The sequence below is a fragment of the Macaca nemestrina genome, chromosome 11 (genome assembly GCF_043159975.1).
Source record: "Macaca nemestrina isolate mMacNem1 chromosome 11, mMacNem.hap1, whole genome shotgun sequence".
Taxonomy (NCBI): domain Eukaryota; kingdom Metazoa; phylum Chordata; class Mammalia; order Primates; family Cercopithecidae; genus Macaca; species Macaca nemestrina.
In genome coordinates, this window is record NC_092135.1 from 104,348,251 (window position 1) to 104,420,339 (window position 72,089).

The 72,089-nt window shown below is 39.9% G+C and overlaps 1 protein-coding gene across 23 annotated transcripts; it reads left to right on the plus strand.

Annotated features, from left to right (window-relative positions):
- The first annotated feature begins 11,845 nt into the window (after positions 1-11,845).
- Positions 11,846-56,896, plus strand: LOC105468030 (zinc finger DBF-type containing 2). Of its 23 annotated transcripts, none has more exons than XM_011717945.3 (7): positions 11,862-12,130; positions 17,027-17,080; positions 18,026-18,069; positions 19,286-19,394; positions 32,892-33,019; positions 47,166-52,075; positions 52,694-56,896. In XM_011717945.3, the coding sequence occupies exons 4-7, from the start codon at positions 19,335-19,337 to the stop codon at positions 54,049-54,051; spliced, it is 6,456 nt and encodes a 2,151-aa protein (XP_011716247.2). In that variant the 5' UTR covers positions 11,862-12,130; positions 17,027-17,080; positions 18,026-18,069; positions 19,286-19,334; the 3' UTR covers positions 54,052-56,896. The 23 variants fall into 23 exon arrangements, with proteins under 23 accessions (XP_011716232.2, XP_011716242.2, XP_011716247.2 ...); XM_011717948.3 differs by having other exon boundaries at positions 11,863-12,130; positions 47,166-52,888; positions 53,691-53,867; XM_011717935.3 differs by lacking the exon at positions 18,026-18,069 and adding exons at positions 17,911-17,979; positions 18,102-18,178 and having other exon boundaries at positions 11,864-12,130; positions 47,166-56,896.
- The last annotated feature ends 15,193 nt before the right edge of the window (positions 56,897-72,089 follow it).

Genomic DNA, 72,089 nt, shown 5'->3' on the forward strand with positions numbered 1-72,089 from the left:
CGTTTGGCTTTTTTAAACCAAAAGGAGGCATTTCCAGGTTCAACCAAGAGCTGGTTATATTGATATAAGTCAGGGAGAGTATGACCCCAGGACAATTCTAAATTGTTCAGTAAATTGTCCTTTTCCTTTCCTTTCAAGGGTGATGGCATGTAATTCAGACCAAGACCAAAGTTTAAATTACGTCTCTTTCCTCAGTCTAGCTTGGGAACAGGGGCCTGCTGTACCCTGGCTTCATCTGTAGGAGATTAGGGCCCAGTGAATCTTAAGGTTACGGGGAGTTGAGGGGCACTGAGGTTCCGTTGGTAGAGAATATTGTGGGAAAGAAGCATGCAGGAGAGAGCTGGGAGCAGGATATGGAATTGCTATGGGGTTTTCTGGGTTAAAAACATGTTTCTGAAGGCATGATGTAAAGGCCTCAATGGTTTGAGTAAGGTGTGAATTATTTTGCTGTTTTTTGGCTTCTTCCTTAAATAAGCAGACCCTTATGCATCTGAGAATTTTGTTCCTTTTTGCTCTGGGCGTCCCTTTAGGTGGATTAATTTGGGGATATCGGAGGAGCCCCAGAGGGCCATTGTAATTCAAGATCTTCAGTAAAGTTTTGCCACGGAGAAAGAACCCGGCCAGTATTGGGACCATGGTGGTGGCGCAGGATTGGAGGAACAGAGGTTTCGGTTGACTGAGAAGTTCCTGTGAGAGAAACAGCCTCAAATAGGGAGAACAGAAAGATGTCGTGAGGAGTCAGGAAAGAAAAATTTCCAGGGATCAGGGAATGAATTCCAATCAGAACAAGGAGCCAGCAAGAACTTCCAGCCTAGGAGGTACTTTTCAAAAGAAGCCTGGGACTCTAACCCAGCTTCCGAGAGTATACTCAGAATTGTTAAGAATCAGGCAGGGCGCGGTGGCTCATGCCTGTAATCCCAGCACTTTGGAGGCTGAGGCGGGCGGATCACCTGAGGTCGGGAGTGTGAGATTAGCCTGACTAACAAGATGAAGCCCCATCTCTACTAAAAAAATACAAAATTAGCTGGGCATCATAGTGCACGCCTGTAATCCCAGCTACTTGGGAGGCTTAGGCAGGAGAATTGCTTGAACCCGGGAGGTGGAGGTTGCAGTGAGCCAGGATCGCGCCATTGCACTCCAGCCTGGGCAACAAGAGTGAAACTCTGCCTGGGGTGGGGGGGTGGGGGTGCGAAGAATTGTAAGAATCAAAACCTGTGCTCCATGTGCGTCAACAAATGCTTGTTCAGGCACTGGATGTGGAGTTCGATTCCCCACTGGATACCCAAACTGCAGGAGGTAGGTGGTTCCCATCCGGACCCAAGTCACCGTACCAGGCCATTGTCAGAAATACAGCGGGACTTGAGTTAAAGTGGTGAAAAAACAGATTTTATTCAGTAACTACTGAAAGCAGGGAAGGAGCTGAGCTCTATTCCAATTTGGGCAGAGGTGATTTGGGTGTTTTAAAGAAAGAATGAGGGAGACGGGAATAAAGGAGCTCCGAAGTGTGGGGGAGGTGAAAAAGTGCCAAGGAGAGCTTCCGGATAGCGAAACACATGGAGGTTCCTGGAGGGTGTCCTCCCAGAGAGGACGTGGAACCTTCCCGCTCCCACTGCACACTTGCCCTGCGCGTCTCTTCCATCTGGCTGTTCATCTGCATACGTGGTAATTTCCTTTATAGTAAACCAGTAAACGGAAATTTGCAGCAGCTGTGAAAAACTTCAATTTTCTGAATCCACTTTTGATTTTTAGTGGCGATTGTTTAAATGCCTCAGTTTTAAGTACCATAACGAAAGGAAAGCATACGATTCCTTTATTAATGAATCAGAAGTACATTTTGCAGTTTTTGTTTTGCTTTTTCAGACAGGGTCTTATTCTGTCATCCAGGCTGGAGTGCATTGGTGGGAACACAGCTCACTACCTACTCAGCCTCCTGAGCTCAAGCGATCCTCCCACCTCAGTCTTTCGAGTTGCTAGGACCACAGGCGCCCACACACTACACTGCCTAACTAATGTTTTGTTTTATATTATATTATATCATTTAATTTAATTTTATTTTGTAGAGACAGAGGTCTCACTATGTCAACCAGGCTAGTTTTGAACTCCCGACGTCAAGCAATCCTCCTCCCACCTCAGCCTCCCAAAGTGCTAAAATGATAGGTATGAGCCACTGCACCCAGCGATTTTGCAGTTTTTGGAAACCACGAGCTTGATTTTGGTGTGGACATTTTGGAAACAAATACACTTCATGTGTTCTCAGTAATGTTGATGATAGATTTACTTCTGAACCTCTTGGACATGTATATGTTAGAAGTTCTCCACCAAATTTATATGGAATTAAATAGCTGTGAAATTACTGTAAGAAGAACCAAAGCAACATTGGAAATTTGGTAACTAATGCCATGTTGGAAGCTACTTGTGCCGATGTAGCATTGCTTCATACAGGTACTTCCAGATCTAATTGAATATATCCAGTGGGAAATTTCACTTTGAATGATTTTTTGGCTATCCTTCTCATAGTGGACCCCAGTTTTAGTTGTCAGAGTAACACAGGCACAGCTGCTTGAAGGTCTTGAAAATGAGGTTAACAAATATTCAGCTTTAGATGGGAGTTTTTCTCAAGTTGTTGGACTAGAATGTGGACTCAATTCAGATGCAGAACTGGGACACTGAACAATAAGAGATACTGTGAAAGTTCAAGGACCACACAAAAAAAATTTACCTTCTTGCTGCTATAAACAATAAAAATTTACCTTCTTGTTGCACATGGGAAAGATAGTTACATTATGCCTGATAGTTGTTCTTGAATGTTTGACACAGAAACTGTACAAGTACCTTCCACAGTCATCATGAATCACTTTGAATCGATAAAAATTTTATAGGGAAGGAAGCAGTGTCTTTCAGGCCATTGAATGAATTTGATTACTACTACAAACAAATCATCATTATTAACAGCCTTCAAGGAAGAATCAGATAAACCATCAGCAGTAATTGTAGTACCTGGCATAGAAGGGCGAATTTGCCATATTTCTCAGCACATGAAAGAACATTTGTACCAACTTAGAGCTGGAGGGGAACAAGGTTTAAGAACTTTTCCCATTATTAGTGGTAATGCATCTGAAAATTTTGATCCTGATTGAAATACTATATGGGTAATATATAATCAATGCCCAAATGAATGGAGAAAACATACACTTTTAGCATTGTTAAGCACAGTAATGTAATTTTGGCCCTTTGGTATTGTTCTAGAATTAATTTTAATTCTAGGGATATTGCTCTAAATGTGCTTCTTATCACTTTTGACTCTTTAGTGTGTTATCCAGGAAACTATATATATATATACACTTGTGAACTGTTGTTTGTGATTTAAGCATATATATTGAATAATGTTTCCAGATTAAATGACTTCCAAGCTCCAAAGAAAAGAGTGCGAAGCATTGGTCAATATAAACGTGATTAGGCCAGCTGTGTCTGCTAGCAGGCAGTTATCTGAATTAGGGATCTATCCTCCCACAGAGAGTTGGAGACAGAGGCCTTACCCTTCTTGATGATTATATTTTGAAGGAACGGCTCTCAGATCCTTGAGAGAGATGCTCCGGAGTTACAAGAGCTACATATGTACAATTGTGAGGACTTTTTGCTAAATGCCCTAAGAAAGGGTGGTCAAGGAGCTATCATCAGATGTGTGCTGGCTAGAGCACATAGTAAATTTTCCTGGCAGCATTTAGCTTTCTCAGGCAGGCATTATTTAGGGGCCTGGGATCATTCTAGGGACACAGCCTTATGCTGCTAGAAGCCAACCTTGTTTGATCAGGTCTCCGTGCAGAGATTTGGATGGGGTTTTCATGTGCCAAGGGTTCTGCACTCTTCCTTCTCTGCCGCTTGGCACTGTGCATGGTGATCTGTACGGTAATCTACACAGTGTGGTGCTCTTCACTGCAATCTGTGGGACAGCTCAGGGAGAACTCAGCTTTTCCAGCCCCCCAGTTTTAGGTTGAAAAATCATGGTAATACCCATTGAAAAACAATACAAGCAGTAGCCAGCAAGCAGCAAGGTGCCAACACTGGGGTGCCCTCTCAGGCAGTGGCTGCCGTCTGCTGGGGCCAGTTATTAAGCCCAGAGCACTCTACGGACTCATCATCTTCATATGGTGTACACCACCTACCTTGCTTGCTGTACTAACTGTTCTAAAAATATACCCTAGCCTTGTTTTTGAGCAGGTGTAGTAAGGCACACACACCGGATGCGCAAATGATCGCCAGGAAGGAATATTGTTTTTTCTTTTCTCTTTTTTTTTTTTTTTTGAAACGGAGTGTCGCTCTGTCACCCAAGCTGGAGTGCAGTGGTGTGATCTAAGCTCCCTGCACTCTCTGCCTCCCGGATTCAAGCAATTCACCCTGCTTCAGCCTCCCAAGTAGCTGGGATTACAGACGCGTGCCACCACTCCTGGCTAATTTTTTAGTTTTAGTAGAGACCGGCTTTTGCTATGTTGGCCAGGCTGGTCTCGAACTCCTGACCTCGTGATCTGCCTGCCTCGGCCTCCCAAAGTGGTGGGATTACAGGCGTGAGCCACCACACCTGGCACATTTTTTATTATACCCACAGTTCCCAAGACACGGAAGGCAGGCATACTACACAGGGCCACACAGGGAAGTGACAAATTGGGGTGAGCAAGTGTAGAGAGAGGGGAACTGCTGGCAGAGCCTTTATTATGAAATTTTCAGGAAAGAATGGGCGAAACAAAGTAAGCGAGTGGTGCAAATTTAGGATTGGATAGTTTGCATGGTTTCAGCAAATGCTGGGTTATAGGGTGGGTCCCTGGTGGTCTAGTACCTGGCGCTATAGTAAATAGGACAGGGGATAGTGTCCCAGGCTGTAGAGTTCTGATAAAAGGAGATGGCTGGGGGTGGTGGACAGGTGATTGGTTGGTTTGCATAGCAAAGGCGTGCTGGCAGGCAAGCTGTTTGTTATCTCTGGGAATTAGTTAAACCCAAGAAAGGTGGTTCCCCAGGTCCCAAAGGCCCTAATTGCATCAATAATACAGAAAATAAGAACATATAGTTAATCCAATTGGTCTTGTAGTGCTCTAGCATTACGAAATTTTCTGGAGCCCTTACCATATCATAATATTTGAATGTTACCAATTAATTTAAAAAAATAGGATCTGTGGAATTCACAGCCTCTAAATTCTTCCTTATAGAGTTATTCTATTTGAATATAAATTGCTTTATTGTTGCCAGTTAACTGGTGAAAATGTCGGAGTTTAAATAGAACAGCTCAATAATATAGTTTTCTTTTCTTTCTTTCTTTTTTTTTTTTTTTGAGACAGAGTTTTGCTCTTGTTGCCCAGGCTGGAGTGCAATGGTGCGATCTCGGCTCACTGCAACCTCCGCCTCCCAGGTTCAAACGATTTTCCTACCTCAGCCTCCAAGTAGCTGGGATTACAGGCATGTGCCACCACGCTCGGCTAATTTTGTATTTTTAGTAGAGACGGGGGTTTCTCCATGTTGGTCAGGCTGGTCTCGAACTCCCGACCTCAGGTGATCTGCCCGCCTCAGCCGCCCAAAGTGCTGGGATTACAGGTGTGAGCTACTGCAGTGGGCCAATAATATAGTTTTCATGTTGATGACCTCATTGTCTAAAAGGCAATAGTAATTCTTTCTTTAAAGTTGAATCTCTAGAGGACATAAGCTTTGGAAAATTCTGGAATTAAAGAAACAAGTGGGACGTTTGTAGCATTTTCAGCCCCAATTATCACCAGACATTAAAAGCACTCTTTGAGGGCTACCGATTTTGTTTCTACTAGTGAGAAAAGAGAAAGGAGGAGAAAAAAAACGGGTGAGTAAAAAAGAAAGAGGAGCAATAGAGAAAGAAAAAAGAGAAAGGAGTAGAATATGGCAAGAATTGGTAGAGAATTATTGGAAACAAACCTCAGCTATGACTGTATGAAGGAGGTGTATTACAAATGTTTCCATAAAGTATGAAGTGGAAAGACTTGAATGAAGGAAGAATACAATGTAAAGACTATAACTGAGAAGTTAAAATCACACTATGCCTAATTTTAAATTCATGTGGGGGGAAATGTTATCATGATTTTATACTTGTAGTTTCTTGCCCCTGCAACTCCTTTGCCCACATCTACTCCTGATAAGCAAAAGCAACTATTTTAAAAAATTTACTTTGAACTGGGCATGGTGTGGCTCATACCTGTAATCCCAGCACTTTGGGAGGCTGAGGTGGGAGGATCCTTTGAGGCCACGAATTTGAGACCAGCCTTAGCCACAAAGCAAGACCCTATCTCTAAAGAAAAAAAAAAAAATTGGCCTGATGCGGTGGTTTGCACCTGAAGTCCCAACTACTCAGGAGTCTAAGGCAGGAGGATCGCTTGAGCCCAGGTTGTAGGCTGCAGTGAATTACATGCCACTGCATTCCAGCCTGGTGACAGAGTGGGACTCGGTCTCTATTAAAAAAAAAAATTATTTTGTCCTAGGTGGATCATCTGTATGTTTACATTAAAAAAGGCTTATATTGCTATTTAGTGATTTGCTGACTGTAGACATTACATTATATATTAAATTCCTACATGACAGATGAGGAGTTATTAATAACTCATTTGCACGATTTCCCCTTGTAGTCTTCTCCCCACACTTAATTATACTGCCATTCCGTAATTGTCTATTGTATATTTCTGCAACTTAAAGCCATATACTTTAACTTCCTTTCTCTTTCCTTCCTTCCTTTCTTCCTTCCTTCCTTCTTTTCTTTTCTTTTCTTTTGTTTTCTTTCCTATTCTTTTCTTTTTTTCCTTGTCAGAATCTTGCTCTGTCGCCCACGCTGGAGTGCAGTGGCGTGATCTTGGCTCACTGCAGCCTCCGCCTCCACCTCCCGGGTTCAAGCGATTCTCCTGCCTCAGCCTCCCAGGTAGCTGGGATTACAGGCGTGTGCCACCATGCCTGGCTAATTTTTTAGTATTTTTTAGTAGAGACACGGTTTCACCATGTTGGTCAGGCTGGTCCCAAACTCCTTACCTCAAATGATCTGCCTGCCTCAGCCTCCCAAAGTGCTGGGATTGAAGGCATGAGCCACCACGCCATTCCCTCTCCTCCCCTCCCCGGCCGTCCCCTCCCTTCCTCCCTCTCTCTCTCTTTCTTTTTTCTTTCTTTCTTTCTCTCTCTCTTTTCTTTTCTTTTCTTTTTTTTTTTGACAGTCTCACTCTGTTGCCTAGGTTGGAGTGCAGTGGTGCAATCTCAGATCACTGTAGCCTTGATCTCCCGGGCTTAAGCAGTCCTCCCACCTCAGTCTCCTGAGCAACTGGGACTATAGTCATGAGCCTCTGCACCTGCCCTGCCTGTTTTTTTTTTTTTTCTTGAGACAGATTCTCGCTCTGTCTTCAGGCTGGAGTGCAGTGGCACCATCTTGGCTCACTGCAACCTCCACTTCCCAGGTTCAAGTGATTCTCCTGCCTCAAGCCTCTGAGTAGCTGAGACTATAGGCACACGCTACCACACCCAGCTAATTTTTGCATTTTTAGTAGAGAGGGGGTTTCACCATTGTTGGCCAGGATGGTCTTGATCTCTTGACCTCCTGATCCACCCGTCTCGGCCTCTCAAAGTGCTGGGATTACAGGCGTGAGGTGCTGTGCCTGGCCTGCATTTTTTGCGTCAACATTTTTGTTCCAACAACTGGGAAGATGAGGACATTTAACACTACTATCTTTCCCTCTACCTTACATGGAGGAATCAACATGACAAATGGAGATATTTTCTGACCATTCACATTACTTTAATTGGATTTTATTATTTATTTATTTTTGAGACGGAGTCTTCATTCTTTCTCTCAGGCTGGAGTGCAGTGGCGTGATCTCAGTTGCCTGCAACCTGCACCTCCTGGGTTCAAACGATTCTCCTGCCTCAGCCTCCTGAGTAGCTGAGATACAGGCTTAAGCCACCATTCCCAGCCAAATTTTTATTTTTAGAAGAGATGGGGTTTCACCATGTTGGTCAGGCTGGTCTCAAACTCCTGAGCTCAAATGATCCACCTGCCTCAGCCTCCCAAAGTGCTGGGATTACAGGCATGAGCCACTGCACCTGGCCCACAATTATTTTAAAATAATGATTTGGATGGGGCATGTGCATGAATCCCTTTATGCTTAAAGAAAACATTTTACTTTTTAAAGAGCTAACATGCCAGGCTTAGGGGTAAAAGCTTTATAATGATCTCACCTGACTGAATAGGTAGAATGAAGCACACAGTAATAGAATTTGGGAAAAGAAATAGCCCACACTCTAAAAGAATTTGATGAAATCTAAATTCTTTTATGACCCAGCTATGAGATCTTGTTTTTTCCTAATAGCCTTTCCTTAAGACATTAGCCTAATATTAGCTTAAATGGCTTACAAAATGTAGGCATTATTGGAGTGCTTTCTAGACACAAAAGAGCGGGTTTTGGTGTTCCTTAGAAGAAGGAAGAATGTGAAATAACACATACCTAGCACTTTTTTCTCCCTGGACCAAATATGTTGGGGGAGGGAATGGAGTACCTACAAACCCAACCCTGATCTCTAAGGTCCTTTAACTATGTTTAGATGTGTAATGTGTTTAGATCTGTAACGGGTTAATAAATAATTGAGGGGGAAATTACAACTTTTGGAGCTTAACCTTATAGATAACTAAGCTCTCCCACAAAACGTGCCCATTGCCAGTAGACGGAAATCTGATTTGTGCCGACTGCTGATCTGATGCAGAATGGCACTCCCTTTGATGTTTTATGATAGTATCATGTCAGAAGAAAAATTTTGCCAACTAAACTATAACACAACAATTTCGTGTAATTTAGTGTTTTTCTTTTTCTTTTTTTTTTTCCTCTTTGAGACAGGGTTTCCACTGTTGTCCAGGCTGGAATGCAGTGGTGCGATCACGGCTCGCTGCAGCCTATACATCCCAGGCTCAGGTGATTCTCCCGCTTTAGCCTCCTGAGTAGCTGGGACTACAGGCATGCGCCACCATACATACCCGGCTGATTTTTTTGTATTCTTTGTAGAGACGAGGTCTCGCTGTTTCCCAAGTTGGTCTTGAACTCCTGGGATCAAGAGATCCTCCCGCCTTAGCCTCCCAAATTGCTGGGACTACAGTGCGAGCCACTGTACCTGGCCTATTTTTATTTCATACTCGGAGCACTCTCAGACCTTGACACATTTATTACGCATTGATCTTGTAAAATTGGTTTAGGTATTTCAGAAACTTATTCATATTCGGAACTCAACTTTTACTTATATATTTTTTTAATTTTTTTTTTTTGAGACGAAGTCTCACTCTATCACTGGAGTGCAGTGGCGTGATCTCAGCTCACTGCAACCTCTGCCTCGCAAGTTCAAGTGATTCTCCTGCCTCAGCCTCCCCAGTAGCTGGGATTACACGAACGCGCCACCATGCCTGGTTAACTTTTGTGTATGTGTTTTTTTTTTAGTAGAGATGGAGTTTTGCCATGTTGGCCAGGCTGGTCTCAAACTCCTGACCTCAGGTGATCCGCCCACCTCAGGCTCCCAAAGTGCTGGAATTACAGGCGTGAGCCACTGTGCCGGGCCCAGAGCTCAACTTTTATGAATTACTTTTTGAATCAGTTGTCCATGGCTGCAGTTTTCCACCGAAGGTGTTGGTGATGCATCTAACCTTAAGAGTGCCCCAGCCAGGCACAGTGGCTCATATCTGTAATCTCAGCACTTTGGGAGGTGAAGGTGGGCGGATCCCTCGATGCCAGGAGTTTGAGACCAGCCTGGGCAACAAAGTGAGAACCCCATCTCTACAAACAATAAAGAAAATAACCAGGCATGGTGGCACACGCCTGTGGTCCCAGCGGCTTGGGAGACTAAGGCAAGAGGATCGCTTGAACTTGGGAGATCGAGGCTGCAGTGAGCCATGTTTGTGCCACTGAACTCCAGCCTGGGTGACAGAAGGAGACCCTGTCTCAAAAAAAAAAAAAAAAGAGACAGAGAGAGAAAGTAAGAATGCTGCATTATATTGTATGTGTATGCAGCATTTTCTTCCAAGCAGCTGATCTTATTCTGCAAGTTTTGATGTTGGCACCTTCTTGATCTCACCTGAATATGTCAATTGCGTGTTTTCACGCAAAACATTCAAGACTTGTTTTCCTTTTTCGATGGTGTTATTGAATAAAATCTGTAGGGGTTGTAATTGACTAATCAGGCTATCAAGAATAATATCCAAGTTATTTCATTTTCGGGGGGTGCAAGTAGGCTTAGTATTTAACTGTTCATATATAGGTTCCCCAAATCCGTCAAGAATGAATGTATTTGGTGAGTAACCCAGGGCTTCCAGAAGACTACCGGTTCTTAGCCAGCCCCATCTCTCTCTTTTCTAAATGCTGGGGAAATCTCTTTTTGGTCCTAGGAAAATCTTCTCCAGGAAAATCTTCCTTCTTTCCCTAGGAAAATCTCTCTCCAAGTTTGAGTAACTTTTGTCTGTTAATTCCCTTCCTGCTAGGGTTATGTGTTTTATTAAACAATGCACTTATCTCAGTTGAAATGAGGACAACCTGCACAGCAACATCCACGTTGTAATATGTGGAGGTAATGACAACCAGGTCTGTACTGCTACCTGGTCAACGAGAGTTTGTAAGATGCATCTTGATTTCACAGATGTTAAACTGTGGGGAAAAATGTGGCTTAGCATCTGTGAAATACATAATGCCATGGTGGTTGGATCAATGTAAAGTGGATTTTCTATAATTCCAAAGTTAGGATGTGGAAAAAACTTGCCTTAAAAGAAATCCGTACTTTTTGGTATGTTAAATCTAAGGGAGGTTATAAATCGAACAGTTGCAGGAGTCCAAGTTTAAAGTGAGAGAAAGATGTAGTGGGGGAAGAAGGAGCTGAGAAATACAGAAAGAATGAAAACAATGGATGCAAAAGCAACGGGCAAGTTTTGTTTTGTGTTTGTTTGTTTGTTTTTTAAAGGGACAAAATCACAAGCTTATTAAAAAGGGTAACGACAATTTATAGCTACAGCCAAACAGCAAAGTAGCTCATTTTAAGATTATTTTTACATTAGACATAAGCTTTGCAACAGGGCCTCTCTTCATTTTAGTAAAATTGGTTTAGGTGTTCCAGAAACTTCTTATCGCAGATTATAATTTCATATTCAGTAGTGTTATTCATTTAGGTTTGTTATCTCCGTTACAATTAAACTGTTTTTGCTCACAACTATATTCGTAATGGGTAGCGCAGTGAATATAATTGCATGACCTAATGTTTGTTAATATTCGTAACCCTTTAATGTGCAGGATAGATCTTTGAATACCTAACTTCCTTAAGCCTCAGTTTTCTCATTTGTCAAAGGGGGGACAATAATAGGATTCATTCAGAGTTACTCTGAAATGAAATGCAGTAATGTATAGAAACCTTAACGCCTAGCACAGCAAGCGCTCATTGAACACCAGCTTTTGTGAGATGCACCTCACTATGAAATAGGCGTGGAAACAGAAAACGACTAGCTCTCTTAGCCCCGTTTTCTTTTCTACATTCATATGTTGCTTTGAATTGGCAAGCAGCTTTTATTTGGACCCTCAAACGCTAAAACCTTGGTCTCTGCTTCGCGTCCTAACTGCGCTATGAGTCTAGTCATTTTCGTTGGAACGTGATAGATTTCCAAGCTCCAGAGTGGGGCCCTGACCAGGAAGGAAGTGTCCGCTTTAAGAGCTCCTGGAGGGGAGGAAGGGGCTCCTCAGCCCGGGTGGGAGAGTGAGTGAGTGAGTGAGTGGGCGGGCGGGCAGGGGGCGGTCCCGCCGCTCCTGCGTCAGAAGGGGTCCGGTTTTCGCACCTTCCCTGACGTCAAACCTCCATCAGGGTTGCAACGCCACGTTGCCTTGGATGCCTGCGTGAGTGGAGTCGCCACTCGGAGCCCGCGTCCTGCGAGACGCGCTCCCTCCCCGCTTCTCCCCTGCGGATTGCAGGGGCCGAAGGCGCCTATTTCTGGCTCCGCGGGCAGCGGGGCCGCGGCGCTTGGACGGTGTGGGGTTCGGCCGCCGCCACGGAACCGGAATAAGAAGGGCGACCGCCCGGCGCGGTCCTCGGTCTCCACCGCGGCCCGGAAGGAATCCGGGAGGCCTCCGCGGAGGTGAGTGCCACGGCGGGGGCGGGGCGCGGCCGGGGCGACGCCCGCGGGCGGGGCGTGCTCGCCGGGCGCCCGGGGCGCCTTCTTCCTGAGGGACGCCAGGACCACTCGCTGGGCTCCCGCGGCCGCCTCGCAGGTCCTCGGCTTCCCCCAATCCCGCGTCCCTTTCTGCCCCTGCTGCGTGAGAGGTGTCAGCGGCTCCGGGCCGGGATCGAGGTGGCGGGGCGAGGGGAGGGGAGGAGGTGGGGCGCGGGCTGCACTGCGCTTCTGTCCGGGGCCCTGGGTCAGAGAGGCCTCGGGCCCGGGCTCGGGGAGGGGGCGGCCTGCGGGGTCGGATTGAGGGCCGGGAACCCGCGGAGTCTTGCCCCTGGGCACCTGTGGGGCCGAGATTCCGAGCCACCTGTCCACACACCCCCTTTCCCCAGCGCCCTGCGTTGGGTGCAGTTGGCCCCAGACCTAGGCCTTTCCCAGCCTCGGGCTATTGTAGTTTATTTGGAAACGTTTGATTTTTGTGTTAGTGATCCTTTTACTACCGCCGTGCAACAGTTGTGTAAATGTGGTCATGTTACGCCATCGTTTTTACTTGCTCCTAAGAAGGCCCTTGCCAGCTCCTGCGATTATCCCACGCGATGATTCTTGGTAGCTCGTGGAAAAAATGCGTAACAAGATACTGGTTCTCAAGGGACCAAAACCCCACCCCCACCTAAAGGAAATAGCTTGTTTTTGTTTTTCTTTTTTACAGCAATATGCTACGTGTGGGGAGGGGGAGGGGGAGGGGGAGGGACGACGGAGGCAGCCTGTAGCGATCTCATCCTCGGGAGAATCTGCTAACAATTTGGGGGTGTATCTTTCCCTTCTCATTAATTAATACACAAACGTGTGTTACATAAGGGGTGTTTATTTGCTTTTTTCACTAAATACATGGAAGACCTTTTCTCTATCGTTTGAACCCAAAGCCTAGAAGGCAAGAAAGCAACTCGTTAGAGAGTTGATAAAGTATCACTGCAGTGGCCAGTGATTTGGATAGAAATAAGCTGAATTCAGGGTAAGAACTGGTTTCTATAAAATATTGTTTACTCTGCGTAATAATTGGAGGCAGTGTTTTTTCAAACTGAGTTTTTTCAGCCGGTTCGTGAATTGTGAAATGAATTTAGTGGGTCATGACTAGCATGCAATTTTTTTTAAAAATATTGCATTAAAAAATCAGAATGCATTACATGTAGTGAGAGTATTGTTTTGTGAAAAATGTTTGTGCGCGTGTGCATTGTGAAATTTAGTGGGTCGTGACTAGCATGAAAGATCGCATAGAAAATATCAGAATGCATTACATGTAATGAGAGTATTGTTTTGTGGAAAATATTTTAACTGCGTGTGTGCCTGTGAGTGTGTGCTCGGTTGTAATTAAAAATGTATTGGTTCCTGTGTGTCATGTTAAATAATCTTGAAAGTCGCTAATCCAAGGTACTGTCAGCACTCAGCTGAGCAATGATGCAATTAAAATAAACATTAGTTTTATTTTTTTCTTTGGAATAGTGGTGGTGTTGATTGCAGCAAATAAGAGTCCTAATTATTTGTTTTCACCTAATATTAAAGCAAGTAGTATTCCTAAAAATACAGAGAGGAAGTGTCAAAGTCGTTAAAAGGTTAAAGCATAAACTACTCAAATTGACCAGTGATCACATCTCAGTTACGCTGGTTATTGGTGTGAGACCTGCAATGAGATACCTCTTTTCTCTCAGCCTCAGTTCCCTGATTTGTTAAATGGGAATTAATCATGGCAGCTACCTTATAAAGCTGTTTGTTATTTAGATGAGATAATGCACAGGAAGCTGTTGACAGAGCGCCTAGCTCAGATTAAGTACTAAGTATTAGCTATTATTATTTTATTAAGACTGAATAGAGGTGTCTAGGATAATGCTTGTCACCAGAGGAAAGCCAGCATAGCGTGGATAATCCAAAAAAGGGGAAAACTGAAAATTAGTAGTGTTGTGTGGAGGAACTGACACTGAATTAGTGTGGTCTTTTTATGTCATTCAGCCATTGTTTTGTCATTGCCCCTCAATTGCTTCCCTACTACTGGACAGAAAATTCAGATTGTCTTATTCAGAAAACCAAATGCCTTTCTATTGTCTTTCCTTATTACTATTTTTTATTAAGTTGATGTCTCTTTTGTCAGGCATTTGAAAAATATGTTTTATGAGGATTGTGGGTTTTGTTGGTTCTTACCACACTGCCACACTCAGTTTGAGAAATACACACACGACAACTCCAAACTCATTTCAGAAATATTTTTATCGATGTTTACCTCTGCAGCTGGTGCAGATCTCAGGTGTGCAAGAAATATTTCTTAAAAAAAAAAAAAAAAACCAAAATTCTGTTTTATTTTTATTTTAAGACATTTCTACCTAAGTCATCTGGGTAGCTCAGAAATCTCTGTTCACTGCCTGGGATAGGTTTATGCAATTTTAAATGTTACATAAATGAATGAAATAAGAAGGTGAACATAGTCATTTTTTAAAAATAGCATTGTTATTTTTATGAAAAATAAATAGAATGCTTTGGATTCATAAAAAGGTTATATTTGCAAAAGAACTGGGTATGATAACTGTGAAAGATTAGGGAAAAATGTTTACCATTGATCATAATTCTGCTCTCAGATTTGAAACTGCCTTCAGATTTTTGGTCTGCTTTAGAGGAACAAAAATGGAAACTCAGGGGTGAATTACGATGTGGTTTATGAAAAGACATGTCTTGAAACTCTAATCTGTCAAAAAAGAAAAAAAAAAAAGCAACAACCCCCATACTAAAAATACCAGTGAAACAATAAAAGCCCAATTTGGTCTTAAACATATATAAATTTAGAAGTTTTAAGTTAAATATTAAGGTTATGTGTAGATTTAAAAAATTATCTTACTGATTGACTTTAAGAAGTTAACCCACCAACTACTGGTTCTTGTCTTGACAGGGCTTTTATCTACACTGACAAAATACTATGCAATCATTAAACATTCTATTTTATTTTACTTTATTTTCTTCTATTTTATAATAGCATTTTATAATGATATATAAAGGTACTCATTATATGTGGTTCAGTGAGAGAGGGTGGCTATAGAATAGAATGTACTGTACCATCCCATTTTTGTAAAAATATGTTTAGAACAAAGAAGAATACGACACGTTAATGGTGGGTAGATTATGACTGATTTTTATGCTCTTTATTTTTATAATTGTACTATTATAAATGTTTTACTTTTGTAATAATTAATAAAAGTCATTTTTAAAAGAAAAATTAAATGTGTGTTTTCTTGTTTTATAAGCATACATGACTATGCTTTAAGGGATACTGACTCTTAACTTGGAGATTTTGGGAATTGACTAATTCTCCAGTATTTTAGGAAATGGTGCTGAGTAGTTAATAGTTATGTCCCTTACCCTTTGGAAAGCTGTTTTGAGTAGGAGAGAATCATTTTTCCAGAATTTTCTTAAACCACTCTCAAGTATACCTCTTTCCAAAAAAAACTTCCACAGTGCCTAAAGGTACGGTCTAAGTTCTTTAGTCTGCATTTGAATACTACTATGTCAAAATCCAGTCTACTTTCCCTGCTTTATTGCCCCTTAAATTCTCAAATGAAACCTTAGATTCAGCTGGATTTGTTAATTTACTGTCTCCAAATGTACCTTGTATTTTCTTGCTTTTGTACCTTTGCTTGTTTGTTAATTGGAATATCATTTCCCAACCTTTGAGTGAGTAAATCCCGCCCATTTTCCAGTATCTGGTTAAAAAACCATATCCACAGTGGCATCCCTGGCCACTCTAGCTAAAACTGAACTTTGCAGTTGAACTCATTGCATTTATTATTTTTGCTGAGGCATTTCTTAGGCAGCACCTCATTCTTTGGCTTGAATTTCTCAATTTCATTTAAAATTTTTTTGAGGGCAAGAAAACTTGTCTCATATTTGTCTCTATCCCTTAAAGTTTCTACCGTGGAACTCTGCATTGAGTAGGTGCTTAGTAGTTATTCTTTAGGCCGGGCGCGGTGACTCACTCCTGTAATCCCAGCACTTTGGGAGGCCGAGGCAGGTGGATCACCTGAGGTCGGGAGTTCAAGACCAGCCTGACCAACATGGAGAAACCCTGTCTCTACTAAAAATACAAAATTAGCCAGGCATGGTGGCGCATGCCTGTAATCCCAGCTACTCGGGAGGCTGAGGCAGGAGAATTGCTTGAACCCAGGAGGTGGAGGTTGTGGTGAGCTGAGATCGTGCCATTGCACTCCAGCCTGGGCAAAAAGAGCGAAACTCCGCCTCAAAAAAAAAAAAAAAAAAAAAAAAAGTTATTCTTTGATTATACCGTGGTGTCACTGGCTTTCTTGAGCCCATGTGTTGGAATTTTTTCTTAATCAGTGATCCTGGATAAGGAGCAGCGCTTTGCCCACAACAATGCGGAGGAATAAAAAACATGTTTCTGCTTAATAGTGTATTGATGTAGATAGGTGATAAAAGAATTGACAGTATTTTTCATTAAAGCTAACGTGTACCTAAGCCTCGGGAAGTTTCTTATGAAGCTAATTTTGGGTTTGACAGCATTTTTGTTCTCAACCTTACCAGAGGCACAATTCAGCCTTACAGTCTTTTACAGCTACAGTTCCAGGAACCCAGAGACCTGCAGTGTTTGATGGTGGGTTAGATGGGCCATCACAGTCACTGCGCCAGAACTTTAGGAGGTCATGTGTGAGATTCAGTGGGTCATAGTATGTAAAGTGCTTTGTGTTCCAAAGTTAATATTTTTTCTTTTATTATTGGGAACATGTCACTTTTCAAAATATATCTGGGTATGTTTGGTCAATGGTAGACACTTATGGGACCTCTTTTTAAAAATGATTTTATTTTAATTTACAGATATTTGCCTGAACTAATACAGCTGATGAAATACCTGACTTTTTCCTGCTCCAGGTAAATAATTTGTTACTTTAGAAATATCAGGTTCTAGTAGAATTCAGAGTTTGTATAAAAAGACCTATTTAGGCATGCAAAGTAATGTAAATCCAGACCCTAAAGAGGTGATTCCTTTAATAAATAAGTTTTATTAGTTTATAAAAAATGATGACTTATGTTATTGAGTCAACTTATAGCAGAATCACCTTGAGCATTTTATTTTATTTTATTTTTTTGAGACAAAGCCTTGCTCTGTCGCCGAGGCTGGAGTGCAGTGGCGTGACCTTGGCACACTGCAGCCTCCACCTCCTGGGTTCAGACGATTTTCTTGCCTCCGCCTCCCAAGTAGCTGGGACTATAGGCATCTGCCACCACACCTAGCTAATTTTTGTATTTCTGGTAGTGATGGGGTTTTGCTGTGTTGGCCAGGCTGTTCTCGAACTCCTGACCTCAGGCGATCCACCTGCCTTGGCCTCCCAAAGTTCTGGGATTAGAGGCATGAGCCACCATGCCCGGCCACCTTGAGCATTTTAAATATGCTTCATAATGTATGTCCTGGGTTCCCTCAACCCATGGGATTTTGATTTGGTAAGTTTCTGATGGGGTCCTAGCATGTTAATTTTAAAAAATGCCAACACATGCTTCTGGTTTATTGTAACTCACTGCCATTATGGCACTAGAGATGACGGAAGTGGCAGGTGATAATGCCACAAGAGTTAAGGACCATAGGGTTAAAGACTAAAAATATTTAAGTATTTACATTTTGTGTGTATGTGATATTAGATTAATGGTTTACTTTTGTCCTTTATTTAATGAATGTTTTAATTATATTTTCAATCCCCCAAAAGTTTATTTTAGGATTTTGCAAAGCTTACATTTAAGCTCTAGGCTCTCTCAGCTTGAAATTTGCCTTATGTGTAAGTACAATTTAAAATAAAAGTTTGTTCTGTTTTATTGCTGTAGGTTAATAAGTGAAGTAAATTAGTGGAAAAAAGACCAAATTTTAAGTAAGTAATGTCTTACATGTTTTTTGTGTCAGAGGCTGATTTAATTGATTAATTTTCCCCATAAATGTGAGAAGTCAGAAAATCAATTTCTCATAATAAGAAGTAATAGGTAAGTAAATATTATGCTAGCATTTTGACTTAATTAAGTTTTTTTCACCTCATCTTATGGTTTTAAGGCTGTGATTTCATTTTTCAGTTATTGATTTTAATGATTAAATTTTTCCCATTGCAGAAATACTCATAACACATTATAGAATGATTGTTATATATTTTCCAACAGATGAGAATGCTTAAATTAATTGAAATACAAAATTATTTGCAATTCTATTTTCAGCTTAACAAAGCAGCAAATAAACTGCATTAAAGTTTTTACTTAAAATAATCATAAATTATATGTACTTTGTGTCAGTTAATACATTGACTGGGCATGAAAATTACTGGGGGAATTTTAAAAATTCTGAATCCTAGGCTTACCTCAGCTCTACTAAAATTTTGGGTATTCATCCTGGTTTGGCAACCATGCAGTATGTAATGTTGAAGGATTACACTTTTAGGTGAGTGGAAACTGGAAAACTATTTATTTGTAGAGAAATCTAAACACTAGTAGGAAAAAAAATCTCTCCTGTTTATCTGGCTTACATAATTCTCAGAAGAAAAATGTTTTGTGTTTCAGAGGCTAAATTAGTTATTCTGATTTTTAGCAACTGTGTTGGATAAATTATTTAAAAATCTGCCTCTTTGTGAGCTGAGCAGAAAATGCCATGTGGTGTCTTTACACTCATGATGACAGAGAATGAGACGTTGTCAAATAATCTGGGGTTTGATATGGAAACATGATGGAGAAATTAATGAGCTCCATTAGAGTATAGTAAATATACCATAACAATATCATAGAAGTAATTGGTCTTCACAAATTTAATCTTGTATTCTTTGTTACTAAATCAGTATCTAATATCTCTAATAAGTTATTAGAAAAACTAAATATTTAGTCATCTAGTCTTCAAATATTGGCAACTAACTGTTCTTTCATAAGATACATAGTTCTTGTCTCTGCTCCAGGCTCACTTATTTATTCAGTGGCTCATAGCAGCCTTTTATATTTTCCTAATTATTAGAAGTAGAAGTGAATTTCTGTTTTCTGCTAATTATCATAGCCATTTTCCTCATAAGATAAGGAATTATCATGATTTTTGCCATTTTTCTATTTGTTTTTCAGCTTGAGTATTCAAAGACAGTAGACATCTGACTTCAGTTATTTATTCAAGATGCAGAAAAGACAAGGATATTGCAGTTATTGCCGTGTGCAGTATCATAACCTGGAACAGGTGAGAGGTTTCTATTAATATGATAATATCTCAAAGGACCTAGTTGTGACTTTCTCTTACATTTTATTAAATTCATTTATTTATTTATTGAACAGATCATATTGGGAATCTGTTAGTTGGCAGACACTGTTTAAGGTTCTAGGGATATGACCATGAACAAAAACCAAGCCTCTTTTTTCGTGAAGCTTGTATTCTAGTGTAGTAAGACAGAAGATAAATAATATATAAATTTAGTACATAATATGTGAGATTGTGATAAATGTTATGAGGAAAACAAAATAGGGAAGGGGTAGGGTAGCCAGGTAAGGCCTTTTTAAGGAAGTGACATTGAGTTGAGATTTGGAGTTTGGGTCTCAGGTTTACATTTATCTGGGGAAAGAGTTTCTAGGTAGAGGGAAGAGACAGAGACCCCGAGGTTACGGAGTGGTTGGCACACTAACGAAGAGTCAGGAGGCTGGTGGCTGCATGGATATGGGGAGGTGGGTGAGAAGTAATAGGCAAAGAATTCAGACTAGTAAATTGTGTATTTTAGATTCAGGAGGTATATGGGCTTGTTTGTTACATGGGTATATTGCATACCTGGTGGGGATTGGGCTTCTACTGTACCCATTACCCTTATCAGAGAAGTCGATTCTTTAAGACATGGTAGGCTAATGTAAGGACTTTGAATTTTATTTCAAGTGAGATGGGAGAGCATCTCAAAGTTTGAGCATAGGAGTTAAGTCATCTACTTTGTGTTTTAAAAGGCTCATTCTGGCTGCTGAGGGAAAAACAGTTGGTGTAGAGATTTAAAAATTTTGTTATCGTGATATAACTCATACACCATATACTTGACCCTTTAAGGTGTATAATTCAGTGAGGTTTTGTTATGTTCACAAAGTTGTACAACCATTGTCTAATTCCAGAACATTTTCATCACCCTAGAAGGAAGCCCTGTACCCATTGAGCAGTAACTGACTCCTCCCTTCTATCACTAGCCCCTGGCAACCACTTGTCTATTTCCTGTCTGTGTAGATTTGCTTATTCTGGATATTGCATGTAAATGGAATCAAACATTGTGTGGCCTTTTGTGTCTGCTTTCTTTAATGTAGCATAATATTTTCACGGTTCATCCATGTTGTAACGTGCATCACGACCTCCTTCCTTTTTATGGCTGACAATGTTCCATTACATGGGTATATCATATTTTGTTTATTCATTGAGCAATTTATGGATATTTGGGTTATTTTTACTTTTTGACTGTTATGAATAGTGCTGCTATGGATATATGTGTACAAGTTTTTGTGTGGACATGTGCTTTCACTTTTCTTAGGTTTACATGTAGGATGGAATTGTTCGGTCATGTGGTAATTGTGTTTAACTTTTTTGAGAGGGTGCCTCACTGTTTGTCAAAGTGGCTGTACCTTACCACCAGCAATGTATGAGGGTTCCAGTTTCTCCACATTCTTGTCAGCACTTGTGGTTGTCTTTTTTTTTGTTGTTGTTGTTGTTATAGCCATCTTAGTGGATGTGAGATGGTATCATTTTGGTTTTGATTTGCATTTCCCTAATGACATACAGTGTCTTTTCATTCGCCATTTGTATATCTTGTTTAGAGGGATGCCTATTCAGATCCTTTTCCTGTTTTTAATTGTGTTGTGTTTTTATTGTTGAGTTGTAGAAGTCTTTATATACTTTGGATACTTGACTTTTATCAGACATATAATTTACAAATACTTTCTCCATTCTGTGGGTTGTCTTGTTACTTACTCTTTTTTTTTTTTTTGAGATGGGGTCTTACATCGTTGCCCAGGCTGGAGGGCAGTAGTGCGATCATGGCACACTGTAGCCTCAGCCTCCTGGGCTCAAGCAGCTCTCCTGCCTGAGCCTCCCAAGTAGCTGGGACTACTGGTGTGCACCACCATACCCAGCTAATGTTTTATTTTTTGTAGAGATGGGGTCTCACCATGTTTCCCAGGCTGGTCTCAAACTCCTGGGCCCAAGTGATTCTCCTGCTTTGGCCTCTGAAAGTTTTGGGATTACAGGCATGAGCCACCACACCTGGCCTTCTTTTCACTTTCTTGATGCTATGTTTTGATGCACAAAAATTTTAAATTTTGCTATGTTTTGCTCATGTTTTTTGGTGTCAGAAGTGTTGCCTAATCTCAGGATTGAAGACATATGCCTATGTTTTCTTCTAAGAGTTTTATAGTTACTCTTACATTTAGGTCTTTTATCCGTTTTGAGTTCATTTTTGTATAAGGGTGTGAGATAGGGCTATACTTTTTTTTCCTTGCGTCTGTAAAATTAAATCTATTTCCTAGAAATCATGTTAAAATTCATGCTCATCAGAGCTCACCCTGTGCTACCCATAGTGGATTTATATATGTATGTATTTATATTGATTTGTTTACTTTTATTATTTTTACAATAATTATACATATTTATGGGGTACAGTGTGATATTTTGATACATGTATATAATGCATAATAATCAAACTGGTAATTAGCATACTAATCGCCTCAAACATTTATCATTTCTTTGTGTTGGAAACATTTAAAATCCTCTCTTCAATTGTTTGGAAATTTACAATCAATTATTGTTAACTATAGTCATCCTACAGTGCTATATAGGATACTAGAACAACTAGAACGTATTCCTCCTATCTAGCTGTAATTTTGTATTCATTAATTATCGTCTCCTAATTTCTCTCCCCTGACTTCTTCCCAGCTTCTAGTAATCACCATTCTGTTCTCTACTTTTATGAGCACAACTTTGATGACAAGATTTTCTTCTTTTATGGCTGAATTGTATTCCACTGTGTATATATACCACATTTCCTTTTTTTTTTTCTTTTTTCCTTTTTTTTTTGTGAGGTAGAGTCTTGTTCTGTCACCCAGGCTGGAGTGCAGTGGCATGATCTTGGCTCAGTGCAACCTTTACCTCTTGGGTTCAAGCAATTCTCCTGCCTCAGCCTCCTGAGTAGCTGGGATTACAGGAGCATGCCAACATACCTGACTGATTTTTGTATTTTTAGTAGAGATGTGGTTTCACCATGTTGGCCAGGCTGGTCTTGAACTCCTGACCTCATGTGATCCACCTGCCTCAGCCTCCAAAAGTGTGGGGATTACAGGCATGAACCTCTGTGTCTGGCCCTTTTTTCTTTTATCTGTTGATGGACACTTAGATTGAGTCTATATCTTAGCTATTGTGAACAGTGCTGTAGTAATAAACATTGGGGTGCAGATATCTCTTTGATATGCTGATTTCCTTTCCTTTGCATAAATACCTAGTCAGTAGGATTGCTGGATCATATGATAGTTATATTTTTAGGTTAGTTAGAAAACAGTTGTAGGTGATTGGAGTGACTGTGGGACCAGAGTCCTAGGCTCATAGGTTTATGAACTTATTGTTGCACCTGGATCTTGGGGTACAGATTTGCTCTTTGGTGGAGTTGGATGTCTTTTCTCTTTCTCCTTTGCACGTCTGTTCTGCCAGTGAGTTTTTTACTTTTGGAAGTTTTCATGACAGTAACTATTGTCTTTTTTACTTGCCAGATGTAGGACTCCTTTGATCATTTCTTGTAAGACTGATCTAGTGGTGATGAATTCCTTCAGTTTTTGTTTCTCTGGGAAAGACTTGATTTTTCTTTCATGTCTGAAGGATAGCTTTGCTGGGTATAGTATTGTTTGGCTGTTGGAATGGTTTTAGCACTTTTAATATATCATCCCGTTCTTTGCTGGCCTTTGAAGTTTCGCAGATAAATCTGCTGTTAGTCTAATGATGATTCCCTTATATGTGACTTGATGCTTTTGCTGTTTTTCAGATTCCATCTTTGGGGGTCTTCGACCTTTGACAGTTTATAATGTGCCTCAAGGAGGACATTTTTGGGTTGAATGTATTTGGGATTCTTCGAGCTTCCCATATCTGAATGTCCATAGACTTGGGAAGTTTTTTGCTATTAGTTCATTAAATAGGTTTTCTATGCCTTTCTTCTTGTCTTCCCTGTCTGGATTCCCCTAACACAAATATTTGTTCACTCAGTGGTGTCCCGTAAGTCTTGTAGGTTTTTTTCACCTCTTTTGCATCATTTCTTTTTTTCCCCTCTTACTGGGTAATTTCAAATGACTGATCTAAAAATTTAGAGATTTCTTTCTTCTATTTTATCAAATCTGCTGTTGAATCTCTCTATTGTATTTTTTATTTCATTCATTGAATTCTTTAGCTGTAGGATTCCTGTTTGGTTCTTTTTTATGATTTTTTTCTGTGTTGAATTTTTGCTCATATGTGAATGGTTTTTCTGATTTTGTTGAATTGTCTATGTATATTTTCTTGTCTCATTGAGTTTCCTTAAGATCTTTATTTTGAATTCTTTTTCAGAATTAGTTTATTTTCTTTTCATTGGTTTTTTTTTTTTTTTTTTTAAATGAGAAAGTTATGTTCCTTTGGTGGTGTTATATTTCTTTGCTTTTTTATGTTTCTTATATCCCTGCATTGATGTGTCTGCATCTGGTGGAATAGTCACTTCTTCCATACTTTCTGGAGTGGCTTTCATATTGAATAACTTTCACCTGCAGCTGGGCTTTAATGTGCTACTTGGGAGAGTGTGGTTACTCTGTTGCCAGATAGATGCAGTGGTATATAGTCTTCATTCCGTTTCTTCAGCTGTGTTCACCATCAGCAATAACTGTGGGCACCTCAGTGGCCTACACTGTAGAAGTCTGTGGCGGTGGCAGCAGCATAGGCTGAATGTCCTTGATGTCAAGGGCTTCTGGGATCCACCAATGGGGAGACTTAGCTGAGTAGATTCCTCTTGGTGTTAGGTCTGATACGGCCTGTAAGCAGCTTTAGTAGCACTGTGTTCCAGTTGCAGGTGTTTGGAGTGGCTGTGGGACCAGGGTCCTAGGCTCATAGGCTTATGAACCTATTGTTGCACCTGAATCTTGGGGTACAGATTTGCTTTTTGGTGGGGTTGGATGTAGGTTGCCCACAGAGCCAGGACCTGTCACTTTTAGGCACCCCCTAGTAGCTGGGGCCCAGGGAGTCAGGTTGTAGCTGAGATTTCTACCCCTGAAGGGCAGGGCACAGCACTGACCTGACTCCAGGGAAAAATAGTTGCTCTGGAGGTTTGATCCTGGGGAACAGGGTGTGGCTGCAGTTCAGAAACGTGAGCCAGTAGAGCTCAGTGGCAACTTAGGTCTCAGGGGATGAGGCATTGTGTAGTAATGACTCTAGACACTGGAATGGTAGGACTCAGCAGCAGCAGATACATAGCTATTGTTTGGACCCTGGGTAGGGCAGGGAACAGTACAGTGACTCCATTCCCCAGGTAAAGGCATGTCTCAGCAGCTCAGACTCTAGGGGTCTAGTCTGGTCTAGGAAAGCAGAGTACTAGAGTTGTTTGGCTAGTAGGATGAGGTGTCTAAGCTTAGCCACTGCTCTCTTTCCCTGGGACATGAGGTACTCAGCCCTGGGGTACACAGCTGCTCAGCTTGGCCAGGACACCATTTCCCAGGGGGGCATGTGCTGCTTCAGTTCAGGTTTGGGAGGGGATCGGGGACAGTGGCGTGACTGTTCCGGGCGGCCATTTCTCTGGGTGCCACTTCAGCTTAGGTACTGGGTTGTGTGACTACTCTAAATATCTAAGGCAGTTTCCTGCAATTCAGGATGCTACTTCAACCTAGGCACTGGGGACGCGTGACTGCTTTGAGCCACAAAGGTACTATTTTCCTGGGAGGCAGGGTACCACTTTAGCTCCAGCCTGATGGGGTGAGAGCAGAGGTGGGTGAAGTGGCTTCATTTCTTCTTGATTCTATGAGGAAGGATTTAACTACTGTTTGTATCTTGGCCTGGGGATGTCAGGCCACTGGGCTGGGATGATTCAGCAGTGGCTTAGCCTCAGGGATGAAAGGGAGCCATGGCTGCTTGCCCTTGGAGCAAAACACGTTTCAGCCATAGTTCCACTTGCAAGGTGGTGTAGCCACATGTCCTTTCCAAATAGTTTACAGGGGCCAGGGCACAGTATTGGCTTCTTCTTTCAGGGGAACACAGTGGTGTAGACTCCAGATAGCTCCTTCAGCTGGTCATCGTCCTTGTGAGGACTGCAGGGGTGAGGTCTGTAGGCGTACAAGGTATTAATGGGGGTTGATTGTTGGAATCCTCTTGCTTGCCTCCTTGCTATAGGGAGAAGTTCTTCCTGGTTCCCCGCTGATCCCGGTTGGGAATCGGGTGCTAGAGGCCTGGCATTCCCTTCTGCTTTCTGTGTTGCCATTCTGAGTTCTTTGCTCACCCTGGTTTCTCTTTCTCCTCTGATGCACTCCATTGCCTTTCTTAAGTTGTTTTTGTTAAGATATAGTGGTTTGTTCATTGTGCTGGCCATCTTTTTCCAAGTTTATTCTTTTGCATGTGATGTACAGTAGTACCAGCACCATTTGTTGAAGACTATCCTTTCCTGATTCAATTGCCTTGACATCCTTGTTGAAAATCAGTTGACCATAAATATAAGGTTTACCTCTAGACTTTCAATTCCATTTTATTTATCTATATATCTGCTCTGATGCCAGCACCACATAGTCTTGATTACTGCAGCTTTGTAGTAAAATTTGGAATCATGACATTTGAGTCCTCCAACTTTGTTCCTCTTTTTCAAGATTGTTTTGGCTATTCTTGGTTCCTTGTATTTCCATATGAATTTAAAGATTACCTTGTTAGTTTCTGCAGAAAAGCAGCTGGAATTCTGATAGGGATTGTGTTGAATCTGTAGATACATTCATGGGGAATATACATCTTAATATTAAGTCTTCCAGTCCATGAATAGAGGTATGTATTTCCATTTACGGAGAGATTTAAAATCTTTCAACAGTGTTTTGTAATTTTCAGTGTACAAGTTTTACACTTCTTATGCTAAATTTATTCCTAAGCATTTTATTCATTTTGATGCTATTGTAAATGGAATAGTTTTCTTAAGTTCATTTTGGATTGTTTGTTGGGAGTGTATGGAGAGCTTCAATAGATTTTTAAATATTGATCTTGTGTCATACAACCTTGCTGACCTTGTTTATTAGTGCTAATTGTTTTTTTGTCGATTCCTTAGGATTTTCTATATACTAGATTATGTCCTTTCCAAATAGTTTTACTGCTTTTTTCCCCAATCTGGATGCCATTATTTCTTTTTCTTGCCTAATTGCTCTTGCTAGAATTTCTAGTATGATGAGTGTTAAATTACGGTAGTGAGAATGGATATCCTTGTTTTGTTTTGAATCTTGCGAGAAAACTTTCAGTCTTTTGTCATTAAGTTTGATGTTAGTTGTGGATTTTAGCCTTCTATTCCTAATTTGATAAGTGTTTAATCATGAAAGGGTATAGGCTTTTGTCAAACGCTTTTCTGCAACTATTAGATAAGTATGCGTTTTTTTCCTTTAGTCTATTAATATAATATATTACAGTATTCGTCAGCTCAGGCTGCCATAATAGAATACCATAGACTAGTTAACTTAAATCAGCAGTCCCCAGCCTTTTTGGCACCAGGGACCAGTTTCGTGGAAGACAATTTTTCCACAGACAGGGTGGAGGTGTGGTTTTGGGATTTAACTGTTCCACCTCAGATCATCAGGCATTAGATTCTCATAAAGGAGCACGCAACCTAGATCCCTTGCATGCACAGTTCACAATAGAGTTTATGCTCCTATGAGAATCTAATGTCTCCACTGATCTGACAGGAGGTGGAGCTCAGGTAGTAGCGCTTGCTTGCCTGCCGCTTACCTCCTGCTGTGTGGCCCAGTTCCTAGCAGGCCATGGACCAATTCCTAACAGCCCTTCTTACTGTGTCCTTCTGTAGCAGAGGGAGAGGGCAATTTCTCTTCCTATTTTATAAGGCCACCAATCCTATTGAATGATGTCGCTACTGTTATGACTTCATTTAACCTAAATTACCTCCTAAAAGCCCTGTTTCCAAATACAGTCACATTAGGGGTTAGAACCTCAACATGTGAATTTTGGGGGGGATGCAGTTCAACCTATAGCAGTTAGATTGGTTGGTTTTCAGATGTTAAACTAATCTTGCATTTGTGGGCTAAATCCCACTTGGTCATGGTATATAATCCTTTTTATATGTTGCTGGATTTGGTTTGCTATTAATAATATTTTGTTGAGGATGTTTGCAGCCTTGTATTTCAAGGCTTTGGAGAACTATAAAAGCAGTGAAGTAATATGGGGCCCATATCTAGTGAAGTACTTAACAGAAACAATGGAAGCCAAAAGAAAGAAAACAACTGCGCCTAGAATTCTCTACTCAATACGTATATCTTTTAATAAGGAAGGTGAAATAAAACTATTTTCAGGAAATAAAAATTAAGGGAATTTGTCACCAGCAGACTCTCACTAAAGGAAAAACTAAAAAGGAGTTCTTCAGGCAGAAGGAAAATGATTCCCGATGGAAGCTCAGAGATACAGGAAGTAATGAAGAACAGTGGAAAGGTAAATATGTAGGCAATCTAAGTGAATTCTGTCTTGTGGGATGAACAACAATGGCATATAAATTGGGAGGGGAGTAAATAATGTTAATTTCTAAGGACTTTGCATTGTTTATAAAGAGAATAAAAGTAACAAGTAATTTTAGACATTGACAGTTCAGGGTTGCTCATTGTAATCTCTTACCAAAATAGACTATGAAAAGTCTATAACTAACTACAGAGTTAACAGAAAGGGAAAAATTGAAATGATGAAATGTAGTCCACAAGAAGACAAGAAAGGAGAGGAAAAGGGATAATTGTATAGGCAAGAATAACAGATTGAAAAAGAAAAAGTTAAATACAACTCTATCAATAATATATTAAGTGAAAATAGATTTGATGCTTGAATTACAACTGTATTCAATATTTTGTCAGAGGTCCTACTCAAGGAAATAAGGAAAGAAAAATAAAAATGATAAAGACTGGATAAGAAGAAATAAAACTATTATTTATACACAACATGTGGCCATAAAAACTCAAAGGATATCTAGGTAAACCATTAGAATCAATAAGTGAGTTAAAAAAGGTGGTTAGACCAATGTAAAAAGAAACTATTTTTATATGCAGATACCATGTAGAAAATGAGATAAAAAAATTACAATAGCATCAAAGAACATCAAAATCTAGGGAATAAACATGAGAAAATGTGAGATCTTTAAACTAGAAACTATAAACATTGAAAGAAATTTTCATGTTCATGGATTGAAGAATCAATATTGTAAACATGTCATTTGTGCCTAGATTGTTATATTTATCCAATGTAATTTCAATCAAAATCTCAGAGAATTACTTTTTTTAATGAAAAGCCAGTTCCAAAAATAAATGTGGGAAAGTAAAAGGCTCCAGAAGAACTAGGATAATCTTAAGAACAAAGTGAATAGATGTCCTCTATTAGATACTAAAACTTATGAAACTTTAGTCTTTAAAATAATATAGTCTTGCTGCAGAGTTAGACCATGGAAACAAACCAGGAATTCCAGAAACAGACACATATATGGACGTCTGATTTGTAACAAAGGTGGTGCTGCACAGCAGTGAGGACAGAACTTTCTTCAATAAGTGATACTGGGTCAATTGAATATTCATATAGAGAGGAAAGTGAAACTTTATTGCCGAATCACCCTGCATATAAAAATCAGTTAGAAGTAGACTATAGACATAAATGTTGTAGCCAAAATAGTAAAGCTTCTAGAAACAGGAGAAAATCTCTAGGACTTTAATGGTAAAGAGAGATTTCTGGCCACAAAAACCACTGACAAAAAAAGAAAAACTCTGGACTGCAGTAAAGTTAAGAAACAATGGAAGATGTTTAAGAAAGTGAAAAGAAGCTCCAGAGAGGAAGATGGTACTCGAAACACATATAATTGAGCAAAGAACTGGTGTCCAGAATAAGGAATTTCTACACATCCATAAGGAAGAGACAGAACATCCATTTGAAAAATAGAGAGACTTAACAGACCCAACATAAAAGAGGATATCCAGATGGCCAGTAAATATGAAAAGCTATCACAAAAATTACAGATTAAGGCCACAGTGATATAACAATAAACATCCTTATAATTGCTAAAATGAAACAGACTGACAATACCAAGTGTTGATGAGGAGCTAGGAATACTGCTGGTAGGAATATACATTGGTACAGCCACTTTGGAAGACTGGTCGATAGTGAGTACTAAAGCTGAGCATGCGCAAATTTTTATGACCCAGAAGTTTCACTCCTATTAACGTACTCAACAAAAATACATGCACATTGGCACCAAAAGACACATACAAGAAGGTTCTTCACAGCATTATTAGTAATAGCCAAAAGCTGGAAACAACACAATTGTCAGTCAAGAGTAGAATGAATGAATGAAATATGGCATATTCATACAATGAAATATTATGCAGAAAAGAAGATGAACAGATTCAGCTAATATGGATGAATGTCACATACATAATTTGAGTAAAATAAGCTGAATGCAAAAGCATACATATTATATGACTCCATTTATATACATTTCAGAAAATTTCAAAACTATAGTATTAAAAGTTAGGTAATAGTTACTTTTGGGGAAAAGGGAAGGGATATTAGATTGGGATGGGACATTACAGGGATTTCTGGATGCTTGTCAACTTTTCATGGATAGATGGTAAGGATGTGTCTACTTTGTGATAGTTGATTGAGCTGTATGCATATGATTTGTGTACTTTATGTATGTTATACATCAATTCAAAAAATCTAAAGGAACTGACACCTTATGGGATGTAAATGAAGTTTTCTATTCACATTTCTTTTTTCTTTTTGCCTTGGCAGAGAGAGGACAAGGTTGGATTTTATTATTTATTTTTGTAATTTCAACTTTTATTTTAGATTCGGGGGGACACATGTCCAGGCTTGTTACATGGGTATATTGTGTGATGCTGAGGTTTGGGTTACAAATGATTCCATCATTCAGGTAGTGAGCATAGTACCTGATAGGTAGTTTTTCAGCCCTTGCCCCCTGCCCTGTCTCTCCTGACCCAGTATCTCCCAGTGCCTTTTATTCCCATCTTTATGTCCACATGTACCTAATGTTTAGCTCCCACTTAAAAGTGAGAACATGCGGTATTTGGTTTTCTGTTCCTGTGTAAATTTGCTTAGGATGATGGCCTCCAGCTGCATCCATGTTGCTGCAAATGACACCATCTCATTTTTTATGGCTGTGTAGCATTCCATGATGTATATGTACCACATATTCTTTATTCAGTAAGGTTGGATTTTAACTGAATATTTACTTGTTTCCTTGTGCATTTGTCCCCTTTAACCACCAGGCATTCTAACTCTGGTGATGGGTCCTGGACAGTGGAGAGTTTTGTAGCAGGATTTTGAAAGTGTCATAATGTAGATTGTTCCTGGGGCTAGGAGCACTAGCTAGCATGGACCTCTGAAGTCAACATGGAAGAAGATAATGCCAAGAGTTGTAACAGTGGTCAGGAGTTAGCAACCTGATTTAAGTTCTTTAACACCTTTACCGGGATATTTTAAAATATCTTTTCTAAGTATTGTTAAATTAAAATGCACTATTAAATTATAAATAACATGTTAGAAATATGCCATTTCCTAGCATGATACAAAGAAAGAGGATAAGCTTTGGAGTTATTAAAATCCTGGCCTTGCTGTTTGCTCAGTATAAAACTTTGGGCAGTTTACTCTAATTCTTTTTTTTTTTTTCTTTTCTTTTCTGTTTTTTTTTTTGTTGTTGTTTGAGACAGAATCTCCCTCTGTCACCCAGGTTGGAGTGCAGTGATGCAGTCTCAGCTCACTGCAACCTCCGCCTCCAGGGTTCAAGCAGTTCTCCTGCCTGAGCCTCCCCAGTAGCTAGGACTAGGCACGCAGCACCACCATGCCTGGGTAATTTTTTTTTTGTTCACTAGAGACGGGGTTTCGCCTTGTTGGCCAGGCTGGTCTTAAACTGACCTCAGGTGATCTGCCCACCGCAGCCTCCCAAAGTGCTGGGATTACAGGCCTGAGCCACTGTGCCTAGCCCAGTTTACTCTTAATTTTTTGTACCTTAGTCTTTTCATGCTAAATGGGGACAATATTCTTAGTGAAAAGTCAGTGAAGATTACTGTGTAAATGGAATAGCACTGTGTTTGGTACATCAGGTGCTCCATAGGTAGACTTTTTCCCATTCTGCTTGCTAGTCCACTAAATAATATTAGTAAAGAAAGAATCTTTCTAACTGTAGAGAGAATTACAAGTCTGAAAAATTTAGTGTATTTATTTTAATTTTGTGCTCAAGTTAGGATTTTTAATTTCTGAAAGAAAATAAAGGGGCCTTTTTTGTCAGTTAATCTTTGACCTCTTTTAATACAATAATCCAACCCTGTTCTCTCTCTTAACAGATTTTCATTTTAAAAAACATTTACTCATTGAAAAAGATAAGAATTAATAAGAAAAATTGAAAAATTACCCATAACTGCACCACACTGACATCTGTACTAGTAAGGTTTGGTATACATACACACTAGTCCCCCCTTATCTGTGGTTGGTTTCAGTTACAGCCAAACATGACTGGAAAATATTATATGGAAAATTCCAGAAATAAATGGGCAAATAAATTGCACGTCATTCTGAGTAGCTTGATGAAATCCTTTGCTGTCACTCGTCCCACTCAGAATATGAATCATCCATTTGTCCAGCATATTCCTGCTGTATATACCATCTGCCCATTAGTCACTCAGTAACTGTCTTGGTTATTAGATCAACTGTTGGATATCATGGTGCTTGTGTTCAAGTAACCCTTATTTTACTTTTATTACAGTGTATTGTTATAATTGTTTTGTTTCATTATCAGTTATTGTCGTTAACCCCTTACTGTGTCTAGTTTATAAATTAATCTTTATCATAGGTACGTAAGGAAAAACATATATAGGTTTGGTACTATCCACCGTTTCAGGCATCCACTGGGGGGTCTTGGAACAAATCCCCTGAGGATAATAGGGGACTACTGTAATTTCTTCCATTTACTTGTCTGTATGTTTTTAAACTGTAGTTTGACATGAAACCATACATGTAGTTTTTGCATTCCTCATTTTTTTCTAAATCCAGCACCTTAGACCGCTTGGCCACACTACCACACTCATTTTTTCTTAATATGTAACGTTTCGCCATGTTATTAAAAATTATTTGTATTATTTTAGATAGCTGCGTAGTATTACATCTTAGAGCCTATTATAACTGAAGTCTTTTACTGTTAGAAACTTAGGAGGTTTCCAGTTTTTTGTTATACTATGATAATGGTATCTTTTTTGCATGAATCATTTACCTTTAAGACTATTTCCTTAGGCTATACTTAGGGAAATCTCATTATTTTACCTAAGGGAAAGTAGTTTTATGGTTTTTAGATGCAAATTTCAGAATTGCTTTATAGAAAAGCTGTCAGTTCATAATTTAACCAGGAGTATATAAATGAATCCATTTTGTCGAACTCTCACTACTAAATACTATCCATTTAAAAATATTCCATTTCTTTTTTCTTTATAGCATTTGTTCAGTGCTCAGCACAGGAGTTTGACCAGACAGAGTAGACGTCAAATATGTACCAGCAGTTTGATGGAGCGTTTCTTACAGGATGTACTGCAGCACCACCCATATCACTGTCAAGAGAGCAGGTAAAGTAGTTGATTGGAATAATATTTATATGTAGTTATATGTTACAGTGGGTGTTTGTGTTCATGTCCCAATCAATACTTTAAGTGAATCTTTGAATCAAGGAATATAAAGTGAAATTTTAGTAACTTTCATTTGCAATTTTAAATTTTTCTTAGCTTAAGTAAGAAATTTCACTATAGAAGATATGGACTACATTATGTTTTTTTCCTAAATAAAAGTCTTAGGCTAATAAATAATTGTATATCATTAAGATGTTTTATAAGTATGTTATAGGATTAAGCAGGGGGAAAAGGAGGAAGAAATAGTTTTTATCTGTTTGTTTGTTTGTTTTTTCTGAGGTGGAGTTTCGCTCTTGTTGCCCAGGGTAGAGTGCAATGGCATGATCTCAGCTCACCGCAACCTCCACCTCCCAGGTTCAAGCGATTCTCCTGCCTCAGCCTCCCGAGTAGCTGGGATTACCGGCGTGCGCCACTACGCCTGGCTAATTTTTTGTATTTTTATTAGAGGCGAGGTTTCCCCATGTTGGTCAGGCTGGTCTGGAACTCCCGACCTCAGGTGATCCACCCAGCTTGGCCTCCCAAAGTGCTGAGATTACAGGTGTGAGCCACCGCACCTGCAAAATAGTTTTTGGAAGGTTAGCAACAGAAAATCTGATGACAAAAGCAGAGTAAGGACAATCAAGTCAAAACTGAGTCAGTTCCACATTAATAGAACTCTTTGCTAATTCTGAGTAAAAGAGATATCAAAAAGAATTGGGTTTTTAAATAATCTGTCTTTATTTTGATAGCTTTTCTTGTATCCATTTGTTTGTTGTTTTTAATAAAAGTAATTATTTTGATAACATTTAAGAGTTAATGCCCTATGTTAAAGAAAAACATTGGTAGAAAATCAGATTAAATACTGTGGTAAGTTTTTAGCTCCAGCTGTACAAGATAAGGTAAAAATAGATCATTAGCACATCTGTGCAGAATTAACTGAGATGTGCACCAATTAGTAGAAAAAGAGATAAACTTCTTTGCCTTGCAGATCACTAACATAGACCTTAGAAATGGCAAAAATATTTTAATGGGGAAAAGTTAGAGGAAAACAAGATGATTTCTTAGCTGATGGGAAGATAGAATTAGCCTATCCTGGGGTCAGTATAAATTTCCAGTTTTTTTGTTTTTTTCTGAGATGGAGTCTTGCTCTGTCACGATCTCAGCTCACTGCAACCTCCGCCTTCCTGATTCAAGCAATTCTTCCTGCCTCAGTCTCCCGAGTAGCTGGGATTAGAGGCACACATCACCACGCCTGGCTAATTTTTTTGTATGTTTAGTAGAGACTGGGTTTTGCCATGTTGGCCAGGCTGGTCTTGAACTCCTGACCTCAGATGATCTGCCCGCCTTGGCTTCCCAAAGTGCTGGGATTACAGGCATGAGTCACCGTGCCCAGCTCCATTGTATAACTCTCATGAGCAGTGCTTCAGCAAACATGTTTTTACATGAAACTGTTTCTTTTTTGTTTTGTTTTGTTTTTTTGAGACAGAGTCTCACTCTGTTGGCCAGGTTGGAGTGCTATGGCATGGTCTTGGGTCATTGCAACCTCCATCTCCCGGACTCAAGCAATTCTCCTGCCTCAGCCTCCCGAGTAGCTGGGATTACAGGCATGTGCCACCATGCCTGGCTAATTTGTGTATTTTTAGTAGAGATGGGTTTCACCATGTTGGCCAGGCTGGTCTCAAACTCCCGACCTCAGGTAATCTGCCCACCTCGCCCTCCCAGAGTGCTGGGATTATAGGCGTGAGCTACTGCGCGTGGCCACATGCAACTATTTCTATGTTATATCTTGCTAGAATTTGAAGTTCTGGGTCAGAGTTTATGGACCTTAAAAATGTTTTTTTAATTTTTTTTTAAATTTTTTAACTTTCCTTTTTGGAATAATTTCAGGCTTACAAAAATGTTGCAAAACGGGTACAAGAAGTTCTTGGATCACTTTCTCCTGGCTTTCTCAAATATTAAATCCAAAATAACCACAGAGGGCCAGGAGTGGTGGCTCATACCTGTAATCCCAGCACTTTGGGAAGCCAAGGAGGGCTGATGGCTTGAGGTCAGGAGTTCAAGACCAGCCTGGCCAACATGGTGAAACCCCTGTCTCTACTAAGAATATAAAAATTTGCTAGGCATGTTGGCACATGCCTGTAGTCCCAGCTACTCGGGAGGCTGAGGTAGAATAGTTCCTTGAACTGTACTCCAGCCTGGGTGACAAAGCTAGACTCCATCTTAAAAAAAAAGATTAAAAAAAAAAACCACAGTACAATGATAAAAACCAGGAAACTACAAATGCAGTAGGAGGATTACTTGACTACGGGAGTTGGAGGCTGCAGTGTACTTTGACCTCCCCGCAGCCCGTGAATAGGTGCATCCAGCCTGGGCAACAAAGTGAGGCCTGTCCTGGCCTCTAAAAAAAAACAAGCCCCAAGCTGGACGCAGTGGCTCACACCTATAATACCACCACTTTGGGAGGCCGAGGCGGGCGGATCACCTGAGGTTGGGAGTTTGAGACCAGCCTGACCAACATGGAGAAACCCTGCCTCTACTAAAAATACAAAAAATTAGCTGGGCATGGTGGTGCATGCCTGTAATCCCAGGTACTCAGGAGGCTGAGGCAGGAGAATTGCTTGAACCCGGGAGGTGGAGGTTGTGGTGAGTCGAGATTGTGCCATTGCACTCCAGTCTGGGCAACAAGAGCGAAACTTCGTCTCAAAACAAACAAACCCAAAGCAAAATCTCCCTGAACCCTGCTCAGAGGGAGCCAATTTTAAAAACACAAAAACCAGAAACCAAGAAATTACATTGATACCATACTAACAGCTAATCTATAGACCTTGTTTAAATTTTGTTGGTTGTCTTAACTCATGTCCATTTCTTGGACCAGAAGCCAATCCAGAATCACACATTGCATTTTGTTGTCAGCATCTCCCTAGTTTTCCTTTATCTTAAATCGTTCCTCAGTTTTTCTTTGTTTTTAAGACCATGATACTTTCTTTATAGAGTACTGGCCAGTTAATTTATGGGATAGCCTTCAATTTTTGTCTGTCTGATATTTTCTTATGATTAAACTTTGGTCATGCATTTTGGGCACGAATATCTTAGAATCGATGTTGTGCCCTTCTCAGTGTGGAATCAGGAGACACATAATGTTGCCCTATCATTTGGGTGATGTTAGCTTGAGCCACTTGATTAAGATACTACTGTCTGCCAAGTTACTCCACTGTGAAGTTACTGTTTTTCCTAATTAATAAGGATCGGTATGGGGAAGAACTTTGAGACTGAGTAAATACCCTGTTTCTTATCTTACTTTTGCCCACTTATTTTGTGCAGCCATTAATGATTCTTTAATCAAAATTCTACCATAAAGAAGATCTTGTTCTTTCACTTATTTATTCAAGTATTTAATATTTATTTATATCATTATAGACTCATGGATATTTCTTTTATTCTATGGGTTTTAATTTGTTACTAGTTATTATTTATTTTGTTGCTCACATTGTGTATGGACATTTGAAATCCTTGCTAGACACTTCCTAGAAGGCTATACCAATTTATACTCACACCAGCAGCATAAGAGAATGCCGATTTCCTGTCACTGTTGCTAACCCTGGGATTATCAGCTTCTTTTTTCCCTACCAAAATAATGGGCCAAAAATGTGTAGATATACATACTGATAATCCCATATTATCTATTTTCAGGTAGAACTTTTTTGTGTATTGATTGGCCATATTTTATTCTATAATATGTTTGTTAATATACTTTGCCCATTTTTCTATTGAGTTATTTGTATATTTTGGCTTTGTAAGCAATATTTGAGTATGAGTAATATCCTTTGTATTTTAAATGTGTTACAGATTTTTTTTCGGAACCCAGTTGTTTGTCTTTTAACTGTATATGTTATTCTTTATCATACAGAAATTAAAATTTTTGATTTAATCAGATGTAAGGAGAATTTTTCTTTACGGCTTCTTTTATGCCTTTTTCTTCATGCCTTTGTTTTTTGTTTTAAATACTTGTAATCATCTTGGAGTTTCTTTTTATATGTGGTGTGAGGCAGGACTTCTTGTATCTCTCATTATCCCTGCTGATATAAAATGTCACCACCTGTGTCATAACCTGAGTTCTTGTATTTGTGTATATGTGTGTATGTAGATCTTTTTGCATATCATTTTGTTTCCTTGATTTCAAAAAAATCACATGCCAATAGTACATTATTTTATTATATATGTATAAACTTTCTAACTTACAGGATTTATGATTTAAAAAAATTTCCTTTCTGTTCTCTTCTTGTCTAGACATTGTAAATTTTTCTATTTTAGCTTTCCTGAAAGTCAGCTCTTGCTTTATTTTTGTTTTGTCTTCATTAATTTTTTCCTTTTCTTAATATATTTCATCTACCTTCTTATGGGGGCAATTTGGTTGTTATTTTTTTCATCTTAAATTGGATGCCCAGTTGTATTTATGAATTCTTTTCTTAATGGAAGTATTTAAAAGTATGATGTTTTTATTTTGGCCATATCTCATAGTTTTTATTTCTTTTAGATAATTTAAAAAATATTTTCTTTTTAGCGCAAGAGTTTTTCTTTTTAGCTCAAGAGTTTAGCTGTTTTTTGTTCGTTTGTAGGTCTCACTCTGTGGCCCAGGCTGGAGTGCAGCGCGTGATTATAGCTCACTGTAGTCTCAAAGTCCTGGGCTCAAGTGACCCACCTGCTTCAAACTCTCGAGTATCTGGGACTATAGGCATGTACCACCATGCCTGGCTTATTTTTTAAAATTTTTGTAGAAACAGGATCTCATTATGTTGCCAAGGCTGTTCTCGAACTCTTGGCCTCAAGTGATCTTCTCACTTGAGTCTTCCAAAGTGAGGGGATTACAGGCATGAACCACCACACTTGGCCAAAAGAGTGGTTTTTAATCTTTAATGGTTAGCTTTTTAGAGAGCTTTTTTTTGTTGTGTAGTTACAAATGATGTGTTAAATGTGGATTATGATTTAATTGTTAAACATATTATACACACACAAATACAGATGCAGATCAAAGCATCCAGATGGCAGTTCATGACCTTCTTGGGATTTTACAAACTGTATGATTTTATGATTCTACCTTCTTTTCTTTTCTCCCTTTTCTTTCTTTTCTTAGCTACATGTTGCAAAATTGGTTTTATTTTGAGAATGTTGTGGTAGTCCTTAAGACAAATGAAGAAGTCTAGGGTTCTGAAGAACTAGAGTAAAGTGGTTGTTGCACTGCCATGTCATTGTTGAGAAGTATGAAAAATTAGGATTGTTTTTTGCTGCATCACAATACTTTGGATGCCAGGTTAACTTTTTTATTTTCCAAATTCAAAATTAATATTAAGGCAATCAATTTATATGGGAAAGATAGTAACAGTAATACTTAGGCTAAAATAAAATTGCATATGGCTGACACATGTGCATGTTCTCTTAGACAAATGACATCTCAAATTGGAAAAATTCAATACATTTTTAGGTGTTTATTTTTAATTTTTATAGGCTGTTTTTATAAACAGTTTCAGATTAATGGAAACATTGAGGAAATAGTACAGAGTGGGCCTATAATGCTCTCTCACCCAATTTCTCTATTATTAACGTTAATGTGGTATATTTGTTACAAGTAATGAACTGATATTAGTAAAGTCCATGGTTTATTCAGACTTCTTAGTTTCTACTTAAACTAAGTTTTCTTAAACTAAGATTTCCTTAGTTTTACTAGTTTTTCAGTTTCAGAATCACATCCAGGATACCACATTACATTCACTTGTAATGTCTCTTTAGGTCTTTCTTGGCTGTGACAGTTTAATCTTTTTTTTTTTTTTTTTTCTTAAGTCTAGATGTGATGATACTTACCTCCTTGAATTGTTATTATTTTTTATGTGTCTGCCTTCTGCAGCTACTTGAATGGTCTTTAAGAGGCAGCTCAACTTTTTTTGAATTTGCCTTAGTACCTAGCATAGTGCCTGTAATGCAGTAGTAAGTCCTTAGTAGATGGTTGTTACGTGAATGAATGTTTGCCTGACTTTAAGAATTCAGGCTAGGCCGGGCGCGGTGGCTCAAGCCTGTAATCCTAGCACTTTGGGAGGCCGAGACGGGCGGATCACGAGGTCAGGAGATCGAGACCATCCTGGCTAATACGGTGAAACCCCGTCTCTACTAAAAAATACAAAAAACTATCCGGGCGAGGTGGCGGGCGCCTGCAGTCCCAGCTACTCGGGAGGCTGAGGCAGGAGAATGGCATAAACCTGGGAGTCAGAGCTTGCAGTGAGCTGAGATCCGGCCACTGCACTCCAGCCTGGGCGACAGAGCAAGACTCCGTCTCAAAAAAAAAAAAAAAAAAAAAAAAAAAAAAGAGTTCAGGCCATGGCAATATCATTAGGTCAGCTGGTTATATACATGAAAGAGCAGTCCCTGAAATGCTTTGGTTAAACATGTTGTCTTGATACTGATAGAAGAGATTCATAGACTGATTTTAGATATGAAAATTTTGGGTCTTTTTAAAAATAATGGAATTTAAATTTTGAATGGGAAATGCATATACATAGACATAATTCACAGGGCACGTTCAAAAGTAAGTCTTCTTAAATTGCTGCCATCCTGTAATCACTTCACTAGAGGTAACACGTGATACCTCTAGACTTCTACAGTTGTATGTGCCATTCTCTAGATATTCTAAGTGCATTATTTTTTCCCTTCTATTTTACATAAATGGTAGCTTTCTGTGTACCCTTGCTTTTCACTAACAATGTTTATAGTAATTGGTTTTTATTTGTATGTATAGAGTTGTTTTATTATTTTTAAAAACCACATTGTATTCCATTAAATACCATTAATTATTTAACCAGTACCCAGTTACTGAGTATTCAGGTTGATTCTAGTCATTTGCTATTACTCCTCCCTCCTCTCAAAAGCAGCAGTAAATATTCTTGTACATGCCTCATTAAACCCATGAGAAAACCAAAAGTGGAATTAGAGGTCAGAGGGTATGTACATTCTTTTTTTTTTTTTTTTTTTTTTTTTTTTTTTAATTTATTTATTATTATTATACTTTAAGTTGTAGGGTACATGTGCATAACATGCAGGTTTGTTACATATGTATACTTGTGCCATGTTGGTGTGCTGCACCCATCAACTCGTCATTTACATCAGGTATAACTCCCAATGCAATCCCTCCCCCCTCCCCCCTCCCCATGACAGGCCCCTGTGTGTGATGTTCCCCTTCCTGAGTCCAAGTGATCTCATTGTTCAGTTCCCACCTATGAGTGAGAACATGCGGTGTTTGGTTTTCTGTTCTTGTGATAGTTTGCTAAGAATGATGGATTCCAGCTGCATCCAAGTCCCTACAAAGGACTCAAACTCATCCTTTTTGATGGCTGCATAGTATTCCATGGTGTATATGTGCCACATTTTCTTAATCCAGTCTGTCACTGATGGACATTTGGGTTGATTCCAAGTCTTTGCTATTGTGAATAGTGCTGCAATAAACATACGAGTGCATGTGTCTTTATAGCAGCATAATTTATAATCCTTTGGGTATATACCCAGTAATGGGATGGCTGGGTCATATGGTACATCTAGTTCTAGATCCTTGAGGAATCGCCATACTGTTTTCCATAATGGTTGAACTAGTTTACAATCCCACCAACAGTGTAAAAGTGTTCCTATTTCTCCACATCCTCTCCAGCACCTGTTGTTTCCTGACTTTTGAATGATCGCCATTCTAACTGGTGTGAGATGGTATCTCATTGTGGTTTTGATTTGCATTTCTCTGATGGCCAGTGATGATGAGCATTTTTTCATGTGTCTGTTGGCTGTATGAATGTCTTCTTTTGAGAAACGTCTGTTCATATCCTTTGCCCACTTTTTGATGGGGTTGTTTGTTTTTTTCTTGTAAATTTGTTTGAGTTCTTTGTAGGTTCTGGATATTAGCCCTTTGTCAGATGAGTAGATTGCAAAAATTTTCTCCCATTCTGTAGGTTGCCTGTTCACTCTGATGGTAGTTTCTTTTGCTGTGCAGAAGCTCTTTAGTTTAATGAGATCCCATTTGTCAATTTTGGCTTTTGCTGCCATTGCTTTTGGTGTTTTAGACATGAAATCTTTGCCCATGCCTATGTCCTGAATGGTACTACCTAGGTTTTCCTCTAGGATTTTTATGGTATTAGGTCTAACATTTAAGTCTCTAATCCATCTTGAATTAATTTTCGCATAAGGAGTAAGGAAAGGATCCAGTTTCAGTTTTCTACTTATGGCTAGCCAATTTTCCCAGCACCATTTATTAAATAGGGAATCCTTTCCCCATTTCTTGTTTCTCTCAGGTTTGTCAAAGATCAGATGGCTGTAGATGTGTGGTATTATTTCTGAGGACTCTGTTCTGTTCCATTGGTCTATATCTCTGTTTTGGTACCAGTACCATGCTGTTTTGGTTACTGTAGCCTTGTAGTAGAGTTTGAAGTCAGGTAGCGTGATGCCTCCAGCTTTGTTCTTTTGACTTAGGATTGTCTTGGAGATGCGGGCTCTTTTTTGGTTCCATATGAACTTTAAAGCAGTTTTTTCCAATTCTGTGAAGAAACTCATTGGTAGCTTGATGGGGATGGCATTGAATCTATAAATTACCTTGGGCAGTATGGCCATTTTCACGATATTGATTCTTCCTATCCATGAGCATGGTATGTTCTTCCATTTGTTTGTGTCCTCTTTGATTTCACTGAGCAGTGGTTTGTAGTTCTCCTTGAAGAGGTCCTTTACATCCCTTGTAAGTTGGATTCCTAGGTATTTGATTCTCTTTGAAGCAATTGTGAATGGAAGTTCATTCCTGATTTGGCTCTCTGTTTGTCTGTTACTGGTGTATAAGAATGCTTGTGATTTTTGCACATTAATTTTGTATCCTGAGACTTTGCTGAAGTTGCTTATCAGCTTAAGGAGATTTTGGGCTGAGACAATGGGGTTTTCTAAATATACAATCATGTCATCTGCAAACAGGGACAGTTTGACTTCTTCTTTTCCTAACTGAATACCCTTGATTTCTTTCTCTTGCCTAATTGCCCTAGCCAGAACTTCCAACACTATGTTGAATAGGAGTGGTGAGAGAGGGCATCCCTGTCTTGTGCCAGTTTTCAAAGGGAATTTTTCCAGTTTTTGCCCATTCAGTATGATATTGGCTGTGGGTTTGTCATAAATAGCTCTTATTATTTTGAGGTACGTTCCATCAATACCGAATTTATTGAGCGATTTTAGCATGAAGGGCTGTTGAATTTTGTCAAAAGCCTTTTCTGCATCTATTGAGATAATCATGTGGTTCTTGTCTTTGGTTCTGTTTATATGCTGGATTATGTTTATTGATTTGCGAATGTTGAACCAGCCTTGCATCCCAGGGATGAAGCCCACTTGATCATGGTGGATAAGCTTTTTGATGTGTTGCTGAATCCGGTTTGCCAGTATTTTATTGAGGATTTTTGCATCGATGTTCATCAGGGATATTGGTCTAAAATTCTCTTTTTTTGTTGTGTCTCTGCCAGGCTTTGGTATCAGGATGATGTTGGCCTCATCAAATGAGTTAGGGAGGATTCCCTCTTTTTCTATTGATTGGAATAGTTTCAGAAGGAATGGTACCAACTCCTCCTTGTACCTCTGGTAGAATTCAGCTGTGAATCCATCTGGTCCTGGACTTTTTTTGGTTGGTAGGCTATTAATTATTGCCTCAATTTCAGAGCCTGCTATTGGTCTATTCAGGGATTCAACTTCTTCCTGGTTTAGTCTTGGAAGAGTGAAAGTGTCCAGGAAATTATCCATTTCTTCTAGATTTTCCAGTTTATTTGCGTAGAGGTGTTTATAGTATTCTCTGATGGTAGTTTGTATTTCTGTGGGGTCGGTGGTGATATCCCCTTTATCATTTTTAATTGCGTCGATTTGATTCTTCTCTCTTTTCTTCTTTATTAGTCTTGCTAGTGGTCTGTCAATTTTGTTGATCTTTTCAGAAAACCAACTCCTGGATTCATTGATTTTTTGGAGAGTTTTTTGTGTCTCTATCTCCTTCAGTTCTGCTCTGATCTTAGTTATTTCTAGCCTTCTGCTAGCTTTCGAATGTGTTTGCTCTTGCTTCTCTAGTTCTTTTAACTGCGATGTTAGAGTGTCAATTTTCGATCTTTCCTGCTTTCTCTTGTGGGCATTTAGTGCTATAAATTTCCCTCTACACACTGCTTTAAATGTGTCCCAGAGATTCTGGTATGTTGTATCTTTGTTCTCATTGGTTTCAAAGAACATCTTTATTTCTGCCTTCATTTCGTTATGTACCCAGTAGTCATTCAGGAGCAGGTTGTTCAGTTTCCATGTAGTTGAGCGGTTTTGATTGAGTTTCTTAGTCCTGAGTTCTAGTTTGATTGCACTGTGGTCTGAGAGACTGTTTGTTATAATTTCTGTTCTTGTACATTTGCTGAGGAGTGCTTTACTTCCAATTACGTGGTCGATTTTGGAGTAAGTACGATGTGGTGCTGAGAAGAATGTATATTCTGTTGATTTGGGGTGGAGAGTTCTATAGATGTCTATTAGGTCTGCTTGCTGCAGAGATGAGTTCAATTCCTGGATATCCTTGTTAACTTTCTGTCTCGTTGATCTGTCTAATGTTGACAGTGGAGTGTTGAAGTCTCCCATTATTATTGTATGGGAGTCTAAGTCTCTTTGTAAGTCTCTAGGGACTTGCTTTATGAATCTGGGTGCTCCTCTATTGGGTGCATATATATTTAGGATAGTTAGTTCTTCCTGTTGAATTGATCCCTTTACCATTATGTAATGGCCTTCTTTGTCTCTTTTGATCTTTGATGGTTTAAAGTCTGTTTTATCAGAGACTAGTATTGCAACCCCCGCTTTTTTTTGTTCTCCATTTGCTTGGTAAATCTTCCTCCATCCCTTTATTTTGAGCCTATGTATGTCTCTGCGTGTGAGATGGGTCTCCTGAATACAGCAGACTGATGGGTCTTGACTCTTTATCCAGTTTGCCAGTCTGTGTCTTTTAATTGGAGCATTTAGTCCATTCACATTTAAGGTTAAGATTGTTATGTGTGAACTTGATCCTGCCATTATGATATTAACTGGTTATTTTGCTCGTTAGTTGATGCAGTTTCTTCCTAGCCTCGATGGTCTTTACATTTTGGCATGTTTTTGCAATGTCTGGTACCGGTTGTTCCTTTCCATGTTTAGTGCTTCCTTCAGGGTCTCTTGTAAGGCAGGCCTAGTGGTGACAAAATCTCTAAGCATTTGCTTATCTGTAAAGGATTTTATTTCTCCTTCACTTATGAAACTTAGTTTGGCTGGATATGAAATTCTGGGTTTAAAATTCTTTTCTTTAAGAATGTTGAATATTGGCCCCCACTCTCTTCTGGCTTGGAGAGTTTCTGCCGAGAGATCTGCTGTTAGTCTGATGGGCTTCCCTTTGTGGGTAACCCGACCTTTCTCTCTGGCTGCCCTTAGGATTTTTTCCTTCATTTCAACTTTGGTGAATCTGGCAATTATGTGTCTTGGAGTTGCTCTTCTCGAGGAGTATCTTTGTGGCGTTCTCTGTATTTCCTGGATTTGAATGTTGGCCTGCCCTACTAGGTTGGGGAAGTTCTCCTGGATGATATCCTGAAGAGTGTTTTCCAACTTGGTTCCATTTTCCCCCTCACTTTCAGGCACCCCAATCAGACGTAGATTTGGTCTTTTTACATAATCCCATACTTCTTGCAGGCTTTGTTCATTTCTTTTTCTTCTTTTTTCTTTTGGTTTCTCTTCTCGCTTCATTTCATTCATTTGATCCTCAATCGCTGATACTCTTTCTTCCAGCTGATCGAGTCGGTTACTGAAGCTTGTGCATTTGTCACGTATTTCTCGTGTCATGGTTTTCATCTCTTTCATTTCGTTTATGACCTTCTCTGCATTAATTACTCTAGCCATCAATTCTTCCACTTTTTTTTCAAGATTTTTAGTTTCTTTGCGCTGGGTACGTAATTCCTCCTTTAGCTCTGAGAAATTTGATGGACTGAAGCCTTCTTCTCTCATCTCGTCAAAGTCATTCTCCGTCCAGCTTTGATCCGTTGCTGGCGATGAGCTGCGCTCCTTTGCCGGGGGAGATGCGCTCTTATTTTTTGAATTTCCAGCTTTTCTGCCCTGCTTTTTCCCCATCTTTGTGGTTTTATCTGCCTTTGGTCTTTGATGATGGTGATGTACTGATGGGGTTTTGGTGTAGGTGTCCTTCCTGTTTGATAGTTTTCCTTCTAACAGTCAGGACCCTCAGCTGTAGGTCTGTTGGAGATTGCTTGAGGTCCACTCCAGACCCTGTTTGCCTGGGTATCAGCAGCAGAGGCTGCAGAAGATAGAATATTTCTGAACAGCGAGTGTACCTGTCTGATTCTTGCTTTGGAAGCTTTCTCTCAGGGGTGTCCTCCACCCTGTGAGGTGTGGGGTGTCAGACTGCCCCTAGTGGGGGATGTCTCCCAGTTAGGCTACTCAGGGGTCAGGGACCCACTTGAGCAGGGAGTCTGTCCCTTCTCAGATCTCAACCTCCGTGTTGGGAGATCCACTGCTCTCTTCAAAGCTGTCAGACAGAGTCGTTTGCGTCTGCAGAGGTTTCGGCTGTGTTTGTTATTGCCCTGTCCCCAGAGGTGGAGTTTACAGAGACAGGCAGGTTTCCTTGAGCTGCTGTGAGCTCCACCCAGTTCGAGCTTCCCAGCAGGTTTGTTTACCTACTTAAGCCTCAGCAATGGCAGGCGCCCCTCCCCCAGCCTCACTGCTGCCTTGCGGGTAGATCACAGACTGCTGTGCTAGCAATGAGGGAGGCTCCGTGGGTGTGGGACCCTCCCGGCCAGGTGTGGGATATGATCTCCTGGTGTGCCTGTTTGCTTAAAGCGCAGTATTGGGGTGGGAGTTACCCGATTTTCCAGGTGTTGTGTGTCTCAGTTCCCCTGGCTAGGAAAAGGGATTCCCTTCCCCCTTGCGCTTCCCAGGTGAGGCAATGCCTCGCCCTGCTTCAGCTCTCGCTGGTCAGGCTGCAGCAGCTGACCAGCACCGATCGTCCGGCACTCCCCCGTGAGATGAACCCAGTACCTCAGTTGAAAATGCAGAAATCACCGGTCTTCTGTGTCGCTCGCGCTGGGAGTTGGAGACTGGAGCTGTTCCTATTCGGCCATCTTGCTCCGCCCCCCGTACATTCTTAATTTTAATAGACATTGCAAAATTGCTTTTTGTAGAGGTTACAAATCTACATAGAGGTTAACGAGTAACCGTTAACTGATCTATATTCCTGTGAACAATGTATTAAAATGCCTTTGTTCTTACACCTTCACCAAAACATTGTGTTAAGATTAATAATAGCTAACATTTGTGAATGCTTACTATGTGTCGAGCTGTTTCTTCATTTTTTTTTTTTTTTTTTTTTTTGAGACGGAGTCTCGCTCTGTCGCCCAGGCTGGAGTGCAGTGGCCGGATCTCAGCTCACTGCAAGCTCCGCCTCCCGGGTTCCCGCCATTCTCCTGCCTCAGCCTCCTGAGTAGCTGGGACTACAGGCGCCGCCACCTCGCCCGGCTAATTTTTTGTATTTTTAGTAGAGACGGGGTTTCACCGTGGTCTCGATCTCCTGACCTTGTGATCCGCCCGCCTCGGCCTCCCAAAGTGCTGGGATTACAGGCTTGAGCCACCGCGCCCGGCTGTTTCTTCATTTTAATGCTCCTTACATGTAACAATTAATTTACTCATCAAAACAATCTCATGAGGAAAATAGTGTAAGATTCCCTTTTTTTGGAGGCAGAAACTGAAGCATACAAAGTTAAGTAACATATGTCAAACTTTTTGCTGTTACTACTCTGAGAATTGAAAAATAATATATGATTTTATTTGATTAATCATTTATGTTTAGGGGCCATTTGTATTTCAGTAGCAATTGGTAGCACCACCTCCACCTTCTGCAGTAATTCCCTCCCCGCAGTCCATGCAGTGTTCAGCCTGTGGTGACTGCCTGGATTCCTTGTCCTTTAAGGATAGTCCAGAATAGAAAGCAAATAACGTTTATTATGCCTCTCTTTTAATATTTTAAACAGATATTAGAATATGTTTATGAGTCTCTCCCCTTTCTTTTTAGTTCAACACGAGATGAGACACATGTGAATACTGGGTCATCATCTGAAGTGGTGCATTTGGATGATGATTTTTCTGAAGAAGAGGAAGAGGATGAGGATAAGATTGAGGATGAGGATGCTACTGAAGAGAGACCCTCCGAGGCTTCAGAACCTATTGAAGAGTTACATTCCAGACCTCATAAATCTCAGGAAGGCACACAGGAGGTTTCAGTTCGACCATCAGTTATTCAAAAACTGGAGAAGGGACAGCAGCAGCCCTTGGAGTTTGTTCATAAAATTGGGGCCGGTGTGAAAAAATGTAATCTAGTAGATATTGGTCAGGCTACAAATAATGGAAGCAACTTGGTACGCCCGCCAGTGATTTATAATGCTCCTGCTAGTTGTTTATCTGAAAGCTCTAATGATAGACCAGTTACAACTAATACAACTGGTTTACCGGCAGCAGCTCATTTGGATTCAGTTAGCAAATATGACCCAAACAAAGTTGACAAATACCTTGAACAGCCAGACGGGGCCTCTAGAAATCCTGTGCCATCATCCCATGTAGAAACTTCTTCATTTTCACATCAGAAACCTAAAGAATCAAATAGGAAATATTTACGCATGAATTCAGATAAGTTGGTTTTGTGGAGAGATGTAAAATCTCAGGGTAAAACTTTGTCAGCTGGCTTGAAATTCCAGGAACGCATGGGTACTAAGGACTCCTTAAGAGTTAAATCTCCTTCCAAATTAGCAGTAAACCCGAATAAAACTGACATGCCTTTGAATAAAGGAATCTTTGAAGATACTATTCCAAAGCACCATGAGGAATTCTTTTCTAATATGGATTGTACCCAAGAAGAAAAGCACTTGGTTTTTAACAAGAAAGCCTTTTGGGAACAGAAGTGCTCAGTGAGTTCTGAAATGAAGTTTGATTGTAGCTCTCTTCAGTCAGCATCTGATCAGCCCCAAGAGACTGCACAAGACATAAATCTTTGGAAGGAGGAGCGAATTGACCAAGAAGATAACTATGAATCTAGAGGTTCAGAAATGAGTTTTGATTGCAGTTCCTCTTTTCATTCACTGACTGACCAATCTAAAGTGAGTGCCAAAGAAGTAAACCTTTCCAAGGAAGCATGTACTGATGTACAGTATAAGAATAATACATCTTACGTTTCTAAAAGAAGTTCTGATTGCGGTGACATTCTTCACTTGGTTACGAACCAATCCCAAATGACTGTTAAAGAAATAAGTCTTCAGAATGCAAGGCGTATTAGCCTGGTTGACCAAAGCTATGAATCTAGTGATTCTGAAACAAATTTTGATTGTGATGCTTCACCTCAGTCCACTAGTGACTACCCTCACCAATCTGTAAAAGAAGTAAGCCTTTCTAAGGAAGTGCACATTGGTTTGGTTGATAAGAACTATGGTTCCAGTAGTTCTGAAGTAAGTGCTGATTCTGTTTTCCCACTGCAGTCAGTGGTTGAGCGACCACCGGTGGTTGTCAGAGAAACAAAACTTCGGAAGAAGGCTCATTCTGGCTTGGTTGATAACTATGGATCGAGTTGTTCTGAAACAAGTTTTGATTGTGATGTTTCTCTTGAGTCAGTAGTTGATCATCCCCAGCTGACTGTCAAAGGAAGAAACCTGAAAGGTAGACAAGTCCACCTAAAACATAAGAAGCGTAAACCCAGTAGTGCTAAAGCACGTTTTGATTGTGATGTCTCACTCGGGACAGTTGCAGATGAATCCCAGAGGGCCGTTGAAAAGATAAATCTTCTAAAGGAGAAGAATGCTGACCTTATGGATGTGAACTATGAATCCCATGGTCTTGTAATGGGTTTTCACACCGGTGCTCAGTTAGTGGCTGACCAGCCTCAAGTAGCAGAAATAGAGCCTCAGAAAGTGGATGTTGACCTTGAGAATAAGAGTGTTCAGTCTAGCAGTTCTTCTCTAAGTTCTGATTCTCCGGCTTCTCTTTATCATTCAGCTCACGATGAGCCTCAAGAAGCTTTGGATGAAGTAAATCTTAAAGAGTTAAATATTGACATGGAAGTTAAGAGCTATGATTGCTCCAGCTCTGAGTTGACTTTTGATTCTGACCCGCCTCTTCTGTCAGTTTCTGAGCAGTCTCATCTGGATGCTGAAGGAAAAGAACGGCACATTGACCTGGAAGATGAGAGCTGTGAGTCAGATAGTTCTGAAATAACTTTTGATTCTGATATTCCTCTTTATTCAGTAATTGACCAACCTGAAGTAGCTGTTTATGAGGAAGAAACTGTTGATCTGGAAAGTAAAAGTAATGAATCTTGTGTTTCTGAAATAACTTTTGATTCTGATATTCCTCTTCATTCAGGAAATGATCACCCTGAAGTAGCTGTTAAAGAAGTAATTCAGAAAGAAGAGTACATTCACTTAGAAAGGAAGAATGATGAACCCAGTGGTTCTGAAATAAGTTTGGATTCCTATGCCCCTCGTCATTCAGTGACTAATTCTCCCGAAGTAGCTGTTAAAAAGCTAAATCCTCAAAAAGAAGACCAGGTACACTTAGAAAATAAGGAAAATGAACCTATTGATTCGGAAGTAAGTTTGGATTATAATACCATTTTTCATTCAGTGACTGGACATTCTGAAGATCCCATTAAAAAAATAAACCTTCACACAAAAGAGCACATGTACTTAGAAAATAAGAGTGGTTTTGAAACAAGTTTGGATTCTGATGTCCCTCTTCGGCCAGCGACTCACAAACCTCAAGTAATTGTCAAAGAAACATGGCTTCAAAGAGAAAAGCATGCTGAATTCCAAGGTGGAAGTGCTGAATTCAGTGGTTCAAAAACAAGTTTAGATTCTAGTGTCCCTCATTATTCAGTAACTGAATCTCAAGTAGCTGTTAACAAAATAAACAGAAAGAAGCAATATGTTCTAGAAAACTATGATAAATGTAGTGGTTCTGAAATAATTTTGGATTCTAATGTTCCACCTCAGTCAATGACTGACCAAACTCAGCTAGCTTTTTTGAAGGAAAAACATGTTAATCTGAGAGACAAAAACAGTAAATCAGGTGATTCTGAAATAACTTTTGATTCTGAACAACTTCAGGAAGCAGTTAAAAAAATAGACCAATGGAAGGAAGAGGTTATTGGCCTGAAAAATAAGATTAATGAACCTAGTACTTCTAAATTAATACATGATTCTGATGTTTCTGTCCAATCTGTGGCTGATCAACCCAAAGTAGCTATTAAACATGTAAACCTTGAGAATGAAAACCATATGTACTTGGAAGTTAAGAACAGCCAATATCGTTGTTCTGAAATGAATTTGGATTCTCGTTTCTTGGTTCAGTCAATAGTCAATCGACCTCAAATAACTATTTTGGAGCGGGACCACATTGAGCTAGAAGGTAAGCACAATCAGCGTTGTGGTTCTGAAATAAGTTTTGATTCTGATGACCCTCTTCAGTCAGTGGCTGACCAGCTGAGAGAAACCGTTAAAGAAATAAGCCTTTGGAAGGATGAAGAAGTTGACATGGAAGATAGCAGGAATGAAGCTAAGGGTTTTGAAATTATGTATGATTCTGCTGTTCTTCAGCCAGTGGCTGGCCAACCTGAAGGAGTAGTTAAGGAGGTCAGTCTTTGGAAAGAGCATGTTGACTTGGAAAATAAGATTGTCAAACCTACCAATACTAAAATAAATTTTGATTCTCATGATCCCCTTCTGTCTGTGACTAATAAAATTCAAGGGGTGAATAAAGAAAGAAATCTTTTGAGGGAGGAACGTGTTTGTCTGGATGATAAGGGCTATGTGCCCAGTGATTCTGGAATAATTTATGTTTCAAATATCCCTCCTCAGTCAGTGATAAAACAACCCCAAATTTTGCAAGAGGAGCATGCCAGTCTGGAAGATAAGAGCAGTATTTCTTACAGTCCTGAAGAAAGTTCTGATTCCAGTGACTCTTTCCAGGCAGCAGCAGATGAGCTTCAAAAATCTGCCAAAGAAATAAATCTTTGGAAGGAAGACCATATTTATCTGGAAGATAAGAGCTATAAATTAGGTGATTTTGATGTAAGTTATGCTTCTCATATTCCTGTTCAGTTTGTGACCGATCAGTCTTCTGTGCCTGTCAAAGAAATAAACGTGCAAAAGAAGAATCATAATAATCTAGCAAGTAAGAACTGTGAAGTCTGTGGTTCTAAAATAAAATGTGATTCTTGTGGTCGTCTTCAGTCAGAAGTTGACCAACCTCAAGTGTCTTACAAAGAGGCAGACCTTCAGAAGGAAGAGCATGTTGTCATGGAAGAAAAGACCGGTGGACCTAGTGATTCAGAAATGATGTATGATTCTGATGTTCCTTTTCAAATAGTGGTTAACCAGTTTCCAGGGTCAGTCAAAGAAACACATCTTCCAAAGGTGATACTTTTGGATCTGGTGCCCAGTGATAGTGATTATGAAGTAATTTCAGATGATATTCCCCTTCAGTTAGTGACTGACCCACCTCAGTTGACTGTCAAAGATATCAACTGTATAAATACAGAATGTATTGATATAGAAGATAAGAGCTGTGACTCTTTTGGTTCTGAAGTCAGGTGTAGTTGTAAAGCCTCTACTCCCTCAATGACCAACCAATGCAAAGAGACTTTCAAAATAATAAACCGGAAGAAAGACTATATTATTCTGGGAGAGCCAAGTTGTCAGTCTTGTGGTTCTGAAATGAGTTTTAATGTTGATGCCTCTGATCAGTCCATGACTTATGAGTCACAAGGACCTGATGAGAAAATAGCGAAATATATTGACTCAGAAGATAAGAGCTGTGGATATAATGGTTCTAAAGGAAAATTTAATTTGGGAGACACTTCTCATCGAACGACTCACCGACTGCAGAAAGCTCGCAAAGAAGCCAAGCTTCGGAAAGATCCAAGACATGCTGGCCTAAAAGGTAAGAGCTGTCAGTCTAGTGCTTCTGCAGTGGATTTTGGTGCCTCTTCCAAGTCAGCGCTCCATCGAAGGGCCGATAAAAAAAAACGTTCAAAGCTAAAACATAGAGATTTAGAAGATGTGAGCTGTGAACCGGATGGTTTTGAGATGAATTTTCAGTGTGTTCCCCCTCTTCTGTCTGATACTGATCAGCCTCAAGAAACTGTTAAGAAAAGACATCCTTGTAAGAAGGTGTCTTTTGACTTGAAAGAAAAGAACCGTGATTCCCAGTCAAGCTGTGTTCCCAAGGTTGATTCTGTAAGGAACCTGAAAAAAGCAAAGGGTGTCATAGAAGATAATACTGATGAACCAGTTCTTGAAGCCTTACCTCATGTACCTCCTTCATTTGTGGGGAAAACATGGTCTCAGATAATGAGAGAAGATGACATGAAAATTAATGCTCTTGTGAAGGAATTTAGGGAAGGTCGTTTCCACTGTTACTTTGATGATGACTGTGAGACCAAAAAAGTTTCTTTGAAGGGAAAAAAAAAGGTTACCTGGGCTGACTTGCAGGGTAAGGAGGACACTGCACCAACTCAAGCTCTGTCAGAAAGTGATGATATTGTCTGTGGTATTTCAGATATTGATGACTTGTCAGTGGCCTTAGAAAAACCATGCCATCGTCATCCTTCAGCAGAGAGGCCTCCTAAGCAAAAGTGGCGTGTGGCTTCTCAACGCCAGACAGCGAAAATCAGCCATAGTACTCAGACCAGTTGTAAGAATTACCCAGTGATGAAAAGAAAAATAATTAGACAAGAGGAAGACCCACCAAAAAGTAAGTGTTCACGTTTACAGGATGACAGAAAAACTAAAAAGAAAGTCAAAATTGGGACAGTTGAATTTCCTGCATCATGTACTAAAGTTTTGAAGCCCATGAAACCCAAAGCCTTAGTCTGTATTCTTTCTTCTTTAAATATTAAACTGAAGGAGGGTGAAGGCCTCCACTTCCCTAAAATGAGGCACCATAGTTGGGATAGTGATATTCAGTTTATATGCAAATATAAACGGAATATCTTTGATTATTATGAGCCCCTGATTAAGCAAATTGTAATTAATCCTCCCCTGAATGTCCTAGTACCAGAGTTTGAGAGGCGTAACTGGGTTAAAATTCATTTTAATAGGAGCAACCAAAACTCCAGTGCAGGAGATAATGATGCTGATGGACAAGGCTCTGCTTCAGCACCTTTAATGGCAGTGCCGGCAAGATACGGATTTAATTCACGTCAGGGAACCAGTGACCCTTCTCTGTTTCTGGAAGAATCAAAGATTCTGCATGCTCATGAGGTTCCAAAGAAAAGAAATTTCCAGCTAACATTTTTAAATCGTGATGTTGTCAGAATCTCTCCAAAATCAGTTAGAAATAAGTTTTTGGAAAGTAAAAGTAAAAAGAAAATTCATGGAAAGAAGGTGACAACCAGTAGTAATAAGTTAGGTTGTCCCAAAAAGGTTTATAAACCAATTATTCTCCAGCAAAAACCCAGAAAAGCTTCAGAGAAACAGTCAATTTGGATTCGGACCAAACCAAGTGATATAATTAGAAAGTATATTTCAAAATACTCTGTTTTTTTACGTCATAGATATCAGTCCAGGAGGGCTTTTCTTGGAATGTATCTGAAAAAGAAAAAATCTGTTGTCAGTAGGCTAAAGAAGGTGAAGAGAACAGCTAAAGTGCTTTTGAATTCCTCAGTTCCACCAGCTGGTGCTGAAGAGCTGTCGAGCGCTACGGCAAATCCTCCTGCAAAGCGACCTGTGCCTGTGCGGGCTTCTTGCCACATCACACGAAGGAAGAAGAGGAGTGATGAAAGCTACCATGGCCGAAAGAGAAGTCCTGCTGGACCTGTGAGAGCATATGATCTGAGAAGCTCATCTTGTTTACAACAATGTGGAAGAAGGATGACTCGGCTAGCAAACAAATTGAGAGGTAATGAGACAAAATAGAAGTTGTTTTTGTGTTCAGGCTAGTTGAGGATTCAGTACTTCAATTGAAATATATTTGGTACTTTGCACACACAGCTTTCCCAACTTTGGTGAGAAAACTAATCTTGAACTATTTTGCTATCAATATTATTTTTCACAATTTTTATATTCATTTAAAATTAGTGTTTAGAGTCCTTTCATTTTAAGATTCAAAGCAACCTTTGTCCAACATTTTCTGTAGAAGAACTTCATCTTAATTTATGTCACAAAGTAATTTAGCACCATATATAGAATTTTGTTCCTCAAATCATATCCCTCTTATTTTTTATGATTATCTCTCTCATCCCTGCAAATTTAACATTGTGAGAATGAATATAGCAAACTTATTACAAAGAAGGAACTATAATGAATTATGTCAGCTTTTGAATGGGGTTGACTTAAATGAATACAAACAAAATGTAGTTTGTCTTTCTTTTTAAAACATTCCAGAAAATGAGATTCCGTAATCTTTAATACAGTTTTTAAAAACTGGTGATTTTTTTTTTATGCCTAACACAAACTCCTCCTGCTTCATTTAAATTGGATCTGCAAGTCTCTAACTTTTATCATTTGGATGCATGCACACATACAGTCTCTATAAGTTTTTTGGGTTAGCCTTATTAGATCTTAAAAGGGAAAATAATTTTGCCCATGTGTTTAAGCATTCCCCCCCCTTTTTTTAACCACCTTTACTCCCTTCTACATGAAGAGTTGGTGGTTTAATATGAAAATCCAGGTTACTTTGTGGCCTTATCTCCTAAAAATATTTTAGGCATTACCATATTAGTTTTTATTTTTATTTTTATTTTTATTTATTATTATTATTTTTGAGACGGAGTCTCACTCCGTTGCCCAGGCTGGAGTGCAGTGGCCTGATCTCGGCTCACCGCAACCTCCGCCTCCTGGGTTCAAGTGATTCTCCTGCCTAAGCCTCCCAAGTAGCTGGGACTACAGGCGTGCGCCACCATGCCTGGCTAATTTTTGTATTTTTAGTAGAGGTGGGGGTTTTACTGTGTTGGCCAGGCTGGTCTCTAACTCCTGACCTTGTGATCCACCTGCCTTAGCCTCCCAAAGTGCTGGGATTACAGGCGTGAGCCACCGCACTCAGCTTACCATATCAGTTTTTAATAACTTGTACTGAAATTATTGGCTTGGTAATATTTGGGCAGGCCATTAATTCTCATTAGAAAATTACTTAATATTTCAAAGAATTGAATAAAACTGGTAATCTTTGTGGAGGCCCATTTTGCGAGTGGAAACCTGTATTTATACATTAGTTTGTCTTTAACTTGTTAACAGATTTTAACAGTTCACATAAAAGATGTTAACGAGATGCAGTTTGAGTCTGGGATACTCAGAATACATCCAGAACTTGCATTCAGGGACACCGATTGAGTTGGTACAGATGCATTCAGTTGTCGTTCATTCATGTTAAGCCAAGATCCTGGATCTTCTATCATTAAGGTTAAGGGGAAACATGAATTACAACTATATTGTCTGACTGCCGTATTTTCTTGAAACTAAGGTCAGTGTTAAACCATATCTTGATTTCAGAATTTAAAATGTGTTACCTTAGAAATAATGAAATATAGTGTAACAGTTGGTTTCTAAATGTGGTTTTATTTCAGGGGCCATTGTTTAACCTGTGTGTATGCTATAATGGAGTTCTTTTGTAATTTCTTTACTTCTAAATTTAAATAGTAATTATGTTTAAAAACAAATGTTTTTGTTGTTAGTTGCAAAGCAGCATATATCTCATTTCCTTCGACCTTGCCTCCTCATACACAAATATATTTTCATTTCTCTTCTTAAAAGATCACTGTGGGCCAGTAGTTTAAAATAATCCTCCAATTTTAATTTAGGAACAAAGCTTTATCCTAGTGACTAGGAAGTAAACAAACAGCTGATGTATAAAATATTCTATTTGTGGGTATTGGTGTCTTTTTTCCCTGTGGAATATACACATAGTTCCCTTAAATTTTATTAATAGACATTCTGTATTCTTTTGGTGTAAGTTTAAAAGCAAGAGATCAAATGAAAATATGTATTACGTACTTATGATGTGTTATATCTATTGTGATTACATCATGTGAGATAACAGTTCTTATAATTCAAGTAATTCAAATTTCAAGTTATACAAATGTTACCATTTTCACATTGGAAGCCCTTCTAAGTACCATTTTCATTGGGGGCAGGGAGAAGGTTTATATTTAAATTTTATATTACCAAACATAGAAGTACAGTGCTGTACTGATGGTTTTGTTTAAAGTTTTTGAAATGTTTACTAGTTCTTGTAATCATTATTTTAGACAAGCGTGAAAACTTGAAATTGTTGAAACTTATAATTTAAATTAAATTGGAAATTACTTTCAGAATTTGGTAGTATACAAGATGTGCCCCTTTGTCTAAATAAATGTTGGCTTAATTTGCAGATTAGATAAAACAATTGATGTTTTTGTGTATTCAAGAGTGCATTAAATTCTTTTAATAGTAAAAAGTCAAATTACAACCATAATGAGTATTTTATTAATCTTGTTCTTGTTCAGTATTTTGCATAGATTTTTATTGTAATTGTCCTGAGTTCTACAGTATGTGGACAGTATCGTGTGAAGTGTGTTTTTGCATTTGTGCATTTAAATTATTTATGTAACTAGGGCTCTGAGTAACACTTTTTTTTTTTGGTTGAAGAAAAGCTATATTTAAATATTCAAATAATTATATATTTCCATGTAAAACTAATGTGAAGACTAATGTATTTTTTATATTGCAATGTAAAAGCTAAACTTGTTTTTGATGTTATCAAGATAAAATTTATTAAACCTTGAAATTTGTCTCTGTTCTCTCTTCATGTTAGAAACTTTTTCTGGGAATACTCGAAGAATAAGAGAATAATGGCCTGAGAGATAGTAAATGAGAGAATGTAAATGTTGATGCCAGTGAGAAAATAGTTTAACCAAAGATATACAGATTATATTTGATGCAGTAGTTATTTCAAAGGATTAAAATTAAACCATTTATTTGGCTGGTAGAGTGGTGGATTAGCAGCTTTTCACTTTGTGTACCTGGATTGAAAGGGCCCGTGAACAAGACTTGAGTTCATGAGGCTGCATCTATATCACTGTTTGACACCTACTGGGAAGGGAGGACTTGGGAGCCTCCACTGCCACAGCATGTATTATAAAGGACAAGAAAACATGAGAAAGTGTATGTGGGTCAGTGAGGTAGGTGCCTTTGGCCCCAGTAGTACTGACTTCCAGAGTTTATTGGCCTAGATGTTATTGCCAGGATGAACAACATCGTAATATTTTTTTTCTTTCTTTCTTGAGGCGGAGCCTTTCTTCGTTGCCCAGGCTGGAGTGCAGTGGTGCAATTTCAGCTCACTGCAACCTCTGCCTTCCAGGTTCAAGTGATTCTCCTGCCTCAGCCTCCCGAGTAGCTGGAATTACATGCATGTGCCACCACACCCAGCTAATTTTTGTATTTTTTGTAGAGACTGGGTTTTACCATGTTGGCCAGGCTGGTCTCGACTCCAGACCTCAGTTTGAGACCACCTGCCTTGGCCTCCCAAAGTGCTGGGATTACAAGCATGAGCCACCACACCCGGCCTCTAATATTTATAATAAAAATCACGGCTGGGCGTGGTGGCTCACGTCTGTAATCCTAGCACTTTGGGAGGCCGAGGTGGGTGGATCACGAGGTCAGGAGATCAAGACCATCCTGGATAACATGGTGAAATGCCATCTCTACTAAATACAAAAAAGTAACCTGGCCTGGTGGCAGGTGCCTGTAGTCCCCACTACTCAGGAGGCTGAGGCAGGAGAATGGCATGAATCCGGGAGGTGGAGCTTGCAGTGAGCCGAGATCACGCCACTGCACTCCAGCCCGGGGGGCAGAGCGAGACTCCGTCTCAAAAAATAAATAAATAAATAAATGACTAGAGTGAAAATGTAAAATGGAGTCCATTTTCAGCAAAGGGCTTCTATGTAAAGAAAATATAGTTTGTTGTTGAATCTTTAAGTATAAACTTATAATTTTCTGTGTTTATAATTTATTACATGAATGTTAAATAAATTTATTTCCAGGTTTCCTTATTTTAAGGTTAAAAGGGGTGTGTGTGTGTGTGTGTGTGTGTGTGTGTGTGAATATCTTGGCCCTTACTGAGTGCCAGACATTGTTCTAAGTTTTTAATCTGTTATCTCATTTGATCTTCAAAGGACCATTATGAGTTAGATACTGTAATTTTCACGATATATTAGATGAGAAAATTGTGGCATATTGTAGTTTATAGTTAATCATTCCCACCCTCCAGTTCCAAGCCAGCACTAATCTAATTTCTGTCTTTGTAGTATAGCCTTTTCTGGATAGTTCATATGAATGGAGTAGTAAAATACGTGGCCTTTTGTGTTGGCTACTTTCATTTACCACGATGTTTTGTCGTCGTGTTGTAGCACAAAATTTGTTCCTTTTTATTGCTGAATAATACTTACAGTTCATTTTTAATGAAAATAATAACACAGCCCTGGTCTCCTGGTAGCAAATATGAGAAAACCACTAGGTTTGAGCCTAGCTGTTCCCTTTATCCCTCTTCTATGTGTTATCCTTGGTAACTCCCCAGACCCAAGACCAGACAGGACCATTGCCTTCTAGAGTTCTCTTATTCCATACCTGGATGTTTGTGCTTCCTCTCTTGGACTTTTTGTCCCTTTACTACCCTTCCTGGCATTCTTTTCACTGTTCTGTGAATTCTCATTTTCATTGTCAACACATTACCCTGTGTTCTCAGTGCTTTCATAGTGGATTGTTGGCAGGTAATTGGAATCTGAGAATTTTATCCAAGTTGCTCGTTATTCTAATCTCCATGAGCCACAGAGCCAGGAACTGCTTGATGGTGTACTGGTTGTGGCGAACACTCTTTTTTGAAAATTACTCTCTTACATAACCACAGCATGTATCATCAAAATCAGGAAATCAGCATTGATCTGATAAGACCATCTACTCCACAGACGTTGTTCAAGTTTGGGGGATTATTCCAGAATGTTCTCTCCTGGTCCAGGATTTGATCCAAGATTATCTACTGGCATGACTCTAATTTTCTTCAGTATGGAGCAGTTCCTCAGCCTTTCTTTGTATTTCATAGCATAACTTATTGAAGATAACTAGTTTTTTTTTGGTGGAAACTCAGTTTAATGTTTCTTCATAATCTGCTTTTCTAGGGGAGGAGCAGAAATTCTGTATTCTTAGTGAACTAGAGCCATGTGATGTCAATTTGAATAAATGTGATAGAAGATACCCAGTGTTGGTCCTTAGGGAAAAAGGTTTTCATAATCAGATAGAAGTAGGGGCTCTCACTGAGGTTGAGTTATCAACAAATAGTTACATTTTCTGGCAGTATTGACTGTGAATTTTATCTAATTATTTAACTCATAGATAAGACAATCATTTATTCATACATTTAACAAATATTACTTCTACCCCTACTACATGCTTACCCCTGTGTGGGTGCCAGGGATCCAGGCATCAACCAAACAGGTTGTTCACCCTTATGCACTGTGCATCAGGTTGCTCACCCTTATGCACTGATACGTGTGAGGGGGAATTTGAATAGTGGTAAGTCAGTGGGCTTGCAACATAATTCTTGTGCTTTCAAAAATCGTTCATAGACTCATATAGCTAACACTCACAGGATACTGCTCTTTGGCATTGACCAATTCCTCCACTTTCTGCCTTGAGACCCATTGCAAGCTGTTTCTGATCATTGTCTGGAAAGATTGTTTTCCTGTGTTTGTGTTATTTTGAAAAGGCTCTCTGTGTTGGTTTGGTGCACCAGGATAGTGTTATGTAGACTCACTTGCCACAGCAAAAAAAAAAAAAAAAAAATCCTAAGGAGAAGTTGGTATACTCATCAGATGTTAAGTTTTTGAGCTGAGATTTTGTCAGCTTTTTTGACCTGGAAAAATAGAAGGCTTACTATTTTTTTTTTTTTTTTGAGAGTTGTCACTGGTCACAGATAATTAAATAAGTAAAGTGAGTGGTGTTTATCCATTGAGCTAGACCTAGTTTACTAGCTGATTGACTACCTGAAAATCTGAGTTTGAATGTGGTTATTTCACTGTGTCAAATGGTAGCCTAGTAATTGATTATTAGTGCTGTTTTACACAGTGGCCTTCTTATGTCTAGGATATATTTAGGTGAGTGAGTGAGGTAGCTTTGATGCCTTAATAGAACCAGAGAAACCACTTGGCCATAATAACTGATAGTTTTCGGGTTTTCATACTGTGCTTACTACTTAACACATCTGTAACCTAGCAGAGCTGCAACGTTCCTCTTCTTTTTGTTCCTACAGAGAAAGGATCTCAAGTCTAACTTAGAATGTGGCATAACAATGTGTGACAGTCTTTTGAGGAACAAATCACAGTAATCCCAAATTGCCCAGGGTAATCGATAGCAACTGCCAGATTGCATTTGGAGCCAGGACATTTCTTTGGCTATACTGGATGATCATGTAAGATCTGGAAGAACATGAGGATGGTTATAAGTGGCTGGATAAAAACAAAATGAAAATATATGAGTTCCTGTTGCGCTAAAGATGTTGATGAGAATTATTCTGAAGAAAAATGGCCACTACATTTTAAGTGCTAATTTAAGAATGGCTGCTGCTGCTTAGAGATTGTTGAGTATACTGATTCTAAATTACGTAGTTTAAGTTGTGTAAATTTAAATTCTGGAGTAGGTTTTTTTTTTTAATACCATACCCATCATAAAACAGCTGTTTTCACTTGCCATAGGTGAAACTATGGGCAAACATTTATGTGCAGGTGTGTTGTAGCAACAGATCTTGTTAACAGTGTAAGTGCTTAAGGAATTTTTAGTACAGATTCTGTGAGTTAAAATTACAGTATGGAATGGTCATGAAGCCTGATTCCCTTCCTCAGCCCCACTGTCCAGTAGAAAAACAATCCTGATTTAGTCTTCAGTATGTAATCTATCTTCTTCTTGGACATACAGAAGGGTTTGTATTATATAGTATTTAGGGCTTAACATCTTGTGCCAAGTAATTTTGGTTTTCTTCTGAATCACAGTAAAACTATGTGGAAATCAATTCAAGAAAAATTTGCTTGATGCTAGTGCATGATGGTAAGTGGGGGCATTGGGAGTTCATCCTGAGTAAAGGAAGAGAGCCTGTTCCTTAAGCAGAGTCCATTCTGCCAGTGAATTGCCCACATCTCCAAATGAACATAATGCAGTTGGGTCGGGGAGAATGACACAGGAGGCTCAGCATCATTTCTGTCTCCTCACTTTTCTTGGCACCATATCCTAACACAAAGTTTTATTGAATATTTACCTAAAATTTCTCCCACATTGGTTATTTTCACTTCTGTGGTTTGACACTGTGATAACAGATGGAACAAACAAGAGCCTGGTCAAAACTTCAAACAAAAAATCTGGGGAACAAGCTGTCCACAGGGTCTTTGAAAAGCTCTGATACATTCCCGGGGATCTAAAAGGTTGCATAAATGTGCAAAGCTGTGGGCATGCCTGGGAAAGACCTGAGAGGGCCCTACTCTTTCACCTCTGGCTGATTGGAGTTTCTGTGCAAGTAGGAAGTGAAGGCTAAGGCAGAGTTCTAAGCTGCCTGAATGTTGAGGGCATGTCTTAACACACATACATACATCTAGAGCTTCTCAGCAAATAATGGAATATTTATTGGTTCACAGAATTTAAGGAAATGTCTGTCAAATCATTGGCTGACCACTAAGTTAACTGAGCAGAGACTTCAGTTGCTGTACAGTACAGGGAGTAAAGACTATTGAATTAGTCCCAGAAGGTCACTATGCTAACAAATAGCAGCAGCAGAAACAACAAAACAGCAATTACAACAAACCCTAAGGGTGGGGGAAATCTGATTTCCAGAGTTTCTACATTATATTATCTAAAATACTTAGTTTTCAATTAAAAATATTGAAATATGCAAAGAAATAGGAAAGTATGACCTATGCACAGGAAAAGAACTGTCAATAGAAACCATTCCTGAGAGGTCTTATTGTTGGACTTACAAATACTTTAAATGAGCTATTAAATATATGTATTATTTATAGGATAAATATAAAAATATTATAGACCAGGTGCAGTGACTCATGCCTATAATCCCAGCACTTTGGGAGGCTGAGATGGGTGGATTGCTTTGAGCCTAGAAGTTCAAGACCAGCCTGGGCAACATGGTGAAAGCCCATCATGCATGCCTGTGGTCCCAGCTACTCTGGTGGCTGAGGTGGGAGGATCGTTTGAGCCTAGGAAGTTGAGGCTTCAGTGAGCTGTGATTGCACCACTGCACTCCAACCTGCACAACAGAGTGGGATCCTGTCTCAAAAAATATTTTTAAATATTAATATATACATAAAAATAAAGTCTAAAGGAAACCATGTCTAAATAATTAAAATACGAGAACAATGCTTAACCAAATAGATAATATCAATAAAGAAAAACTGGAAAAAAGAACTAAATTATAAAGTTGGAAAACTTTTTTAAATATATTTCTTGATAAAAATGTGTAAACCTTGTCCTCTTCACTAGGTTATGTAGACTTCTTAAAGGTGTTAACAGTTATTGTGTACATTACATTTTTGTGTCGGTCAATATGCCTACTGTAATAAAAGGTTTTCCTTCTTTCCACCTAGCATCACTTGTGTATATATATTTATTGTGTATATATATTATATTTATTATGTGCCTGTCTTCCCTACTAACTTGATGAGAATGGGGCCTTCTTTACTCACCAATTTCTATCCAGCATGTGTGTATTAGTCCATTTTCACACTGCTATAAAGACACACTTGAGACTGGGTTGTTTATAAAGAAAAGAGATTTAATTGACTCACAGTTCTTCATGACTGGGGAGGCCCCAGGAAACTTACAATCATGGTGGAAGGGGAAGCAGGCACATCTTACATGGTGGCAGGTGAAAGAGCATGCAAGAGCAGGGAAAACTGCCGTATGAAATCATCGGATCTCGTCAGAACTCACTATCACAAGAACAGCATGGGGGAAACCACCCCCATGATCCAATCACCTCCCTCCCTTGACACGTGGGGAGTCGACACAATTCAAGATGAGATTTGGGTGGGGATACAGAGGCAAGCCGTATCAGTGTGATTCAATATCTGGATGATAGTAAGTTTTCAAAACATATATGTGCAATCAAGAAATTACAAAATAAACATGGTATAAAATATTAAAAATATGGTATAAAATATAAAAAATAGTACACCTGTATAGGGCTCTTAGCATAAATGGAACTTGCAGTTTAGACGTTGCTCTGGGTGAGAGTGAGTGATGAGTGAATGTGAAGGCTATGACATTACTGTATAATACTGTAGACTTTAAAAATACCCTACATTTAGCTACACTAAATTTATGTAAAAATATTTTTCTTTGATAATAACCTTAGCTTAGTGTAACATTTTTACTTTCTAAGCTTTTACATTTTTAAACCTTTTTTGATGTTATAATAACACTTATTAAATACTTTGTGTAGCTGTATAAAAATATTTTTTTATATTCATACTCTATAAGCTTTTTTCTATTTCCTTTTTTTTTTTTTTTAACTTTTAAACTATTTTAGTAAAAACTAAGACACAAACACATACATTAGCCTGGGCCTTCACAGGGTCAGGGTCATCAATATCACTGTCTGCCACCTCCACATCTTGTCCCAATGGAAGGTCTTCAGGGACAGTAACAAGCATGGAGCTGTCATCCCCTGTGATAAAAATGCCTTCTTCTCAAACACCTTCTAAAGAACCTGCCTGAGGCTGTTTTATAGTTAACCTTTTAACAAACAAAAGGAGCCAGGTGCAGTGGCTCAAGCCTATAATCCCAGCACTTTGGGAGGCTGAGGCGGGCAGAGCCCTTGAGGTCAGGAGTTTGAGACCAGCCTGGCTGACATGGTGAACTCCCGCCTCTACTAAAAATACAAAAATTAGCTGGGTGTGGTGGCGCGCACCTGTAATCCCAGCTACTCAGGAGGCTGAGGCAGGAGAATCTCTTGAACCCAGGAGGCAGAGGTTGCAGTGACCCAAGATCACGCCACTGCACTCCAGCCTGGGTGACAGAGTGAGACTACGTCTCGCCAAAAAAAAAAAAAAAAAAAGAAACAAAAATAACCTAAGTAAAAGGAGTATATTCTATTAAAATAACAATAAAAAGTATAGCACAATAAATACATGAACCAGTAGCATAGTTGCTTATTACCACTATCGGGTATTATGTACTGTACATAATTGTATGTGCTATAGTTTTATGTGACTGGCAGCACGATCGGTTTGTTTTACATGAGCATCATCACAAACACAAAATGTTATGTCGCATTACAACATTGAGGTGGCTATGACATCACTAGATGATAGGAATTTTTCAGCTCCATCATAATCTTACGGGACAACCATCATATATGCAGTCTCTTCTTGACCAAAACGTTGTTCTATGGCACATGACTGTATTATTAGATGTCAAAATTCCTGTAACCTCGGCACTAATTTCCTTATCTTGGAAGTGGGAAAGAATATTAATTAAACTGGCACTATGTGCAGTTTAACAATCGTATGGTCTCTAGATCAGGAATTCTTAGCCTCCCTGGCTGTCCCTACTGAGTATGATTGGTTGAACAATAGGTGTCCTCCTGTCCTTTGCAAGAAAGCACGCACAGAACTCCAAAAGTTATTGTCTTTACATGAGATTCCCAATGATAGACTCCCTGTGGGGTCGCTAGGGGAAGGGGCTCCACTATGGCACACTGGGTGATCTTGGACATATCCACATAGGCTGTGCAGGCAAAGGCTGGAACCACAGCTAACCTGAGTCTTGGCGGAAGCACCTTATTATTCTCCCAGCACATGACAGAATGTGAGGTCCATGATTAGTGGCTCCAAGGCCATCTCTCAGGAGTCTTTCATGCCTCCTGGGTTCTGGTGAGGTATGAAGTTTTCTGCCTTAGAATACAGCTGCAGACTCTAAAACTACCTACCTGCAGTTTAGAATGGGCTTCTCAGCAATGCGATGGCCCACAGCTCACATGGCAATCATCTGGCCCCCTTTGTTTTGGGTCATCCTTTTTGTTGTATGAGACAAGGATCACAGGGAGCTGGAACTTTTGGCTACCTTCTGTCTAGGTAAGTAATACATTGTCTAAGTCTAAAAAGGATTCGTGTGTCTCCTCTGATTGAATCTGTCCACCAGGCCTTGGTCTTGGCCCTGCTTGCTGCTCTGTGCTTTACGGGGCCCTGATCCCAGTGTGGGAGGCTTCTCAACCCAGACCTGGGGGGCCACTCTCTCACCTGGCTGCGTCTCCCCTCCTCTGTGGGATTAGCCCACAGAATTTTAAGTCCAGATCCTGGTTCTTTCTCCTAGGTAGCTTTTAATCTTCCATACTTTGTTGTAGGGGATGAGTTTTGTTTTGTTGTTTTTTCCCCTAATTTTCAAAGTTGGACAGAAGAAGGTCCTGAGATTCACGGAGGGCCATAGACTTGGTGTGGCAGCTGGCTTCTTTTTTCTTTATAATTGGCCTTGAAAAAAATTTATACATGTATAAAATTATGTATATAATTGACCTATATTAAAATTCAAATACCTAACACTGGGATTCTGGAAGGGTTAATTTCTATCATGCTACAACATGAATGAACCTTGAAATCATGATGCTCAGTGAAAGAAACCAGACCAAAAAGCAACATTTTGTATGATTGCATTTCTATGAATGGTTCAGAGCAGGCACATTCAAGACATGGAGCAGTGATTGCTAGGAAACAGTGAAAGGGGAGATGGACAGTGACTGCTAATGGGTTTTTTTGGGGGAGTAATAAAAATATTCTGGTATTAGATAGTGGTAATGGTTGTACAACTTGTGACTACATTAAAAATTACTTATTATACAGTTTAAAAGGGTGAATTTTGTATGTAAATGATGTCTGAGTTTTTTAAATTACATAAGATAAATTATAAACTTGGTGTATTAGTTTCCATGGCTGCTGTAACAAACAACCATCAACTTGGAACTTGTGGCGTAAAACAACAGAAATCTACCCTCTCACAATTCTGAGGCCAAATGTCTGAAATCAAGTTGTCGGCAGGCCTCTTTTCTACCTCTGGAAGCTCTATGAGAGAATCTGTTCCTTGCCTGACAGCTTTGGTGGCTGCCGGCATACCTTGGTCACATTACTCTAATCTGCCTCTGTCCTCACATTGCCTTCTCGTGTGTGTGTGTGTGTGTGTGTGTGTGTGTGTGTGTGTGTGTGTGTGTGTGTCCTCTCCCTCTGACTCTGTGGTGTCAATTCCCACACAGCTTTTGCTTCTTATTATGCAGAAGAGGGTTTGTTTCATTGAATTTCATTTAAAAATACTCTCTAATAACTTTCCATTTTAGTCAGTCTACCAAAAAAAAATGCAACAGAGATTTTACATATGGTTCTTTCTTCTATTTGTTCATAATAAAAAGCCAAGGCTGATGTTTGCACTGTCACACTGTGAAAGGCAAATCCATTGAGGAATAAAAAGCAATATGCATCTTTCTGCTGTTTTTTTTGTTTTGTTTTGTTTTGTTTTGTTTTGTTTTTTGAGACTGGGTCTCCCTCTGTCTCCCAGGCTGAAATGCAGTAGTGCCGTCATAGCTCACTGCAGCCTTCATCTACCAGGCTCAAGCAATCCTCCCACCTCAGCCTCCCGAGTAACTAGCACTAGGGGCGCCCACCAACATGCCTGGCTATTTTTTATTTTTGCTTTTTGTAGAGAAGGGGTCTCTTTATGATTCCCAGGTTCTTCCCGAACTCCTGGACGCAAGTGATCCTCCTGCCTTGGCCTCTCAAAGTGCTGGGATTTCAGGCATGAGTCACCGCATTCGGTCTGGTCAATTTTTAATTGTCTGTCTGCCTGTCTCATTAGAATGTAAGTTTCATGAAGATAAGAACTTTTTTCTGTTTTGGTTCCTGTTGTATTCCCATTGCGTACCAGAGTATCTAGAATAGAGTAGATACTTCATAAATAATTGTTGAATGAATGAATTAGTGACTTTAGGTTTATTACAGGTGCTGTAGCTAACAGTACAAATTGAGATCCTTAATGAGTACTTCAGTGGGTGCTGTTATTTAGAGGCCCATTGGTGGGGTGATGGTGAAGTAAGAAATATAAGTTAATGTTATTAGATTGGCTGGTAAGAAAAATCGATCACATGTGTCAGTTTAGGCCCTCCAGGAAGGAGACACTGGGATGAGTTAGACGTGCAACAGCTGTACTGTGACAGACACCTGTCAAAACTGCCTGGGAATTAGAAAGAAGGCGGAGCAAGAGGAGGCGGAGGAAGTCTTCAGATGCAGTGCAAGTCTGATGCCTATGTAAGGAGATGGGGGAAAGAAAGAGGGTTGTGTGGGAACAGCCACAGACAATAGTGCCTGTCTGAGAAAGTCTCAGCCAGCCCACCAGAAAGCTCTGGTATAAAGATTTCCCATAGATGAGTTCCAACCCGGGCAGCAATGGCTCAGTCGTTAGCTGGGGGCTATCCAGGAGGATCATGGACTGAGCCCAAATACTTCAGGTTCTTGAAGGGAGATCCACGAGGTGCACTTCGTGGTTACCACGGTCCTCCCATGCCATGCAGATCCACTTCTCCACACACAATTGGGGAGCAACTTTTTCAGGGTTTGCTACAGTGTTGCCTCTCAGCTTGGGTCTTGGCAGGTCATCTCACCAGCCAGCCAGATCTAGAAGCCTGGTTGCATTTTGGATGGCATTGTGTCTGGTATAACCAGAGGATCCCATGGTCATGGACCCACTACTCTACTTCCTTTGCTATCAAGTAGGTTGGACGCTATGTTGTGTGTGAGTTCATGCCTGCAGATTAGCTACTCTAAGCTCCCAGATCATGGTGCTGGCAAGAAAGGTGTAAGTAGGAAAGACAAGCCCTTACTTGAAGTAAGTGTTTATTCCTGAGAGAATAAATCATTGGTCCTTCCATAACATAAGAGGTCCAATGTAGTCAACTTGACCAGAAATGGCTAGTTGGTCCCCTCGAGGAACAGTGCCATCTCATGGGTTCAGTATTGGTCTCTATTGTTGGCAGATTAGACACTCAGTGGTAACAGTACCTAGATGAGCACTGGCAAGTAAATGCTGTTGTCTACACTGTTGGGTCCATATGTTTCCCCATCTTTGCCAGGGTAACTACTCCATTTGCATGCCATTCGTTTCAGTTGTATTTTATTTTATTTTTTGAGATGGAGTCTCACTTTGTTGCTCATGCTAGAGTGCAGTGGCCTGATCTTGGCTCACTGCAACCTCCGCCTCCAGGTTCAAGTGACTCTCCTGCCTCAGCTTCCTGATGAGCTGGGACTACAGGCATGCGCCACCACGCCTGGCTAACTTTTGTACTTTTAGTAGAGATGGGGTTTCACCATGTTAGTTAGACTGGTCTCGATCTCCTGACCTCAGATGATCTGCCCGCCTTGGCCTCTCAAAGTCCTGGGATTACAGGTGTGAGCCACCGCACCCAGCCCTTTCCAGTTCTTAAGTGATGGATAATGAAGACTGGCTAATGTCAGTTGGCTAAGCCATTTTATCTACTTGGTTGCTTATTGCCTCTTCTCTGGTACATGCTTTCTGGTGGGCATTAATGTGTGATACAACAATTTACACTTTGTGCTTATCTCCATATGTCCACCCACTTGTCCCTACTCCAGAATTCTTTACATCAGTCTCTCAGAATTTGCTTTCTAGGCTCTTGACCAGCCTCCCGGGCCATTAATTACTGCCTGTGATTCCATATGTATTCTTATGTCAGATCACCTCTCCTTCCACACAAAGTGAATGACCAAGTGTACCTGGTGAAGCTTCTGTCATTGGAAAGATTGTATCTCGCTACTGTTTTTCAAGGGCAGTCCTGAAGGGGACTGTAAAGCAGCCTCCATTTATTTTCAGCTTTTATCCACAAACAAAGCCAACACATTTATAAATGAAGCTCAGATTGTCTCTTCTGACTTCAGCTGGTCATGTGGGACCCTCTGTATGCCCAGTAGGTATAAGCTAAAGAAGGAGCATTGAAGTGGGAGCCTGCACTACCGCCTCAGGCAGGTCACAGTGCTACTTGTTCTGCCTGGGCTAATCCCAGGTGTACCCTTTTCTATCCTTATGGGGGACTTCTGCTGGGCAGTTTTCTACCACCACCTGGCCTCTACTCGTTGTCACCACTGCTATTAGCAAGCTACTCTCTGAGACTGCTTCTCCTTTAGTCAGCCCTGGACTATGGAAGAGGACCACTCCTGAATTCCTTAGTTATGTTGGTACTTCTCTAACCACTGCATTTCTGATGGCCTTTAGGTGTCTTCTAGGTTCTCCTATGAAGCATAATCCTCTGATTGGTTTTCTGGCCCTACATAATACATACATTCCAGCATGCCTATTTCCCTGCCTTGTCATTATTTCACCCCTACTTGATAGTAATTCATGCATTTCAAGTTCACTCAGTATGGGCCATCACTTTCTCCAGGTTTTTAAAACCACCCTTAGGCCAGGTGTGATGGCTCATACCTGTAATCCCAGCACTTTGGGAGGCCGAGACAGGTGGATCACTTGAGGTCAGGCGTTTGAGACCTGCCTGGCCAATATGGTGAAAATTAGCTGGACATGGTGGTGCATACCTGAAATCCCAGACACTCAGGAGGCTGAGGCAGGAAAATCTCTTGAACCCGGGAGGCAGAGATTGCAGTGAGTCGAGATTGCACCATTGCACTCCAGCCTGGGCAACTAAAGTGAAACTCCGTCTCAAAAAATAAAATAAAACCACCGTTTCAGTTAGTTTGTCCCATCCCCTTCCTAGGGTGTTAAATCCCGTGTTCTAAGAAAGTGCTCCTAAGTCAATAAACTCTTAAACAAACAGCAGTTGATCAGGCATACTCAAAATCCAATCCCATGGTTTCTGCTAGTATATCCTAGCTAATCCTTACAGCATCTGTCTTATCATTGCCAGTATGTGCCCAGTTGTTTTAGTTGAGATTTAACCCTAGTTATCAATCTGGCAGCCAGGTGAGAAGAGGGGTCAGCTTCTGAAGGGAAATCAGTTGTCTTGCAGAGGAGGGGTCTTTTCACATAGGGGAAATGCTAACTCAAATAGGGTCTCATGGAAGAATCACTAACTCTGAATACGGAGGGGTAGGGAACCTCAGCATGCTCTGAGAGCCAAAGTCTTTGAGGATTCATCCACGTCCCATGATTCAGGGTCCCATAGTTTCTAAACAAAGCCTCGATCTTAGCATAACAGACTTGCCTTGGCTGAGTATTAATTGTCTTTGAAGTTTGGCTACCCTGAATTTGCTCCACAGCTGTGTCTGTTCTCTCACTGCAGGAGATAAAGGCCTCTTTGTAAGCTGCCAGAGAGGTCCTTTGGCTCTCATACTTAGTTTTTAAATGTTTGTTAACTGCCTTCAATTTCTCATTATCCTATTGTATGGCATCAATACAAATTAATAACCAGCCAATTCCATTGTCCTTGTATGCATCATTCACCCTCAACTGCCTGAATTATCACACTGGCCAGAGAAGTTGCCTCTACCAGAATACTGTTCTGAGTCACCATTGGTAAAAGTTTAGCAAACAGACCCCTACATTTTGCCAGAGACTAGCCATGCCACCAGGGTATGGGGTCATCATTTCTAGCAAGGAAGTGAGTTACCTAATCCCCGAGGTCCATCTTGCTATCTGCTGTCTTGGACCACTCTCAGTTATCAATGGATTAAGTCTGGTTTCTCTAAGGGAGAGGACGCCAAACCCAAGTTGGCAATGCGAGAGATTCATGAAAGTGACCCTGTGAAATGTAAAAGGAAGAAGAAATAGGAATGGGTAGGTAAGGAGAAGAAGAAGAGAGGTAGATTAAGGAGGAAGAGCTAAATCTCAGGCAAGCCAATGGGGAGCTCTGGCATAAAGACTGCCAGGAGGTGAATTCCATGCTGGGCGAATGAGTAGCTTCTCATATATCGCCAGACTCAGTTACTGGCTTGGGACTGCTTGAGAAGAACGTAGCTTCAGCTCAAATGATGTGGCATATCCTGAAGGTAATATAGCTGGAGGCTGCCAGCTAATATACAGCTTCATGCTGACTGGCAAGTTCTTTCTTTCTTTTTCCTTTTTTATTTTACTTTAAGTTCTGGGATACATGTACCGAACATGCAGATTTGTTACATAGATATACACGTGCCATGGTGGTTTGTTGCACCTATCAACCTGTTGTCTAGGTTTTAAGCCCCGCATGAATTAGGTATTTGTCCTAATGGTCTCCCCCACCTTGCCCCCCACCCCCCGACAAGCCCCAGTATGTGATGTTCCCCTCCCTGTGTCCGTGTGTTCTCATTGTTCATCTCCCACTTATGAGTGAGAGGCAAGTTCTTTCTTGAAGGAAAATTCAAGTGGCACACATGAATGGCTGCCATACCACATCAGTTATTTATCTATAAACCCAGGTGTGGTAGGTTGATAATGACTCTCAAAGATATGTCCACTTCAGAATCACCAGAACCTGTGAATATTTGGAAAATGGGTCTTTGCAGATATGATTAAGTTGAGAACCTTGAGATGAGATGATCTTGATGGACCCTAAATGCTACAAGTGTTTTTACTAGAAAGAGGCAGAGGCAAAGGGGACACACACACACAAACACACACACACACACACACACACACACACACACACACACACACGCACGCACAAGAAGGCAATGTGAGGACAGAGGCAGAGATTGGAGTAATGTGACCAAGGAATGCCAGCAGCCACCAAAGCTGTCAGGCAAGGAATAGAATATCTCATAGAGCTTCCAGAGGGAGTGGAGCCCTGCCGACACCTTGATTTCAGACTTTTGGCCTCAGAACTATGAGAGAATATATTTCTGTTGTTTTAAGCCACAGGTTATACCTTTAGAGTTGTTTGTTACAGCAGCCATGGAAACTAATACACCAAGTTTATAAGTTATTTTATGTAATTTTTAAAGCTC

Excerpts from the sequence above, each read along its gene's own strand:
- LOC105468030 (XM_011717930.3), top strand. The coding sequence starts at position 19,335 with ATGCAGAAAAGACAAGGATATTGCAGTTATTGCCGTGTGCAGTATCAT. Across the intron at positions 19,395-32,891 it reads AGTATCATAACCTGGAACAG|CATTTGTTCAGTGCTCAGCA; the intron begins GTGAGAGGTTTC and ends TTTTCTTTATAG. Across the intron at positions 33,020-47,165 it reads TATCACTGTCAAGAGAGCAG|TTCAACACGAGATGAGACAC; the intron begins GTAAAGTAGTTG and ends CTTTCTTTTTAG.